General features: G+C 44.3%; 4 protein-coding genes and 1 long non-coding RNA gene across 5 annotated transcripts; 3 read left to right on the forward strand and 2 right to left on the reverse strand.

Annotated features, from left to right (window-relative positions):
- Positions 1–6,809: 6,809 nt before the first annotated feature.
- LOC306941565 (myosin-6-like) lies at positions 6,810–18,970 on the forward strand (the record flags this gene model as incomplete). The annotated part of the gene is made up of 9 exons (XM_079527088.1): positions 6,810–6,959; positions 7,432–7,692; positions 8,323–8,417; positions 9,354–13,773; positions 14,198–14,302; positions 15,973–16,164; positions 17,751–17,886; positions 18,174–18,421; positions 18,747–18,970. The coding sequence occupies 9 exons, from the start codon at positions 6,810–6,812 to the stop codon at positions 18,933–18,935; spliced, it is 5,796 nt and encodes a 1,931-aa protein (XP_079383214.1). The 3' UTR covers positions 18,936–18,970.
- A 12,414-nt stretch (positions 18,971–31,384) lies between these two features.
- Positions 31,385–35,717, reverse strand: LOC306941579 (cysteine-rich venom protein TEL1-like). The gene is made up of 8 exons (XM_079527118.1): positions 35,615–35,717; positions 35,419–35,480; positions 33,598–33,695; positions 33,372–33,468; positions 33,013–33,161; positions 32,465–32,559; positions 31,875–31,957; positions 31,385–31,556 (listed from the first exon to the last, which is right to left on the reverse strand). The coding sequence occupies exons 2-8, from the start codon at positions 35,477–35,479 to the stop codon at positions 31,435–31,437; spliced, it is 705 nt and encodes a 234-aa protein (XP_079383244.1). The 5' UTR covers position 35,480; positions 35,615–35,717; the 3' UTR covers positions 31,385–31,434.
- Positions 35,718–41,681: 5,964 nt separating this feature from the next.
- LOC306941576 (cysteine-rich venom protein-like) lies at positions 41,682–45,666 on the forward strand. The gene is made up of 8 exons (XM_079527115.1): positions 41,682–41,745; positions 41,899–41,974; positions 42,720–42,811; positions 43,240–43,330; positions 43,844–43,986; positions 44,353–44,453; positions 44,994–45,079; positions 45,436–45,666. Exons 2-8 carry the CDS (start codon positions 41,902–41,904, stop codon positions 45,561–45,563), a joined length of 714 nt encoding a protein of 237 aa, XP_079383241.1. The 5' UTR covers positions 41,682–41,745; positions 41,899–41,901; the 3' UTR covers positions 45,564–45,666.
- Positions 45,667–50,629: 4,963 nt separating this feature from the next.
- LOC306941583 lies at positions 50,630–52,652 on the forward strand. Its single transcript, XR_013792184.1, has 3 exons — positions 50,630–50,727; positions 51,566–51,842; positions 52,324–52,652. It is a non-coding gene; the product is annotated as an uncharacterized lncRNA (long non-coding RNA).
- A 2,720-nt stretch (positions 52,653–55,372) lies between these two features.
- LOC306941578 (cysteine-rich venom protein TEL1-like) lies at positions 55,373–60,028 on the reverse strand. Its single transcript, XM_079527117.1, has 8 exons — positions 59,949–60,028; positions 59,747–59,808; positions 58,005–58,102; positions 57,791–57,887; positions 57,443–57,591; positions 56,913–57,007; positions 56,295–56,377; positions 55,373–55,974 (listed from the first exon to the last, which is right to left on the reverse strand). Exons 2-8 carry the CDS (start codon positions 59,805–59,807, stop codon positions 55,853–55,855), a joined length of 705 nt encoding a protein of 234 aa, XP_079383243.1. The 5' UTR covers position 59,808; positions 59,949–60,028; the 3' UTR covers positions 55,373–55,852.
- Positions 60,029–60,948: the final 920 nt, after the last annotated feature.

A 60,948-nucleotide genomic window follows, 5' to 3' on the forward strand; every position in this document is an offset into this window, starting at 1 on the left:
CTGGGTCCCCGTATGGGGAGTAGGGAGTAGGGAACAACCCTAGCAATTCGAACGCAGCCCTGATCTTTTTGTTCTCCTGTATTTACCCAGGGTATAGTAGCTGAGCACATGTGCTCATTTTCAGCAACGCCCTGCACATAGAAACACACAAATTAAAACCTGGGAGCTGACCAGTACAATCACAGTCTTATATACTGTTGGCCACTAAGCAGCTCCACTTCAGCGGTGTTGGGTGAGTGATGACCAATTACTTCCCGACCCAGATTCTTCCTGCCTGTCCGGGGAATCGAACCGGCAACCTTTCGGCAACAAGGGCGCTCCTCTAACCCTTAGGTCACCACTGCCCGAGTGGGTCAGAGAGACCTTTCTGATCACTCAGTACTCAGTTCCCAAACCTTTTCATGTCAAGGACCCCCAAATTGACACTAATTGGCCCGCGGACCCCCATTTGAAGAGATATGCCAGGGACCCCCATAAGAGAAGATTTGTACGGTTCTAGCAGTGATTCTCAACCCGTTTAATTTCAAGTACCCCCCAGTTTGACATGGATTAGTCTACGGACCCCCATTTAATGGCATTTCTATCTCGGAGACCCTTATTGATATTTGTAAAATCAATGTTAATTTAACTCTGACATTACCCGTTGCCCAAATTTCTCCTGAAGTGTGTTCTATTTAAAGAACTGTGTCTGTCTGATAGATAGAAGATGAGAGCACACGCGCGCGCACGCACGCACACACACACACACACACACACACACATACACGGCCGCACGCACAAACACATTAATACATATTTACTAAACTAATATACAACAGATTGGAAGCTCCTTGAGTGCAAAAAAATCACACCTGTGTGAACTGAGTGGTGTAAGGTCTTATATAGACTGATCAACTGTGGTCTGACGTAATGTCTGACGTAATGAAATCACACCCGTGTGAACTGGGTGACCGTAGCAACCATGCTCATTTTTTCTGCACAGACAGACAGACAGACAGACAGACAGACAGACTAACAAAGCCAGTTGTAGGAGTGGTTTACACCACTCAAAAATTACACCGGTGTGAACTGAGTGGTGTAAGGTCTTATATAGCCTGATCAGCTGTGGTCTGACGTAATGAAATCACACCCGGGTGAACTGGGTGACCGTAGCAACCATGGTCATTTTTTGAGCACAGACAGACAGACTAACAAAGCCAGTTGTAGGAGTGGTTTACACCACTCAAAAATTAAAAGCCATATCATTTTGGGGGCCATTTGGCATGAAAACATTTGACAACTAATGAGGTAGAACTTAAGGCATTTGTAATCGGCCTCAGGTCATAATGGGAGAGAAAAGAGCTGGACATGCAAGGTTTCCACCTGACAGTGACGATATATGGGATGCAGCAGTCTAAATGTAGAGGTGTTTGGAATGTAAATCAAGGAGGCCAAGAGTACTGAGATAAGATAACGTCTGCACGCCAGTTGCCCAAAATGGACACCAACAGCTAAAGGTCCTGAATCTGCCCTTTGACGCAATCTGCAGTGGGAGTAACTTGAGTACTTGTCTTTTACTCAACTACTGTAAAGTTAGAACGCCTTGCCTTGCCGAGTTGCCGAGCCATGAGGCCCACCGAGCAGGAGCCTACAGTATGTTTCTGTAGCGTGAGGCAGCTTGATGGTAGAAGTACAACCCCTGGACATGACGTAGTACACCCCCTGGACATGACGTACAAGTACACCCCCTGGACATGACGTACAAGTACACCCCCTGGACATGACGTACAAGTACACCCCCTGGACATGACGTACAAACACACCCCCTTGACATGACGTACAAGTACACCCCCTGGACATGACGTAGTACACCCCCTTGACATGACGTACAAGTACACCCCCTGGACATGACGTACAAGTACACCCCCTTGACATGACGTAGTACACCCCCTGACATGACGTACAAGTACACCCCCTGGACATGACGTAGTACACCCCCTTGACATGACGTACAAGTACACCCCCTGGACATGACGTAGTACACACCCTTGACATGACCTACAAGTACACCCCCTGGACATGACGTACAAGCACACCCCCTTGACATGACCTACAAGTACACCCCCTGGACATGACGCTACTATGTGGCAGGGACTTATACCCCCCAATCCAACCCTTGATAATGAGTGCCAAGCTGGGAGGCATTGGGTCCCATTTTTGAGTGGTGCAACCACTCCCTTATGGAGCTGTGTGGGTGGGTGGCTGGCTGGCTGGGTGGCTGGGTATGAGCACGAAAACAGCATGGCTGTTTTTCACCACCTGTGTGCAACCTAACACACACAAACACACACGCACATATTAACTGTATATATGATGATTTTGGGTGTGCCAGTACAGTACAGTACAGTACAGTACAGTACAGTACAGTACAGTACAGTACAGTACAGTACAGTACAGTACAGTGACCCCCACACAGTAACTCTGTCATTTCTCAGGGGGCCGGCACCCTGGGTGCGTTCCTGTGGGAACTCCCCCCCCCCCCCCCCCACACACACATGAAGTTGCACCACTCACTTCACACAGGTGTGATTTTTAGAGTCTTCTTATGACCCGGCCTGGGAGTCTCAGGACACACACTCCACTGAGCTGTACTGTATACTTTTTAAGAAAAATTATGAGGTACTTTTACTTACTTTACAATGTACATACTTATTTTACATGAGTTGTCCATTTATTTCAATACTTTTTACTTCTACTCCCCCACCAACCCCTTTTTCCCCTCAATGTTTTTTCCCCCATTTTACCTCCTTTATGATGATTTCCTGTTTTTGGCTATATAGAAGTGTATATTTGTACGTCTCTAAATGTTATGATGAATTGAAAACGGTGGACCCTCTTGTAAACAAGTGTAATGCTTTATTGTGTCGTCCACTCACAGTTAACAGTTTTTGTATTGAGTTGTGCTTGAAATGTAATTCTGCAAACTGTTAATAAATACTTCAATCAATCAATCAAAACTCAGAGTCAAATTTCATACTTTTTACTTCGCTACAATTACAGTTAGTAATAGTATAGTTACTTTGTTTGCAGATGGTTTTTTTGTATCCCATTATTTTGCAACCCATTTTTTCACAGTGTCAACTATCTAATGTAATCCTGGGCACTACACTCACTCTGCCAACCTGGGGAGAGCAACAGACTGACCTCATGCTTCCTTCTATGCATGAGGAGTCCAAGCCACTTCTTTTCACCTGACAGGGGGGAGTTTCCTCGGTTGGACGTAACGCATGGAAGGAACACCAAACCAGTTCCTTTCCCCTCCATCAAGCACCCCGGCTGGCAGTATAGACTATAGAGACCAGGATTACTGCATGTTTTTGTGAGGGTACCTACCCTATGGGACACGGGGAGAACAGGCAAGCTCCACACAGAAAGGCCCTTTCACCAACCCCGCCTCAGGTATGGGCACAGATGATGCAGAGGAGAGAACACGCCCCCAGCGCCCACAGCTTCCCCAGCAGGAATCGAACCGAGGACCTTCTAGCTGTGAGGCGACAGCACTACCGACTGCTCCAAGGACACTGTGCCCCCTTTGTTGGCAGATTTTGACTATTATTACAAAACATGCATTAGACCACTTATGAGCTATGCTGTGGCTATTTGGACGTAGCCGATCTACAAACTAACTATTATTTGTGAGCTTGTAGATCTGCTATAAAATAAGTTAAGTATATTTTTACTATTTGAAGATCTGGATCCAGATCCACGGATCTAGTCCGGGTTTTCTTCCTAATAAAAATGGCAAAAATCAACAGGAAGTTAACATTTTCAGAAAAAAGATTTTTTGTGATGTTCTAGATTGTCTGAATCAACTTTGGTTAAACGTACTAAGAGAGTGACCTTGAGAGCTGTTTCAGCGTACAATGTAAGTCAATGAGGAGCACATTTTGAATTATCAATTTCTAATCACTGGAGCAATATTATTTTTGATTTCTTGTCCACATTTGGACACGTTTCATCATGTCAAGGTATAACTACACAACCCAAACCTCTACCAAAATGGTCTTTCCCTTTACGTAAACCTTGATGCCAATACTTTAGTACTTTTACTGAAGTAACCTTTACAATACAGGTATTAAATTATTTTGGGCATAGAGAGAGAGAGAGCGTGTGTGTGTGTGTGTGTGTGTGTGTGTGTGTGTGTGTGTGTGTGTGTGTGTGTGTGTGTGTGTGTGTTTGTGCGTGCGTGCGTGCGTGCGTGCGTGCGTGCGTACGTGCGCGCGCGCGTGCGTGCGTGTGCGTTTGCGTTTGCGTGCTACTTTAAAGTAAAGCATCCGACTGCATAAGAGAACACATAGTTTCCACTTTCTATCTGCTATCTCTACAGCTGGTCTGCTGGTCCTGACTAAAGGCCTTATCAGCACTGGACAAAGTATATACTCAAGTATACACCCGTTCCCAAACAGTGGGTCGGGACCTATTTCTGGGTCACTCACGGACCAAATTTTATGGGTTCATCACTCGAGTAAAAATCCCATTTTCTTTTCCTACATTTAAATATATACTTTAATAATCTTTTAATTTTAAAACAAACAAATCTAAGAAATTCCATAAATGTGCTCGTAGATGTGTTACTTTCACTAGTTTGGGTCCCATGCGGCAAACATCTAATTCCTCTTTTGGGTCACGGCGGGCTAACAAGTTTGGGAACCACTGCTCAAGTAAACACTCAAAAGTACAAATGACAAAGTTCACATGGAAAAAACAAAACACAGACATTTTCAAATCTATAGTGAAAATAGCCATTCTACAAGAAATGGCTTAATTCATGATCTATGTTTGCACGTTTGGGCCCCAATAATTGAGTCATCAACTTGGTGACTCCAAAAATTTACTTAAGTGACAGTAGGCCTACTCAAGTAAAAGTACTTAAGTAACAGTACTTAAGTAAAAGTTCTTGGCCACTGTCCACCATGCACTAGGGTCTTCGGGGACGTGCACACATAGACATCAAAGGGGGCTTCATCCCCTGCCCCTTTACCCGTCTGTAAAACAACTGCCCTCAACCATGCAGACCACGAATCCAGCATTTACTATTGTGAAAGAAATGCAAATGCCACTCCTTTCCATGCCATGCCGGAAGCAGCATTCAGGAGAATTCCTTTGCTTTCCGAAGTCTCCTGAACTTGAACGCAGCATTTTGCGCCGAACAAATTTGTTTAGAAATCCATGTCGTGCACCGCATCTCCACTAGCTAAAGAGTGCTTGGTTGCGCCCCGAAAATATCTGATCTACAAGCTCTCAACGCGTCGCAGCGCGGCGCGTTGAGAGCTTGTAGATCTGCTATTTTCGCTATTTTTCTCCAAAGGTGCCCCCTCTTACGGGATGTCAGCCCCCGCCTCTCTAACACTCTCTGCACGTGCCTGCTGGCCTTTATAAGGAGCCAGATGCAGGGAGGAGCTGCACAGGCAGTCGCCACATCCACAGACACAGACATCTTCACCAAGGTGATTATTGCTTTGCATGTTTCCATTACTTTTTAACGTTTATTTTCACTTCTTCTTTTCAATCTCAATCTCAATAAATTTTTCTTTACAGTCCTTAAATCATTGCACATAGCTAAAAGATATTGGGGGGAAAAAAGATTTCATATCAACCCAAAATATTAGGTTTATGTATGAAATATCGATAAGACTTAATACACTGACAAAAATAAGGACACATTTTTGTCGAGCCTCACTTTTATTTTTGTTTCAGTTAAAGGAGTAGTTTACTGGGGAAAAAGTGACTTATTTTTCAATTACACACCCCATGAAGAAATGTATTCATTCATTCACATCCCTAAGACGGTAATTCGAGTCTCCAATTGCCCGATGACACGTTCATTAAATGATTGGCTCAGGAATTTGAAAAAATAAAACAAATAAAATAAAAAATCTCCATGAATTCAAGACTTCATGGGGTGTGTAATTTATAGAAAATATGTAATGTTTTGGGGTGAACTAATCCTTTAACTATATATCTTTCGCTACTTTTAGTTCACTATGTTTGTTAACTATATGCGATATGATGTGTATATAACGTACAGTAGATATGTTTTCTACTTGACATGTCATCTTTTTTCCTCTATAGTGTCTGATTCTTTTTCCTCCTTTCCTCCTTGATTTCCCTGATTCTCATTCCTATCCAGCTGATTTATTTTTCTTACTGTCTTTTTTAAGGCTTTAATATTCTTAAATATGCATCTTCCACCGGTTCCACCCCATGGATTTGAGCCTGGTTTCCTGCGCAAGCTGCTTTTTTTTTTTACCATTGTGCTAATAGAGCCTCCCTGTTTGCTCAGAGTATAGATTGAATCTTGAATCTTCATCAGGTTGAAATTCATGTCAGAACACATGAGAACAGTCAGATCTTGTGTCTATTGTTGAGACTATACGGCTATCATGAACATTAGTGTGCAAATGTTCGAATACGTACATTCAAATATTTGCTTCTGGGGGTCCCTTTAAAAGAAATCGGTCGGTGGTCAAATACACTGAGCACTAGGCTACTAGATCTGCTATTTCAGCATGCAACACAACCAAGTGTAGGACTACATTTTAGCCGACCTAATCAACTGTAGATTTAGTCGACTGAAATCTTATGATATTAAGTAACTATAACTAAAACTAGACTAACACTAAAACATTTAAAATGACCAAAATATGACTAAAACAATTTTTATTCAAAAGACTGACTAACACATTTGCAGTCAACCACCCTGACTGCGCCTCCTCTCCAGCTGATAGTCCCCCAGTCCAGTCCGTGCAACTCCACGCAGCAGCAGCAGCATGGGCGACGCGCTGATGGCCGAGTTTGGGAAGGCCATCATCTACCTGAGGAAGTCGGACAAGGAGCGCCTGGAGGCCCAGACCAGAGCCTTCGACATCAAGGTGGAATGCTTCGTCGTCGACCCCACGGTCGAATACCGCAAGGGAAAGGTCTGTACATTATCTTAACGTTCTTATGCAATACCACTATATACAGTACTATTGTTATACTATATTATATATTACCGGTATACTATATTGCACATATAGGCGATTTATTATTGTTGTTACTGCTACTACCACTGTCGCAACATTGCTTGCACAGGGTGGGACAATGTCAGGTCCTGAGAAAGAAGGGTTGTCCGCACTGTATTTCAGCTCCCAGGAAACTTTTATTGAATAACGTTTCGACCCTTCCGGGACGAAGACCCGTAGACCCGGTTATTCAATAAATGTTTCCTGGGAGCTGATATACAGTGTGCGGACAACCCTTCTTTCTCATTGTACGTATTTTCTAGTTCAGCACCAGTGTTCTGAGATGTGCGTGCTTCCTTTTGGATCCTATCTTCAATGTCGGGTCTTACATGTAAAGTGTCTGGAGACAACTCGCTGTGATTTGACCCTAATGACATTGAATTGACAGATCTTGAGCAAAGAAGGGGGGAAGGCGACGGTGGACAAAGATGACGGCACGACGGTGACGGTCAAAGACACCGACGTGCACCCCCAGAACCCGCCCAAGTACGACAAGATCGAGGACATGGCCATGTTCACGTTCCTCCACGAGCCGGCCGTTCTGTTCAACCTCAAAGAGCGCTATGCAGCCTGGATGATCTACACCTACTCGGGCCTGTTCTGCGTCACGGTCAACCCCTACAAGTGGCTGCCCGTCTACGATGCAGAGGTATTGTATTATATTTTGTATTCTATTATTATATTAAATCGCTGCTGTCGGGCAGAAACCGTTGTGTCTTTTGTCGTAAATTAATGCCCTTCTTCACTGGTTCCCAAACTGTGGGTCGGGACCCATTTCTGGGTCGCGGGCAAAATAAATTACGGGTCCCTTTATTTTTGGTTTCCTACATTGTTTTTAATTATTGAGGGTTCAAGCCTGAAGGGCCTATGGTCCCTCATTGAATTTGTATGTTTCTTCTTTCTTCTTCTTCTTCTTCTTCATCTTCTTCTTCTTCTTCTTCACCTTCTTCTTCACCTTCTTCTTCACCTTCTTCTTCACCTTCACCTTCTTCTTCTTCTTCTTCTTCTTCTTCTTCTTCTTCTTCTTCTTCTTCTTCTTCTTTTTCCGCCAAATATTGCAGTTCTGGCTTTAGCAATAAAACTTTGATACACATATGCGTCTCCTCATGCCAACTCCTCAACAACTTTCGTGTTCTGACTTTTGACCTCTGAACCTTAGATCACCCACTATTTTGAATTATACCGTGCAGTCGTTTTTTTTAACGAAATGTAGCAATATAGCCAGCCAGCAGTGTTGTTGAGAAGCCTGCAACCCCCCAACTCTTCTTCTGATTCTGAGGTGGTGAATGCGTACCGCGGGAAGAAGAGGACAGAGGCCCCGCCTCACATCTTCTCCATCTCCGATAACGCCTACCAGTACATGCTTACCGACAGGTAGGCCTGTCGCCATTATCACATTGCAATTATTTGAGAAAATCACAATTACTTGAGATAATATTATCAAAGTCGTTTCCATGTTTTATTTTTGAGGGGCGCTATCGTCTCCTATACACAGGTTTAATGTTTGTCTTTAGTTCAATGTTTGTTTTGTAAACGCCATTGACAATGAAGGGAATAATAATGTCTCTTTATTGTTAATGGCGTTTAAATCACCATTTTATCACCTAATCTACATGAGTTAGACTTTAATATATTAGCGCCCCTCACTTCACACAAGTGTGATTTAAAAAGGGGCCAAACCCGAAGCGCCTATGGTCTGTCTGTTTTTTGTCTGCAGTGACAAGAGGAGCCAAGACATGCAGCAATAAGAAAAGACTATGCAATATGCACAATAAGCGGGTCTGTTTGGGGTACGGACAGCTGCAATACCGCTGGGTGACCAGCGGTAGTGGCACCTAAAAGGCATATTCACACTGAGCACAACTGCAGCCAGCCAGCGATGTTGTTGAGCAGCTTACACTGCTCAGTTCACACGGGTGTGATTTTTCTCATGGCTTGGCCCCTGTTAATGCTGCTTGCAGCTATATGTTTTATTATTTTGGGGGGAATGGGGGAAATGGAGTTTGAAGTTTACAATGGTTTTGTATAGGAAGGGGGTATGTCTGCTAAAATGAATATCAAATATCGAAATACTGAATCGAGCAACTTCAAAACTGTCTGGGGTTTTCACAAAAGCCTGAGCAGACGATAACATGACCCAAACATATTTGTTTTGCACAGCTTTGTGTGTTTGGCCAAGCACGGAATGTGATGTATGATGATGATGTATGTCATGATGATAAGAGCACCCCTCACTTCACACAAGTGTGATTTCTTAAATATCTTTAAGTAATACAAACTCTTGCTTCATTCTTCCACCACTGCCGACAGGGAGAACCAGTCTGTTCTCATTACCGGAGAATCCGGCGCGGGGAAGACGGTCAACACCAAGCGAGTCATCCAGTACTTTGCCTCCATTGCCATGAGCGCCGGAGCCAAGAAGGACACAAGCAAGGGAACCCTGGAGGATCAAATCATCCAGGCCAACCCCGCGCTGGAGGCCTTCGGGAACGCCAAGACCATCCGGAACGACAACTCGTCCCGCTTCGGGAAGTTCATCCGCATCCACTTCGGGACAAGCGGAAAGCTGTCGTCCGCCGACGTCGAGACCTACCTGCTGGAGAAGTCGCGCATCACCTTCCAGCTCAAGGCCGAGCGGAACTACCACATCTTCTTCCAGATCCTGTCCCAAGAGAAGCCGGAGCTGCTGGAAATGCTGCTGATCACCAACAACCCGTACGACTACTGCTACATCTCCCAGGGGGAGGTGACGGTGGCGTCCATCAACGACAACGAGGAGCTGATCGCCACAGACAGCGCCTTCGACGTGCTCGGCTTCACCCAGGAGGAGAAGATGTCCATCTACAAGCTGACCGGCGCCATCATGCACTACGGCAACATGAAGTTCAAGCAGAAGCAGCGCGAGGAGCAGGCCGAGCCCGACGGCACCGAGGCCGCCGATAAGTCGGCGTACCTGATGGGGCTGAACTCGGCCGACCTCATCAAAGGACTCTGCCATCCCCGAGTCAAGGTGGGAAACGAGTTTGTCACGAAAGGCCAGGGCGTAGATCAAGTCTACTACTCCCTCGGAGCTCTGGCTAAGTCTGTGTACGAGAAGATGTTCAACTGGATGGTGGTTAAAATCAACCTGTCCCTGGACACCAAGCAGCACCGTCAGCACTTCATAGGAGTGCTGGACATCGCCGGCTTCGAGATCTTCGACTTCAACACCTTCGAGCAGATGTGCATCAACTTCACCAACGAGAAACTGCAACAGTTCTTCAACCACCACATGTTTGTCCTCGAGCAGGAGGAGTACAAGAAAGAGGGAATCGACTGGGAGTTCATTGACTTCGGCATGGATCTCCAGGCTTGCATCGAACTCATAGAGAAACCGATGGGGATCATGTCTATCCTGGAAGAGGAGTGCATGTTCCCCAAAGCCAGCGACCAGACCTTCAAAGCCAAGCTGTATGACAACCATATGGGCAAGAACAAGATGTTTGAGAAGCCCCGGCCGAAATCAGAGGGCCATTTTGCCCTGGTTCACTATGCCGGCACGGTTGACTACAACATCACAAACTGGTTGGTGAAAAACAAAGACCCACTGAATGAAACGGTCGTCGGTCTTTATCAGAAATCCTCGATGAAGATGCTCAGCCATCTCTTCTCATCCTTTGCAGTGAGCGAGGGCTCCGAGAAGGGGGGCGGAAAGGGAGCCAAGAAGAAAGGATCCGCCTTCCAGACGGTGTCCGCTCTTCACAGGGAGAACCTGAACAAGCTGATGAACACCCTGAAGACCACACACCCCCACTTTGTCCGCTGCCTCATCCCGAACGAGAGCAAGACTCCGGGGATCATGGACAACTGCCTGGTGATGCACCAGCTGCGCTGTAACGGCGTGCTGGAGGGCATTAGAATCTGCAGGAAGGGATTCCCCAACAGGGTCATCTATGGTGACTTCAAACAGAGATACAGGATCCTCAATGCCTCTGCAGTTCCTGAGGGTCAGTTCATTGACTGCAAGAAGGCTTCTGAGAAGCTGCTCGGGTCCCTGGACATTGACCACACACAGTACAGGTTTGGCAACACCAAGGTCTTCTTCAAAGCAGGCCTGCTGGGCACATTGGAGGAGATGCGAGATGAGCAACTCTCTCGCATAATCACCAGGATTCAAGCCAATGCCAGGGCTATCCTCATGAGGGCAGTGTTTATAAAGATGGCAGAGCGCAGAGATGCCCTGATGGTTATCCAGTGGAACCTTCGCTCATTCCTGAGTGTGAAGAACTGGCCCTGGATGAAGTTGTTCTTCAAGATCAAACCCCTGTTGAAGAGTGCTGAGTCAGAGAAAGAAATGGCTGACATAAAGGATGAGTTCGGCAAGCTGAAAGAAGCCCTGGAGAAATCAGAAGCCAGACGGAAGGAGCTTGAAGAGAAAATGGTGGCCATTCTCCAAGAGAAGAACGACCTGGCTCTCCAAATTCAGTCAGAGCAGGACACGCTTACAGACGCAGAGGAGCGCTGCGAGCAACTCATAAAGAGTAAGATACAACAGGAAGCCAAGTTGAAGGAGATGACAGAAAGAGCGGAGGATGAGGAGGAGCTGAATGCAGACCTCACAGCAAAGAAAAGGAAGCTGGAAGACGAGTGCTCAGAGTTGAAGAAAGACATTGATGACCTTGAGTTGACACTGGCCAAGGTCGAGAAAGAGAAACACGCCACGGAGAATAAGGTGAAGAATCTGACAGAGGAGATGGCCTCGCAGGATGAGAACATCATGAAGCTCACCAAGGAGAAGAAAGCACTGCAGGAGGCTCATCAGCAGACACTCGATGACCTTCAGAGCGAGGAAGACAAAGCCAACACATTGACCAAAGCTAAAGCCAAGCTGGAGCAACAGGTGGATGATCTGGAAGGCTCTCTGGACCAGGAGAAGAAAGTCAGAATGGAGCTGGAGCGCTCAAAGCGCAAGCTTGAGGGAGACCTGAAACTCACCCAGGAGAGTTTAATGGACCTGGAGAACGACAAACAGCAACTGGAGGAAAAGCTTAAGAAGAAAGACTTTGAGGGCTCCCAGATGAACGGGAGGCTTGAGGATGAGCAGCTGGTTGGAGTTCAGCTTCAAAAGAAGCTGAAAGAAAACCAAGCAAGAATAGAGGAACTGGAAGAGGAGTTGGAAGCTGAAAGAGCCGCCCGGGCAAAGGTGGAGAAGCAGCGATCTGACATCTCACGAGAGTTGGAGGACATCAGTGAGCGTCTGGAGGAGTCGGGTGGAGCCACGTCGGCCCAGGTGGAGCTCAACAAGAAGAGAGACGCCGACTTCCAGAAGCTGCGCCGGGAACTGGAAGAATCCACGCTGCAGCACGAATCCATCACCGCCTCACTCAGGAAGAAACACGCAGACAGCGTGGCCGAGCTGGGAGAGCAGATCGACAACCTCCAGCGCGTCAAGCAAAAGCTGGAGAAAGAGAAGAGCGAACTGAAGCTGGAGTTGGACGACCTGTGCTCAAACATGGAAAGCGTGGTAAAGGCCAAGTCCAACCTGGAGAAGATGTGCCGTACGATGGAGGACAACATGAACGAGTACAAGACCAAATGCGAGGAAGCGCAGCGGACCATCAACGACTTCACCACCCAGAGGGCCAAACTCCTCACTGAGAACGGGGAGCTGGGGCGCCGGCTGGAGGAGAAGGAGTGCCTGGTGTCACAGCTCACCAGGGGCAAGATGTCCTACACTCAACAGCTGGAGGACCTACGCAGGCAGCTGGAGGAGGAGGTGAAGGCCAAGAACGCGCTGGCCCACGCCGTGCAGTCTGCCCGCCACGACTGTGACCTCCTCAGAGAGCAGTTCGAAGAGGAGCAGGAAGCCAAGGCCGAGCTCCAGAGGGCGCTCTCCAAGGCCAACACTGACGTGTCGACTTGGAGGACCAAATACGAAACGGACGGGATCCAGAGGACAGAGGAGCTCGAAGAGGCAAAGAAGAAGCTGGTGCAGAGGCTGCAGGAGGCCGAGGAGGCCGTCGAGGCCGTGAACGCCAAGTGTTCGTCCATGGAGAAGACCAAACACCGCCTCCAGAGCGAGATCGAGGACCTGATGCTGGACCTGGAAAGATCCAACGCGGCGTCCGCGGCGCTGGACAAGAAGCAGAGAGCCTTTGACAAGGTCATGGCGGAGTGGAAGCAGAAGTACGAAGAGTCCCAGTGTGAACTGGAAGCCTCGCAGAAAGAGGCGCGCTCTCTGAGCACCGAGCTCTTCAAACTGAAGAACGCCTACGAGGAGTCCCTCGACCACCTGGAGACCATCAAGAGGGAGAACAAGAACCTCCAGGAGGAGATCTCTGACCTCACAGACCAGCTGGGAGAGGGCGGAAAGAGCACGCACGAACTGGAGAAGCTCCGGAAACAGCTGGAGCAAGAGAAAGCCGAGCTCCAGTCAGCCCTGGAGGAGGCAGAGGGCTCCCTGGAGCACGAGGAGAGCAAGATCCTTCGAGCCCAGCTGGAGTTCAACCAGGTGAAAGCCGACATGGAGAGAAAGCTGTCGGAGAGAGACGAGGAGATGGAGCAGGCCAAGAGGAACTACCAGAGGATGGTGGATTCCCTGCAGTCCTCTCTGGAGGCAGAGACCAGGAGCCGCAACGAGGCCCTGAGGGTCAAGAAGAAGATGGAGGGAGACCTCAACGAGATGGAGATCCAGCTGAGCCAAGCCAACCGCCAGGCAGCCGACGCCCAGAAGCAGCTGAAGAGCCTCCAGGTAGGATGATCTTGAAATGTTCGCCAATATCCGATTATTGAAATGCAAGTCTCCAGTAGGCTTTATCTTACACCTGTTATACAGTAACTGTGATTCTAAAAACAAAACGGTGTATTCTCTTATTACGTGATTCAAGCCTACTGATGCGGATATTAGTTAGATATTTTTTTTTTTTTTTTACTTCACATTTGTCCAACTTGTTGACACCTTTGAAAGCTTCCCCAGAAAACATTGTTTAAATCATCATCACGAAAGGCCTTTTCAGCCAAACAAAATATCAGCTAAAAGATTAGTATAAAACATATTGATTTTGATGTGATATCAATATTGTAATTCTTTTAGGCAGATATGGTAAAAATATCTGCCAAATATACTCAATAAACTCTGATACGTTAAGAGATTCATTGCGCACCTGTCTCCCCAGGCCTTCCTGAAAGACGCCCAGCTACAGTTGGACGACACCTCGCACGGCAACGACGACCTGAGAGAGAACATGGCTCTGCTGGAACGCCGCAACAACTTGATCCAGGCAAGGGTTATTATCGTTAACTGTCTAAATGATCCTTCTCCCTTAAAGGGACACTTCACCCTTTTTGCAAAACAATATATGTTAATGACGTTTAGAAGCTTTAGAACACTTTCCTGGGGGTCTTTATGTGTGTAATATGTGGTTTTAGATATTTTAGATTGTAGCAGTGAGCCCAGTGTCTCTGATGTCATGGACACTGGGCTCACTTCCTTCCTGGACTATAATTCCCATAATACTTTGGTGCACTGCTCCTCCTTGTGGATAGGGGGAGGGCTGTCTTACTGAGACAACATGTAGTCCAGGAAGTAAGTGAGCCCAGTGTCCATGACATCAGAGACACTGGGCTCACTGCTACAATCTAAAATATCTAAAATATCTAAAACCACATATTACACACATAAAGACCCCCAGGAAAGTGTTCTAAAGCTCCTAAACATCATTAACATATATTGTTTTGCAAAAAGGGTGAAGTGTCCCTTTAAGCAGGTGATCACCCCTCTCTTCCTTTTTTCCCCCACTCTGTAGTCTGTACATAGTGTTTTATTATTTTCCTAAAATTATATTGATTTCTTTGTTGTTATTTATGATATTGAATTTTGTTGTTGTTCTTCATGTCATGTCTACGAATTGATTGCATAGGGCCTAAATGTAAACAAGACCGCAAGGACTTTGTTTTGGTGCTATCCCTTTTGGAATAAGTGTTTGACTGTACTCTGTTGCTGTTACATTTATGTCTAAGAAACTATTCAATAGGGATGCTCTGAATGGGAAATTCTTGGCCGAAACCTAATACTGAATATAAGAAACACCAGATTTTGTACCATTGCTGTCATGGCCATACCAAGGGGTGAGGCCTTTCTCGGCCCCACCCCTCTCACATTGTTTATATTGTGTTTTAGTTTCCAAGATGGCAGCAGCACCAGGAGGGGGTGGGGCGGAGATGAGCGGGCGGGGGTTGACATATGCCCTTTCTTGGCTGCATTCAAGACACTTGCCTTGTGTCTGACACCTGACTTGTGTCTGAACACAGCTTTGATGGATGTGTTCTGCCCCCCTCCCCCCCATCAAACAAAATGTTTGGTCAAACCATATGGGCATATGCATTATAGGCCATTATACACAGACACAAGACATGTATCTTGAATGTGTGAACGCAGCCCAGTAAGGCCACCCCCTCCTGGTGCTGTGGCCATCTTGGAAACTAAAACACAATATAAACAATGGGAGAGAGGTGGGGCTGAGAAAGGCCCTTATTTGTTGTCGAGCTACATGATAATGGCAAAAGACATGATTACATTTTGACACAACAAAACCTCGGTTCTTTGACTATTCGGTTTCAGCTCTAAAAAAATCAACCGAATACCGAATATGCGGGGGTTTTTTGCCACTATTCGGCCCGAATAGTTTCGGTGGCTGAATATTCGGTGCATCCCTACTACTCAATCAATCTGACTCCAGGGCTCCACCGGGCGCGTCAGCATCGCGTCTCCGTCACCGTCAGGGAATGTTCCCTTTTTAATCAATGAAGGGTGGCTCCACTGCCGCAATTGCGTTGACGGAGACGCGACGCGTGCATTCAAATTGAACCGGTGCGTTTTTTTTGACGCACGCGACGGAGACGCAACGCGTCCGGTGGAGCCCTGGCGTAACTCTGCTCCGCATGCGTGCAGGCCGAGCTGGAGGAGCTGCGGGCGGTGCTGGAGCAGACGGAGCGCGGCAGGAAGCTGGCGGAGCAGGAGCTGACGGAGGCCAGCGAGCGCACGCAGCTGCTGCACTCCCAGAACAGCAGCCTCATCAACCAGAAGAAGAAGCATGAGGCCGACCTCATGCACCTTCATGTCGAGGTGGAGGAGGCCATACAGGTACTGTACAGTGCACACATACATAGACATCAAAGGGGGCTTCAGCCCCTGCCCTTTTACCCGTCTGTTAAACCAGGGGTTCTCAACCCGTGGGTCGCGACCCCTCGGGGGGTCGCCAAAATATTTTAGGGGGTCCCCAAATTATTTAAAAAAAAAAAAAAAAAAAAAAAACGATTTTTCAAAAATAGCAGACCTACAAGCTCGTAGCGCGCCACTCGGTGGCGCGCTATGAGCTTGTAGATCTGCTATTTTTAAATAGCTAAATTATAACAATGCTTAAAACACCAAAAGGGGTTCCCGCCCAAAATGGTTTAAGGTTATTGTAGCAGTCAATTTATATTGGGGGTCGGGAGGGGGCGGCGGGGGTCCCGAGACGTTGCCAAAGCATTTTCGGGGGTCCCCGGCCAAAAACGTTGAGAACCCCTGTGTTAAACAACTGCCCTCTCCAGACCAGGAATGTAGCATTTACTACGGTGAAAGTAATGCAAATGCCTCTCCTTTCCATGCCGTTATAGGCAGCATTCAAAAGAATTGCTTTTTTTCCGAAGTCTCCTAAACTTGAACACAGTATTTTGCGTTGAACAAATTTGTTTCGAAAACGCCCGTCGTACCCCCCGAAAATAGCTGATCTACAAGCTCTCAACGCGCGTGAGAGGCTGACTCAGGTCTGTGAATCTGCCTCACTACAGATATCGATTCTCTTGATAAGAATTGAAGAATCCACTATAGCTATCCACTATAGGATTGTACTGCGTCTCTCACTGTCACCCTCTATTTTGTACAGCTCTAACATTCAGCACAAACTTCAGGAAGGTTTCTAATAGTTTTTTGGCACCCACGTTTTTCTTTGCGGAGTGCCAAGTACCAAAAAGAAAAGTTCAAGCATTTAAACAGTCCTCTTCCCTTTCACCACAATCAAAGTCGACCCACGTGAACGCTGTGTGTGCACGAACGCGTGAACACACGCACACACTCGGGAGCATGTGCTGTATATGTGTTGCCAATGACTATTATGAGGATAAGATGAGGTTCGCGGTCCATATTGCTCGAAGTATTGTCATCGATCATCAGTCTTGTCAAGAGGGTTGGAAAACATTTCACTTATTCTGAAAAGACGTCCTTTTTCGTGGAGCATTACTTGACAGGGCAAGTTTATTTGTGTAGCACGTTTACACCCATTCAAAGTGCATTATACATACGACTTAAAAGGGTATTTAAACTGGCACAGTTTTAAAAGCATAACAAAAGGAATAAAAGAGAAATTAATAAAAATACGGTCGGGGTGTAATTAAATGCTCAATATTCTTTTCACATTATCAGATTTATCAGGAGGATTATTGTACACAGTGTCTTAACTGAGTGACTGAGAGTACACAGTATATCCATTTGGTACATTCATACACTCATGATGGAAAATAAACAAGTCATTCGGAATCCGGAATTCAAAATGTACTAAATAAACAAAATCTGGGGGTCACTGGCGCAAACAAATTGTGCATGGTGTGGGGGTTCACGACAAAAAAGACAGTATACAATGTGGGGGTCCTTAACTTTTGAGTTGAGGACCACTGCCCTGTACATTACAGGAGAACCGCAACGCCGAGGAGAAGGCCAAGAAGGCCATCACGGACGCCGCCATGATGGCGGAGGAGCTGAAGAAGGAGCAGGACACCAGCGCTCACCTGGAGCGCATGAAGAAGAACATGGAGCAGACCATCAAAGGTTCGTTTTGGCTAGACATTTAAATGTTATTATTTTTTACCCATAACCTTATCAGCAGTCACTGGAGTATGTGGTGGCCGGTGTTTATGTGCAGAAATGCACATAGCCTTCTTGCTGTATTTTCTGATGACCAGCGGAGTCTCCTATACTGACCACTGACCAGCCACCCCGTCATCAAGTTATTGGCTCAGGAATGCGACAAAAACAACAAAAACTCCAGTGTGTAAATAAGATTTTTTTTCTGTGAACTAAACTCCTCTCACACGTATTTTAACACAACTTCTCAGACCTGCAGCACCGGCTGGACGAGGCCGAGCAGATCGCCATGAAGGGCGGGAAGAAGCAGCTGCAGAAGCTGGAGGCGCGCATCAAGGAGCTGGAGGGCGAGATGGAGGCGGAGCAGCGCCGAGGCGGCGAGTCCATCAAGGGCGTCCGCAAGTATGAGCGGCGCATCAAGGAGCTCACCTTCCAGGCCGAGGAGGACCGCAAGAACATGTCCCGACTGCAGGACCTGGTGGACAAGCTGCAGCTCAAGGTCCGTAGATCATGGGTTCCCAAACGTTTCTGGCCGCAAATCCCACAAAATGATCGTATTTGAACTGGGGACCCCCCAAAAAAATAATGATATTTGAACTGGGGACCCCCAGCGCCTCGCACTGCGAGGTGCTGGGGGTCCTTGGTTATTGGTTCAATTGCACCCAAAAAAACTAAAAGGAAAAAAAGTAACTTTGAACATTCAGTGGAGGTTCTGTGTCCTGGGGTTTTCTGAATAATTAGGCTCAGAGAACTGCTGTGATTGGCTCCTGGACATTTGATGTCCTTTAATCCCGCCTCCCCCTCTTCTCTCCCCTTCTCTGAAGGTCAAGGCGTACAAGCGTGCGGCAGAAGAGGCGGAGGAGGCAGCCAACACCAACATGGCCAAGTTCCGCAAGCTGCAGCACGAGTTTGAGGAGGCAGAGGAGCGAGCAGACATCGCCGAGTCCCAGGTCAACAAGCTCCGAGCCAAGACCCGAGATGGAGTTCCCACCAAGAAGGGAATGGATGAGTGAAGACCGGCTCACATGTGAGTCAGTGGTCCGGGGACCACCATGCAGTGGTCCTTGAGGGGGTTCCAGGTGGTCCCCAACTAAATGATGGAGAGTTGGTAACCAAATGAACCCTTATAGATCTTTAACTCTTGAGAGCGTAAAAAGAGCATAAAATGAAACCATCTATCTGCATTACTTAATTTAAAACAAGTCTACACAATATATATAAAATAATTGTTAATTTGATAGTTTGCCTGTCATCTCTCCTATGGTACCACATCAATACAGCATGGAATTGTGCACAAAATCATATTGGGTGTGCGAGGCTAAATCTCATTAAATAATGGTGGTCCGAGGCTCAAATGCTGAATAAATAGTGGGCCGTGATGTGAAAAGGTTTGAAAACCACTGAAAACCATTTATTTTGTATTACAGTGCAATGATATTTTGGTACAGCTTTTGGGGTTGTGTAGTTACCTACAATATACAATGTAGGCATTTAGCAGACCATCTTGTCCAGTGTGACTTACAATAAGCACGGTACACATACTCTGCATTAAAGGCAGTGAGACCATGCAGTGTCTCAGGAAACTATATAGGATCCCGGGTCAAATTAAAATTGCCAATCTATAAACATATATTTTTAAATATTCTTTTTCAGGTCCAGATCCAGGTCGAGATTTTCCGACCCACAAAGAAATAAAAAAATAAAAGCATGACATGGAATACATGGAATAATTAAATGGAATAATTACATTTTAGAAATCCAGGAAAGAAAAGAAAGGGAAAAAAAGCTGATTAATGTGACACATTGTGACACGTGGTGAGCTTGTAGATTGGATGTTTTGTGCTTTTTTGTGAAGATAAAAGTGGTTAAGTTTGTCTGGGTTTTATGAATATGGAAACAATGGAAAGCATTGACGAGAGACTAAATAATTAATAACTCTATTGGAACTCAGGTTCTCGTTTTCCATTTCCAGAAACGTACAGTTTTGGATATACAAGGTTTCCACCTGACATGAAATAACATATTATAGTAACATAATAAATAATGTGACATTGCTATTGTATGAAATAAAATCCACTGACCACAGCTCTATACAGTATTCGTGTCTTCGTTGTCTTTTTAAAGTCTTTTCATTATTTCACATCATATTTGGAAAAGTGGCTATGGCCGTTTTTAGCCCAGGGACTGTTTTTTGCTTTACAAAACCAGGAGGCCGCTTTGTGCTAAATCATTTTTGGACAGTACTCTCTAGAGCCATTCAACGAAACGGGTATTTCAGATTTTTCAGACCTGATTGGCTAAGATTGGCTACCAAAGTTCACAGGAGTTTCAAACTAATTGCCGCAAATCATGAACACATCGTGTGATTTCCATGAAATTGTGTACGCACATTCCCACTAGGCCAAGGAAGAAATTAGCCTCGCGTTGCGATACTAATATACCACTGCGCTGGGCTGCGTGCGGCTCGGGGCATATGCATATGCAATAGGGGCGGGTTTAGTGTGGCTGCGCCAGGCTAGGAAGAAATGCCACTGGAACATTTTCAACTCTGCCTCATGGTGGCGCTATAACTGGCCAATTAGTTATAGCGCAGTTATAGCGGCAGCTAGAGGCGGGATCAAGGCAGCACTGTGTATGCCTTGATCCCGCCTCTAGCTGCCGCTGATTGGCCAGGCCGTTTTGTGGCCGGGCATCAAGTCTGCCTGAGAGTTCCCAGATGGGAGCAGGAGGGGGGAACCCAGTGTACTCTCTGCTGCCCCATGTGGCGGAGTCAGGTTACGCTTTGTACCCGTTTTGTACAAATCGCTGGACCTCTGGAACAGTCATGCCATGGCCCCTCCCACCAGACAGATCAAATCCTCAGGGTAATCTACAATATGTTGTCACTTTTCTACTCTTTTTCACTTTTCCACCCCAAAAATACATTATACGGTACATTTCATTTAAAGTCATTGATATTATTTATTGTTAGTATTTAACTTTCCTGTATTATAGTGTCTATTCTGTCCTTCTTTGACACACTCAAACCCTTATCCCTTGTTCAGTTGGTTTGAACCATTTTGGCTGCAATCAGTGGTTGGCTACAGGTGTGTTTCCTTGGAAGCCTATATAATGACCTGAGCCCCATTTGGACACATTCAGGGTAGCCAGCACCAAGGTGAGATATATCCTTATTTGTTTGTGATAGCGTTCTTGAATAACTAACTTAAACATGTGTATTGTGTATATTGTTTGTTAGTTTGTACCAATACACCACTCAACAAGTGTGCAGTTTGTGCACCCATGAGGATGTGCATGCTGTTTACAGCACAGAACACATACAGCACAGTCTCAGACATGTGCATGGTTATACTGTCTCAATACAAATCCAGCTGTAATTTTGACAGCTACCGGTAATTTTGATAAATTTGTTTTTAATAAAATTCCTTTAGTTGTAGTAATCTGAAATGTGTAACTTTTATTCTATTGAGCTAGTCAACACAATCTACAGTTTAGTCTATTTTGGTAGGCTTTCTTTGGTGGTATCGTAACGCCTGAAAAGTTCAGAACGGCTATTTTTGTCTAGAATTGGACTTTGAATAGGATTTTCCCATGTGGATTTCACCGGCGTTGTCACTCTGGCTCTCGTTCCCGTGTACATGGTATCAATGGCTCGGAGGAACATTGTAGGCCTTGAGTATTCTCATCATCATTCCTCTATGGATTGAGTCGAAGGCCTTCCTGAAGTCAATGAAGCATAGCACTGCTGCTCGGTTGTAGTGTGCAAACTCATAGCATTGTTAATAACCATTCTGCCATGGTGCGACTTAGGCGATGTAAGACCCAATTGCAGAAACAGACAGTCAGGACTCAGGAGGCAGAGCAGGTCAAATGAACACTGATTTATTCTCTGGAAACACACAGGAACAGGTAACAGGACTGGAACATAACGCCATAAACAACATCTAAGATCTGGCAGGGAACACAAGGAACTGAGGGTTTAAGTAGACACAGGATAACAATACACAGGTGAACAGACCTAACAATCAACACAGGGATTGGCTGGGAGACTAACAGGACACAGGTGGAGAACTAGTAATCACAGGTAGGAGACGACAGCAAACGGTAATTAGGGAAAACAGACTGATATGACAGTACCTCCCCCAAGGAATGGATCCTAGACATTCCAAAAACCTCACCTGACACACCGACACATTAATTTGCCGTTCAGGCACTTCTAGGATGCTTATTAACTTTGTAGATGCATTGTTGACATTTGTAGTAGTTATAAGACAATTTATTATAACCAATATTTTATAAACCCTGTCTGTGGTGCACACATAAAGCCCAAGTAGATGCTGAAATGACCACAAACACATTTCTAAAGTGAAATTACCCTACAGATTAAGCATTAATAAAAGCCTAAAAGCCTTAAGTATCTTAATGTAGTTTCATAGCATTGCAAACACATTGCTTCCATGTCTCCCTAACTTGCCTATTATGTCAGGTGTTCCTTTACCAAGTTGTGTTATTTACATTTCATCTAACATTACAAGTTAGTTATTGTTTGGTTAATTATGGGTGTGCGAGATTTGTACTCATAATGAGAAATTATATATTGGGTCAGATTGATTGGAGATTAAGCAGCTCCTCTAGGGTGAGAGAGCTCAGGTCCCCACATTCCATTCTACAAAACAGACCGGTGGTTATCGGGGGTTTTACGGCTTTCTCCTGTTGTGAGACAGGCCATTATTGACTCCTCTTCACAGGGAGAGTCAACTCAGCATAGAACATACAATAATTGAAGTAACCTATCTTTAATCCCTTTCAATTGTGTAAATGTGTTGTAAATGTGTTCTAAATAACCTATTATATATTGGGTTGGTAAAAAGGCTAAATGATAAATACCTGTAATAATCTAAGCAGTTTAAAGTAGGTAGACATTACAGGGACTGTAATAGGAGCTGCTGTAGCCAGAGGTGCAAGCTGGATGGTCTGTGGGATCTGATTGGCTGAAAGTGTCAGTATGGAGGTGGGATCAGTCAGAAGGCTGCATTGACTATTCTGTATGGCACAAAGTGTAAATTAGATTCACCAATACCATCGAACGTGACATGTCTAGGCAGAGACCAGCGGTAATTATATGCTATAATGTATTATGCGATATATAATTGTACATTATTAATAATTGATGTAATATGATGTTTAGGTTGTAACCAAATGTCATCTGTGTTTCTTTTCTCCACCGATCATTGTTTAATTAATCTGATCATTTGATTATGATAAGGTAGATTTAAAACCACATGATTACACTTAATGTAACTAAGTCTGAGAAACAACCATGACAAGCTAAACTGTACCATAATCTGGGAGATTAGAGTGTTCAAATGATAGCTAGAGTTCCTACCGACAGAGTTCAGGATTGAACCACAGACCAATAGGACCTGTAATCCAGGCCGGGATACTGTATTCATCTTGTGTTGGGGGGAAGTGTGAACAGAACGAGTGAATGTATGATTGTAAGTGTTTATAATTAATATGAATTAATAAAAACCCTATAAAATGCACGTTTGAGTTCATCAAATATAAGCTATCATTGGGAGCATTTAGTTCAACTGTGCGTGTTAGTCCTTTAACTCTGCCTACTGCATGGGCTGGTCGGAGCCGGGCACAACATCGCCAAATAACCGAACAGTTTTAAATCGCTGTAGGCGATTTGTAGCGTAATATAGCCTATAATCTAGGCATATTACAGTTTTAAATCGTTGTGCACTAAAGTGCACACGCTTTGAGGGGTAATATAGTCTATAATCTAGACATATTACAGTTTTAAATCGCTGCGAGCAGCGACTGGCTTAATTAGGCCACTAAAGGGCCTAATTAATACAGATTTAAAAGTTTTGTACCGTGCGCTGGGATCAGCGCACAGTTTTACATCACGGCCGGGCGGTTGGAAGCATAATATAGCCTAAACTGAGACCGTTTGGACATATTATGGTTTCAATCGCTACCGCGTTGAAAGAACTTTAAATTAGTGGTCACTAAAGTGACCACAATTTAAAGGCAGTCGTACTGTGCATTGGGATCAGTGCATAGTAATTCGCCGCCGAGCGAAAGTTAATTCGCCGCCGTGCGAACTGTTTAAACCATAGAGCCACTAAAGTGCCTAGTTTGAACAGAAAGAAAGTGCCGCTGGGATCAGCGTGCAGCTATACACGCGCCCGGGCATATTTAAGATATAATATAGTCTGAACCGAAACCGTTTGACATATTACAGTTTAAATTGCTACCGCGTTGTAAAGGGCTTTAAATAGCAGTCACTAAAGGGATCTGCAATTTAAAGTTGTTGTAATTCAGAATATAGTTCAACTGAGACGGTTTGAATTTATTCAGTTGCCGTGCTGTTAAATTAAACAGCGTAGATCGGTGTATAGTCACTAAAGTGACCACAATTGTAACAAAAATAAATTACAGTGTGTTGGGACCAGCACACAGAGTTGAATCGTGCCACACTAATAACCACAGGATTAAATCAGACAGAATTGGGGCCGAAAGACGGCACCCCGTTTGATTGTGGTTGTCTGGTGTGACGTTATTTAACTGAAATTTAAGCCGTGCGTTGATGAGCAGCGCACGTTGATGTGAATGCGATGCCGCAGTCGTTAGTATCCACAGGATTAAATCAACTATAAATGCTGCCGTGACGGCATGCCGTTTGATTTGTGCTACTAATAAATGCGACACCGTTAAACCGTTTTGTGTGGTTATGGGGCCATCTGAAACGGACAGTTAAAACCGTGAGCCACAAAAAGTGACTGCGGGTTTAACTAATGGTTTGGGAGTCATTGTTCGATAAGTTCTAATCGACGGTCAGTTTAGGAAACTGATTATTAAAGACTATTTGTAACCAAACATAAAGTTTAATTGAGACCGGATAAGACACCGGTCGTTTAAACCAAGAGAGGTGCTTTTTATAGTAACCACAATAAAAGTGTTTCCTTCTGGGTGCTTAGACCGCACCAAGAAGAACAGCAGTTAGTGCATGTGAGGGGGGGGGGAAATTCCTCTTTCCCCACTGTCATGCAAATGTCCCAATGTGTCACTGGAGTGACAGGGGGACTGGTAATTACTGTCATGCGGTATAATCTACCAAAGTAGTAATTAATAGCGGTGATAAATGTTTAGAACAAAATAGGGTTCTAAACTCAGCATTAAAGGCGATGTAATAATCTTACCAGTCAATAATGTTTAACGCTGAAAGCGCGCTTTGAAGTGCGCATAAAGGAAGGGCGTGTCTATAATAACTGTTGCGTGACGCATCTAGCAAAACCTGTAATCCAGGTTTACGGAAGGCTTTAGAGTTTGACCGCCCACGGCCAATATAAATCTATATACTTATATTATATATAATCTATATAATATAAAAAGGTTATAGTATAAAAAGGTTTATTTGGTGAAGGTATTTAACAGGGAAGTATGGGCTTCTCTGAGATCAAGTAATGTCAGAGTCCGCTAATTAAAGCTGGGCAAAAAACTAACCATTTACTTGAGTGAATGAATGATTTGTGAAGTCGACTAACCACTAACCCAGTCCAATTAGTTCCTGTACTGTTTGTTAAAGGGAGGGACAGAGGGGGTGGAAAAATGGCTTCTTTAAATGAGCTACAGATACAGAGCTCACAGGCTCAAGCTATGTTTGATAGCACAACCTATAGGGTGGATCTTTGTATGGACAGGGGTTCATCCAGTGAGATAACTGAAAGTTTTGCTGAGCTGGACAGGGCGATGGACGATGTGATAGACGCGTCGTCAGATTACGAGATATTCCTTCAGGAACAAAACGAAGATAGACTCGCACACATAGAAAATGAATTACTGAATTTATATGTTAAACAGTACAACAGTGAAAGATACCGTGTAATCAGGGCTGCTATCTGTCAGGAGAATGACAGGGTAGCCAGAGGTGTCGTCACAGCAGGCCTCTGTGAGTGTCCTGCAGAGAGCAGGAACATAGGAGCCCCAGAGGAGAGGGGCATCCAGCCCGCAGACGCAGCACCAGACGTCACGAGATGTGACATCACGGACCCTTTCGCCAGCGCAGAGACGGGCGGAGCGGAGACGGTGCCAGCGGGGACCGGGGCCGCCCCAGAGGGGCGAAGAGACAGGGCTACCAGTCATCCGGGCTGGGAGCAGATAGAGCCTGTCACAACGGAGGCACAGCCTGGTGCTTCCTGCAGTAACCATGCAGGGGGCCCAGGGCCCTCTACACCAACCCTCAGTCAGTACCCTTGCAGGCCAAGAGCGGCTAGGGGCAGAGCTGAGGGAGCCTACCACCACGCGACAGTTCCGCAGCCTTCGACAGAGGAGGAATCGCCGAACATCGACGTTGGACAAGCAGAACCGACAGCAGAGGCAGAGCTGTCAACGGGAGCGGAACAGGCGAGCGGCCTTCCGGAGGAGCTGGAGGCTGCCTACGCCTCACCGTTCATCATCAGAGCCATGCCCGCAGACGTTGTGGGCAAGGCCGACGGGTCGTCGATCCTTCTCACCACAGAAACGCCGAGCGTGATTTGTGGCATTACTGGTGCCAGTCCACGTGTTCAAGAGGCGGTGGGGGAGGTGCATGACACACACGCCAAGCACCCTGGGGTGACTTTCGTGAGGGGTCCCGTGAGGGGTCCAGGCGAGCCAGAGAAGCACCCTGGGGTGACTTTCGTGAGGGGTCACCCGAAGATTGCCCCCGTGAAGGGTGGCAAACCGGGAATGGCAAAGTCCAGTCTGGTACAGAAAACCGCAGTGTCGACACATTTGTTGTGTCGAGTTTGTAAAGCGGCTGAGAAGAAGGCCAAAATGGCTCCTGTCCTTTTAGATCCTAGAAAAGGAAAAAGATGGGGGTGGGTGAACGCTTTCATGCCAGCGAGATCAGAACTGGGTCAGAAAGAGTAGCATGTGAAATGCTTCTCTACCCATTTGTTTTTCCTACAGCAGGGAACAATTGGGGAGTGACAACAAGATGTCACAAACACAGCACACACACACACACACGCACGCGCACGCACACACACACTCACACACGAGATGTGTGTCTGATCTGTGCATAATAAATGTGATGATGTATGTGGGTTCATTATATCTGTACTAGACAACAAGTTAGCAGATAGGTGGATTTAATTTGTGCCAATTAAGTCCTTATGGACAAAGGTAAAAAAGAATGCTGGTAAAATGATTAAGTTTCCTTCGATTGGGAGGGGGGAACACTGTCTCTCAAAGTGCAAGTGGGCTTTGTGCGTGAGCGCGTGTGCGCGCACGCACGCACAGATTAACACACACACAAGCACAAAGACTGCATGTGTGAAAGACACATAATGTGGTTAAGATGTTGCAAGGATTTGCAAGTTTCAATTGGGTTGCTTTTGGTAGGAAAAGTCAAAGTAAAAAATCCAAAAAGTCAAATGATACCAAGTTGTTGAGATGCAAAATCGGTTATTTTGTTAAAATCACAATTTGAAGTTCCTAGCAAGGTGACAAGATACTAAGGCAAGTTTGTGATCATGATTGATTAGGAAGCAACCAGGGGTAATAAACTGCATTGTTTGAACATGTGTTTACCAACTGGGCCCCATTCTGCAACCAAAAGAGTCGTTTCAGGTGGGGGGAGCGCAGGAAGAATGTTTCTTAAGATAAGGAACCAGTCTTGTGTGGGGATAAACTGTCTTCTTAAACAAGGGGGTTGTTTAGATAAGTCTGAAGCTTTGTCCGGGCAAACAGCCATAAAAATTAAACGGACAGAGGTGACCAAAAGTTCATGTCAGTTAATAATGAGAAATTATATATTGGGTCAGATTGATTGGAGATTAAGCAGCTCCTCTAGGGTGAGAGAGCTCAGGTCCCCACATTCCATTCTACAAAACAGACCGGTGGTTATCGGGGGTTTTACGGCTTTCTCCTGTTGTGAGACAGGCCATTATTGACTCCTCTTCACAGGGAGAGTCAACTCAGCATAGAACATACAATAATTGAAGTAACCTATCTTTAATCCCTTTCAATTGTGTAAATGTGTTCTAAATAACCTATTATATATTGGGTTGGTAAAAAGGCTAAATGATAAATACCTGTAATAATCTAAGCAGTTTAAAGTAGGTAGACATTACAGGGACTGTAATAGGAGCTGCTGTAGCCAGAGGTGCAAGCTGGATGGTCTGTGGGATCTGATTGGCTGAAAGTGTCAGTATGGAGGTGGGATCAGTCAGAAGGCTGCATTGACTATTCTGTATGGCACAAAGTGTAAATTAGATTCACCAATACCATCGAACGTGACATGTCTAGGCAGAGACCAGCGGTAATTATATGCTATAATGTATTATGCGATATATAATTGTACATTATTAATAATTGATGTAATATGATGTTTAGGTTGTAACCAAATGTCATCTGTGTTTCTTTTCTCCACCGATCATTGTTTAATTAATCTGATCATTTGATTATGATAAGGTAGATTTAAAACCACATGATTACACTTAATGTAACTAAGTCTGAGAAACAACCATGACAAGCTAAACTGTACCATAATCTGGGAGATTAGAGTGTTCAAATGATAGCTAGAGTTCCTACCGACAGAGTTCAGGATAGAACCACAGACCAATAGGACCTGTAATCCAGGCCGGGATACTGTATTCATCTTGTGTTGGGGGGAAGTGTGAACAGAACGAGTGAATGTATGATTGTAAGTGTTTATAATTAATATGAATTAATAAAAACCCTATAAAATGCACGTTTGAGTTCATCAAATATAAGCTATCATTGGGAGCATTTAGTTCAACTGTGCGTGTTAGTCCTTTAACTCTGCCTACTGCATGGGCTGGTCGGAGCCGGGCACAACATCGCCAAATAACCGAACAGTTATTTTGCAGCAGTGTTAATTCTGTCGACTAAAACTTCATGTTTGGTTGTGTGCCGGTGTCACACTCCGAATATAGCTGTGAGCTTGAAGATCTTTTCGGCACATTTCTTTCAACGCCATCACGGCCTGCCAAAATAGGTTTTAGTCGACTAAATCAACGAATCCACTCAGTCACCAGCCTCCGCTCTCCACGGTCACAGTGTCACAAGTTCTGGAACTATAAAGTAAAAGTCCAAACTGAAATCCTTTTCACCATTTCACTGTTTTTCCCACAATGTATCAGTCCGGTGGGTACAGACGAACAGAATAAAAACCATGTGCTTTTATGCTTTTCAGAGTCAGTATTGTGATGCTCAAGATAATGTTTAAGCGCAGGGTAATATTTCCATTGGATATACATAGAGGTTCTCAAAGTATTGACCTTGTCTACATGTAAAAGTGCCCAAAATTGAAGGGCAGAGCTTCAACTTCAGCTACCCAGTACCCAAGGTTGAAGCCCTTCAACTTTGGGCAGATCTACAAGCTCGTAGTGCGGCACCGAGTGCCATGCTACGAGCTTGTAGATCTGCTATTTTTCAGTGGGGTACATTGAATCACTGGTCCTGGGTCAATCCAAGGGCCTACCACTCCACTCTCTTGATATGTTGTTCCCCAACTCTTGGAGAGTATTTAGGCCTTTTACTGGAGGTCCCAGCCCCTAAAATGACCCCAGGAGGAAGTGTTGACCTTTACTGAATGCTTCAGTTTGAGTTCATTTGAGCACCTAAATTCAGATTTGGGAACCGTAGCATGTGGTTTTTAAGTGGTGGGCCTCGGGTCATCCTAGGGGCTAGAAGGTCCAGGGAAAGGCCTAAATACTCTCCAAGAGTTGGGAAAGAACATATCAAGAGAGTGGTGGTAGGCCCTCTTATTGACCCAGGACCATTGATGCGATGTACTCCATATTGAGGGCTCAAGTCTTAGGCCTAGATTTAGGGTGAAATTGAACCCTGCAGGCATACAAAGGCCTAGGGTTCCCAGATTGCAAAATGTCGTTCCTCCATCTTGGGAGAGTATGCCTTTCCCTGGACCTTCTAGCCACTAAGATGACCCCAGGCCCACCACTTAAAGACCTGAGGCAGAGTGCCCAAAGTTGAAAGAAGATGGTCAAATGAACTGAAGTTTAAGCTTTGCCCCTGGGGGCCCCTTAGCCGCAATTTGCAACTCTAGATTTTTTTATAATGGGATGAATCTAGAGTTGCAATACCCTCCATTGACTCCCCACTCATCATTTTGCGTTTGCGATCTGCTTGTCTTAAACGACGTTAAACTCACCAACATTGCAGCTGTAGTCCAAGCTTGAATTATTCTCTTTCAATCTGCAAAGCTTGTTTTTCATAAAAATCCCCCGTAGACATGTTATGAGCTACTTTCTGTCAAGAAATTCTGTGCAAGTGATTCTTTTTCTAAGTGCTGGAGTTTGGAAGCGCTCGTCGTAAGTCACATCTGTTTCGCATTTGCACATAATGCTACTCTATGAATGCAGGAGGCAGCAGCGCGACCCCTTAATACAAACGAGCGCTTCCAAACTCCAACATTTCTTCTTCTTGACAGAAAGTAGCTCATAACATGTCTACGGGGGATTTTTATGAAAAACAAGCTTTGCAGATTGAAAGAGAATAATTCAAGCTTGGACTACAGCTGCAATGTTGGTGAGTTTAACGTCGTTTAAGACAAGCAGATCGCAAACGCAAAATGATGAGTGGGGAGTCAATGGAGGGTATTGCAACTCTAGATTCATCCCATTATAAAAAAATCTAGAGTTGCAAATTGCGGCTAGAGGGCCCAGAATGCCCAACGAAGGACACAGTGCTCTATTGGGATGTGGGAATAATATATTGAAAGATTGGAGCACAGATCTGTCAGGAAAGAAATATGATCCTAATGGCCCAAATAATGGGGAAGGGTGTTTGACTTATAGCCTGCAACACGATCTGTGAATCTTAGGCTGATTAGAGACGTTTTTTTCCTGACAGATCTGCGGGTACTGTGTGTACGAGGCTACGAGCCATAACAAATAGAATACACTCGGGTTTCTCAACATTTTCCGACCACTGAACCCCTTCGACCCCAAAGGTTCAACTGAAGTAGGCAAGAAGAAAGTCAGTATTGTAATGCTCAATCGATAAATGCTGTTTTATTTTCTGAAAGCACAAGAATGATATTTCCATTATACAGTAGAGCAATGGTTCAAGTAGAGAAATAAGTTCAAGGTCTCCCCTTAACTCCAAAAGTGTACATTGGGTCCATTTGTACACAGTTGCAGACCTTTAAGGGTCAACTTAGACCCCCTAAAATAACCAAGGAATCTGTCTGGAATGCACTTTCCACACTAAAAGCTCAAAAAGCTGAAGTATAAAATACGATGGTAAAACCGCTTTTGATGCTGTATTAACTAATTCAAGGACCCCTGGGGGTCCTCAGACCCCATTTTGAGAAGCGGTGGTATATGCGTACACGTACAGTATGATAGAGACAGAAAGACAGAGACAGATAGTATGATAGCCATATAGGTTTGCATAATAAAGAATGTCATTGAATGTGGATTAAATCGTGTTTCTTGTGATGCGTGTGGAGTCGGCGTTGGCAGGTGTTTAGATGATCTCCCCACTCTTGCACTTGCAGGTGGCCTCGCACTTGTCTGCCCTCTCTTTGCACCCCCAATCCCCCAGCTCAGCACAGTTGTTGTAATAATCCTTATAGTTGCATGCGTTGGCTGATAGAGAGAGAGAGAGTGAGTAACAGGAGTGTCCATGTCTATCTACTATAGCTCTTTATTAAACAGAACAAACATTTTCAGGTCGGGATACCAATTTGATCCAATCAGAATAGAGAACTAATAGAAGTCAGGATGCAGATTAAACGACTGAAATGGGAAGTGGTGACACAAAGCAACCAAAATTGGAACTGGAACCCCATAAAAAACGAAGCTGATGATAAATGGGTACTTGTTCTGATTGGCCTTTTTTTCCCCCAGAATTAAGTGTTTTACCTAATTTTAACAAAAGAAGAAAAGAAAATCGCGGTCACTTACTGCACAGCTTGTCATCACAATCGTTGGGACAGTCACCACAAGCTGTTCCGTTCTTGTAGGGGTGAGTGTACTGGTAGTTACCACTGAAATGAGGGAAACAACATCAAATACTAAACATCATCTGATGAGATATCTACACTAGTGGTTCCAAACCTTTAATAAATAAAATAAAATAAAAGTCTTCTGAAAGAATATATTTTCAAAGATTTGTGCCTCATTTTCACGATATTTCAAAAATAGCAGACCTAGGGAACGCTATGAACTTGTAGGTCTTGTAGATCTGCTATTTTTCAATAGCTAAAGTATAACATAATGCTTAGTTAAAACACCAAAAGGGGTTCCCGTCCAGAATGGGTTAAATTAACACTGGGGATCTGCTATTTTTTGAGTGGTGCCTGCAACACGATCTGTGAATCTTAGGCTGATTAGAGACGTTTTTTCCCTGACAGATCTGCGGGTACTGTGTGTACGAGCCATAACAAATATGGCTGTGACAGTACTGTACTGTACTGTATTTGGAGTTTAGGTATAGGGAAGCATTCAGGTCAGACACAGATATTTGTACACAGTGTTGGGACAGTAGTACTTACGGTGAACAGTACTGACACACATAGATGTATTTGTACTTGGCGTCGGGGCAGTGGGCCACGGCACATCCTATCTGGTTGGAGCGATACCACACAACCTGTAGAACACACGCACACACACACACACACACACACACACACACACACACACACACACACCGTGTAGTGTTTAGCCTCAAATAATTATCGTTACTTTTTTATATTTTGATGCCAATACTTTAAAAGTTTGGAGATAGGAGATAGTGTAGTGTTTCTCAAACCTTTTCATACCAAGGACCCCTAAATCGACATTCATTAGCCTGCGGACCCCATTTTAAAAGATATGCCAGGGACCCCCATAAGAGAAGATTTGTATGACGGTTCTAGCAGTGATTCTCAACCATTTTCATTTCAAGCACCCCTAGTTGGGCTACGGACCCCCCATTTAATGGCATTTTTCTCTCTGGGACCCCAATTTGACAATTTAACTCTGAGAGTGTACAAATGGAACCAAACGGACCCGTTAGGGTCACCCATCAAGGACCCCTGGGGGAACCAGCACAGTAGTGTACCTGTGTGAAGTGTCCCACTGTTTCTCCATCGACAGAGCCCTCCCCGTACTTCCAGTCCTTCACCTCATCGTACCACATCTGGATCTTATCGGCCCATGAGCTCTCTGTATGGCTGTGGCCCATGGCTATGTTCTCACCACAACCACTGGCTAGAGAGAGAGACAGACAGACAGACAGGGGGGGAGGGAGGGAGGGAGGGAGAGTTTGAAAACATGACTAATTTGACAAGAAACCATATAGACCAGTTTTACACCAGCTGGAACCACCAGTGGTCCTTGAGGGTGGTTCCAGGTGGTCCCCTTGAGCTAAATGATGAGTTGGTAAAAAAAAAGAACCCTTGTAGTTCTTAAACTCCTTACTGCTGATTGTCCTGTCCGCGGCGTTGCTGTGTTTCAAGGCACACTGTGACTTGTCGGCCCATCTCTGAGCATTGGCAGCAGCTTCCTCACTCCACGACTGAGAGAACGAGAGGACATGAGAGGATGTGTGTTTACTATAGCACAATGATAACGGTATGCATGTTCTACATGATATGAGCGATGATGTCATTAAAGATGTCAGATCAAAGCTCCAGTACTGTCTTACCATCTTCAGCATGTTGCTGGCGGTAGGCTTCACACCTCTTCTCAGCTCGTTGTGTCTGTTCACGATGTATGCCTTGTCAGCTTCGGTCATCTCTACACCTACATGAACACACCAGAAAGACCCCAAAAATATATAACAATATATAATATCCCACGATTTTGTAACCCATTTTTCACTCTGTGCCAATTGCCTAAGCTGTAATCCTGGGCTCTACTCTCCCTCTGCCAACCTGGGGAGCCCCGAACTGAGCTCATGCTTCCTTCAATGCATGAGGAGTGAGCAGGCCGCCTCGTATCACCTGACAGGGGGGAGTTTCTCCGGTAGGACGTGGCATGTGGAAGGAACACGCTTTTCCAACCAAGTCCTTTCCCCTCCATCAGGTGCCCCGGATTCAGTATAGAGACTTAGAGAGCAGGATTACTGCATGTTTTTTTTTGTGAGGGTACCTACCCTAGGGGACACGGGGAGAACCTGTGAGGGTACCTACCCTAGGGGACACGGGGAGAACCTGTGAGGGTACCTACCCTAGGGGACACGGGGAGAACCCGTGAGGGTACCTACCCTAGGGGACACGGGGAGAACCCGTGAGGGTACCTACCCTAGGGGACACGGGGAGAACCCGTGAGGGTACCTACCCTAGGGGACACGGGGAGAACATGTAAACTCCACACAGAAAGGCCCTTTCACCAAGAGTAATAATATTACTATGGACTGTTTGAAAGTTATTATTAGCCTATATGTGTTCTGTATATCTCGGCTACATTAAAAATGAGGGCCTGCCGCTCAACTGTATTGTATGATGATGATGACATATACTACAAGTATTGCACTTTTTAAACGTCTGATTCATTGGGCGGCCCATCGGGCATATGCCCTCATTGCCCTGTACGTCAAGTGGCCAGTCCAGGCCTATTTCATTTTAGATGGTGGTCGGCCACAAACTCAGGCACAACTGGCCAATAAAAATATATTGAATCTGTTCAGAATTTGGCTTCTCACATCTTTCCACAAAACAATAGAAAAGGCTCAATAGTGGGCACGGTGGCACAGTTGGTAGTGCTGTCGCCTCACAGCTAGAAAGTCCTGGGTTTGATTCCCGCTCGGGACGCTGTGGGTGCTGGCGTTAAAAAAAACATGCTGTAATTCTGGTCTCTAAACTGCCTCCCCCTGGCCAGCCGGGGTGCCTGATGGAGGGGAAAGGAACTGGTTGGAATAACGTGTTCCTTCCACGCGCTACGTCCAACCAGGGAAACTCCCCCCTGTCAGGTGTAAAGGAGCAACTTGGACACTCAGGCATGAAGGAAGCATGAGTTCAAGTCCGTTGCTCTCCCCATGTCCCCCATATATGGGGACTAGGTTGGCGGAGGGTGTGTAGAGCCCATGATCACATTAGATAATTGACACAGAGGTGAAAAAATGGGTTACAAAATCGTGGGATAAAAAATATAAAAAAATAAAATAGTGGGCTCGATAAAAGCCTGGATCAATAACCAAGGTCCTATGGTGCTCATTATCAAAAAAACCAACAAGCTAAATCCCTGGTGGCGGTGGCTTAGGGGTAGAGTGGCCAGATGGGAACCACAAGGTTGCCAGTTTGAACCCGGGCTCCCCCAGAGTTAGTGTCGAAGTGTCCTTGAGCAAGACACTGAGCCCCAATTGCTCCTGATGTGCAAGTTGGTGCCTTGCATGGCTTCCTCTGTATCGGCGTATGTATGAAAGTGTGTGTGAATGGGTGAATGTAATGCACCATTTACCAGGTAATAAGGGAGCATACGGTAGTATGGAATCAGTAATAAGACTGCATAAGGCTGATTTTCTTACCTTCAGCTTCAGTTCCAGCCAGGACAGCAAAAAGCACTGTGAGAACAATGTACACCTTCATCCTGTGTGAAAACCATAAGAAAACATCATGTTCTGAGTAGACAGACAGACAGACAGACAGACCAAGGAGCAAATTGTACAAATGTACTATTAGGCTAATGATGGAAAGATGATCCGCTGAAAGTAGACAACTTACCTCCAATAGTTGTGTGTCCTTTCAGATGAAATAACGACTGCTGTTGAATGGTATCGGCTGGTCTTATGGTGGTGGTGGTATTTATATCCTTACATTATTAGGACATTAGGTGTGTCTGTGTGTGTCTGTGTTGGCATAGATAAACAGCCAGGGCATGCAGTATGTACTTTAGTGTCACATGAATCATCATGTGCCAATATACAGTGATCAAACAATGCTGTGGAACTGTGGTCAACATCAATTAGTTTTATTCTTTAAACATGTGTAAACAGGCGAGTTCAGGGCTGTACTGTAGGTACTCTGTTGAAATCAATTGGATATTGGGAGGCTATGTGGCTATAGGGTGACAAGATGTCCCCCTTTGCGTGGGACAGTCCCTTATTTACAAGACTTGTCAGGCGTCCCACAAATTGAGACCCTGTCCCACATTGTGACTGTCGGATATCAGTGTTCAAATGCCCTAATGTGAGTCCCCTAATAGTTGGCTTTCAATTGTAAAGCTCTCTCTCCCCTAGGCTATAAAACAGCATACACAATGTGAGACGCCAGAGGGGTTTAACAGTTCTACTGCTTATTCCGTGTTTCCCGCGTTATAATCAAATATCCTACGCTGCCTGGATTGTTTTATTGCCTTTAGATCATACGCTGTAGTATTTGGGCGTAGTCAGACAAAACCTCCGTCCACTTGCATTGGACTCAATTTCCCAGAAGCCCTAGCAGCCCAGCATAAGTTTCGATTTCCGGTTTCGTCATCATAACATGAAGCTCTCTCCCCCTGCTCCGCGGAACGATTGACTTTCTTTTTTATTATTAAAATTCGGCGATTTAGACACATGAAACAAATAGCGGGAAACGCTTAATAAGCAGGGCATATCGTTTGATCAATCAATTTAAGGCCCTGAAACTGTTTTAATAACAAAATGACAGGCAATATTAGGCCTATATGGTCGAATATGACATCAAGGCATTTAATAGCAAACTAAGTAATAATTTGCTAACCCAGCTGCCCCGTCCCCTGTCCCAGTTGTCCCACACAAGAGATACTTCTGTCCCTCAAATGAACAGTTTTGATCTGGTAGGCTATGTGGAGGAACAAATGATGAAGTATAGTAATACCAACACTGAACCCCTTTGACATCAAAGATTCAACTGAAGTAGCTCTACGATTAAAACAGCAATATGAATACATGTTTCTATTTTCTGGTTTAAAAGGCTAGGCTACACGTGTACAGCATTAGTGAACAGTTTAACTCCGTCTCACTTCATATACTCAGTCTCACACTATTTCTGCATTGCTAAAGCCATAGGCGGTTTTAGGCTCTCCCAGCAGGGGGGGGCACAGATGTTTCTTTGTTTTTCTATTAGGGGGGGGGGGCATACTACAGCATGTAAATGAGTATATGTTTTTTTTGTGGGGCCACCAAGGGGGGGGGGGGGGGGGGGGGGCACGTGCCCTGGGCCCCCACTAAAATCGACTATGGCTAAAGCTGCTCAGCTCAGCTGCTGTTGCTGTTTCAATTCCATGCCAGTATCAAACAACACTGTGAGAGCCTACACCTTCATGCGGTGTGAAAACCATTTACAATTACAGGGACACAGGGACACATTTAATCTGGAGCGATTAACAGTATTAAAAGCTTTAAAGTTTAGGTAAACACAAGGTAATGAAATGCACGGAGACATGAAAACCATGAGCAAACATCCTGTTAAAAATGTGTTTAGTTTATCTTCTGTGCGTTGACTGGATACTCCCAACATTGTGAAGTTGGACGGTTGGACGGTGAGTCGGCCACGTTTGTGTCTTAACCGGCCACGTACAGTATGTTGGACTGTTGGTACGTCGGACTAACGTATGCCCACCGTGTTAACCGGGGGGACCGGGCTTTTGTGGCCCGTGTACCTTTTCCCTGGAATGCCAGTCGCTTTAAAAAACACATCTGTATGTTTTTCTCTACGGATGGATATGTGCAGTTTTAATGTTTTTGTTTTCTTATTTTTCTCTCTTGTTATGTGTGCTGTATTTTGTCTTTAAATCACTTTGTAACTATGTTTGGAAAAATGCTGTACAAATACAATTCTTTCAAAATTCACTCGATATGTCCGCTTTGGAAATATAGTTACATAAAATGTCATGGAAGATATGAAGGCCATCTGTGGCTGAAATGCCGTGACTTGTGTGCCATGTAATGTCTGTGTTTTAAGTAAACAAAACACTGAGGAGCAATGCCGTTGTGCAGACTTGTGAATTCTTTTAAACTGTCATTTTGTGTCCAGCACCATCAACAAACTGGATGTGTGCACTGCCCACTGCTTTAAACTTTGATGGCCACGGCCCCTCGGTTTGGCCTTCTGCCCCTGAAGTGTTGATTTTGACAGCAAAGTTTGAAATACTTTTAGCCATAGTCTTTTGTAATTTATATATTTTTTTGCATTTTGACAGCAGTACATTGTGCATAAATCAAGTGGCTTCTGTCCCAACATTGGGTCAGAAGCCACTTGATGGCACAAATGCAGTGACGGGAGGGGCACCAAAATGTGGTGTTTTGATTGGTTAATGGGGGCACTCCCTTATTATAAAAGTACAAACTTTTGTGTATGTTCACATGACCTGATGAAGATCAAATAGATTGTTGTCTGACGTTGTCAGAATTCTCAATAAAGAAGGTATTTACTTGTACCTGTGGTGTGCGGACTCCGTCCAATATCTACGGAAGTTTCTTTAGCCCAGCACCCAGCCTGTCGTTGTGCGTATTCTCCGTCCGCTCCCAACATTGGGTCAGCCCATAGTATGCTAAAACAAATATAGACCACATTTAAATCAGCGCCAGAAGACTAACTAAAAACATTAAAAATAGACAGTTAAAGAAAAAACAGACACAAACAAAGTCATAGTCTTTTGAATGAAAAGATATTTAGTTTTAGTCATATTTAGTAATCTGAAATGTTTAATGTTAGTCTACATTTAGTTGACTAAATATCATGTGATTTCAGTGGACTAAATCTACATTTGATTTTGTCGACTAAAATGTATTTTGTTGTGAGCTTGTAGATCTGCTATCTTCACCTTAATTGGTCACATTCAGACCTGTACTTCGGTAGACTCTGTGGACTCGGGGACTGGACATTACTCTCTCTCTGATTGTCATCTCACCTGTCTAGACGGGTGGGACAACCAGGCTAGTACAGGATACCTCCCCCCTCCGCTATCCCCCACCGGTCCGCTCCGATCCCATCCCTGAGCCCTGTGTCCCCGGGAGAGAGACTCAAACCCAAAGGAGATTCGGCACTCGCCTCTGCGACCGAAAATCAATATGGCGGACATGCAAACAAAGTAGAAATGAAAATTTGGAACTGAAGACTGAAGAGCTAGGGAGCCCCTGAGTGGCCATGGTAATACAAATAAATGGTCTCGTCCGGACAAGATGTATGGCCACTCAGGGGCTCCGTACTACACCATGCAACTCAAAATGACATAATAAAAAAGAAATGCATGCGTGCACACAATAAACATAAAACCAGCTATAGCCTAATACAAATTAATCATCTGTCTGTCAGCATGACACTCTCACAGACGTAATCTAATTCATGCCATGTGTGCGTTACTTTAAGCCTCCCAATATCCAATTGATTTCAACGGAGTAGCTACAGTAGATTGTCACGCCACCTGTCTAGACGGGTGAGACAGTTTGAAGAATAAAACAAACTGACATTGACCACAGTTCCTGAACATTGTTTGATTATGCCGCAAAATAAATAAGTTGGCATGTTGTACTACTGTACTTGGCACAATATGATGTGATGTTTGTAAAGTATACAATACATGGGTGTTTGTCTATGAAAACACTGAAACACAACCCTAAGGCTAATCATATAATGATTTAGGAGATGGATGGATGGATGGCTGCCTGGCTGGCTGTCTGTCTCCGTCCGTCTGTCCGTTCGTCCGGGACTTTGAACAGGATGTTTCTTTATTGTTTTCAGCTTCAGATTCACAGAGCATGAATAAAAAGCACAGTACTGGTATAAATATAAGGAGCACACTTTAGCCTGCAGTACGATGGCCAACTGGCCAAGCAATGTAATGATGTGAAATGTGAAAGGGATTTCAGGGAGGTCATGACGAAGGCCATGGCCGTCGTTGCCCATGGCCTTGTGCTCCTCAGAAAAATGGCATTCCCTGAGGCCACGGTGGCCTAAATGCCCAAGCTGACTGTACCACTTTCTCCTCTTTCTTGTCAATATGTAGACTAAACACACACACACACACACACACACACACACACACAATTATGATTAGCCTATATCTCAAATAATTGCGATCAGGTGATTATGTAATGATAGTGACAGGTCTATCAACAGGTTTGAATGGAGAGGTTAGATGAGAACAAGTGCAAACTCACTGAATATGAAAAGGGGGGGGGGGGGGGGGGGTGTAGTCCTACACCTGCCATGTTGGGGACCAAACAGGTGTTGCAAACAAATTAATTAGTTCTACGCCAACAATTATTTACAGTTCGATACAAGGTCTGCTAAGAGGATTTATAGCCAAGAAAGCCTATGACACACAAATATACAGTACTATAGACCAGGCGCGTAGCGTGGATCAAATGATAGACTGGGGAAATTAGTATCGCGGGGGAGGGGGATTTTGCCGACGTGTCACGTGGGGGACCATTTAAAACAAAGGCGGCTTGCATGCTACTAAACAGACATTTGCAGCATGCACAAGGGCTGCCGAAGTAGGCCATCTTTTGTTGTTGTTCTTGTTTTTTCGCCCCCTCTCTTTGAAGTTAGACTGGGCCAGCTCTAAACTGACTGGGCCACGGCCCGTGTGGCCCAATGGACCCTACACCGGTGCTATAGATGCATTTCCACTTTCCAGACAACGTCACGCTGATAAGAACCTGTATGCCCGCGCTGGTTGGGGACAAAAGAAACATTAGGCTCAATGTAAAAGTCTATGGTCACAGCACTGGCGTGTAAAAATGCACCCCAACAAACTTTCAGAGGCTGTTTTCCTCCTAGTGTGGAAGAAGGAGGTTTAGGGTGGATGTTTCCTGTGATCTCCCGCTCTTGAAATACAGGGGTTTATGTTGTGTCAACTTGTGTGTAAACAGTAATACTGATTCTCAAAGAATTTGTCCCCCAAACCCCACCTCCAGTCGCCGAGGGAGCGCTTCCTATGATCACGGCTTCTTGATCGCGCAGCTGTAGCCCCTCAAACCTAATTTATGCTCCGCCGTGCGAATTAGGTGTTGCACACAGAGAACGGCCGAGAACAGCAGACCTCCAAGCTCACACAGTGGCCGCATCCACGCCGCAATGTGAGCTTGTATGTCGCGGCGTGCAATACTGTTGGAGGGGTGAAGTATATACCGTATGTCTCACTAGAGTGTGTTTCACCAGCCAACACACAAGAGGAGGTTGAATGAACTGAAACGAACGCACCCCAAAACAACAGGTTTGGGGATCTGTTGGAAATTGATTACATGCGTTTACAGTTTACCTTTAAAGGCCATCTCTGGTCTGGCCCCATCATATACCGGTATCTCTGACCTACTCCATCCATTATTGTGTACCAAAGTGAATTTTGAGGTCCTCAGACAAAGCTCTCCTAGATATCCCGGAAAATGGGATGGAGATCAAGCTTGCAGAGTCTGTGCCCCGGTTCAAATCCCTCCTGAAAACTCACTTTTATAAAGTAGCTTTTATCCCCCAAATGTGTTAACCTAATTATTATTATTATTATTATTATTATTATTAAAACTATATTTTCTTCTTCGAAGAAAGAAGCTATTTCCTCCAAATAACCATCTGACTATCCAATTGATTTCAACAGAGTAGCTACATTAGATTGTCAGCTGTCTACTACTTTGCTCTGGACATTGTTGGATTATGCTGCTAAATAAATATGTTGGCATGATGATCTAATACTGATCTACTACTGTCCATCATCCTCGATAGATGTGGCACTAAAGTACACACCTGGGTGTTTGTCTATGAAAACACTGTGACACACACACCCTTAAAGCTAATAATGTAAGGATATAAATGACCGACCACCACCACAAAAGACCAGCCAAACATCAGCAGGTATTTCATCTGAAAGGACACACTTCAAACTACTGGAGGTAAGCTTATACCATCTCATCTTTTCCAACTGCTTGATCACATGCATTTTTTTCTGTTTTGTCTCATTGTTGTGGTTGGCTTTAATAATGAACAATACATTGTTTTCCATTATTATCATCAGCATCATTTGTTCATGAAAATGTTTTTCACAGAAGATGAAGGCGTACATTGCTCTCACGGTGGTCTTTGCTCTGCTGGTTGGAACTGAAGTGAAACCAGCAGCTGGGGGTAAGACAAAACAATTACACTTTTGTCTTGATTACTGAATAAAAGGGTATCTTTGAAAAACAAACGAAAGGACGCGCACACTGTAGGAAACTTGGGGCGCCTATGTTTTCATTTCCACTAACAACAATGTAATACACGTCCTGGATGCCCCTGCCAACTGATTCAGTAGCGCAGCTCTGTTTTTGAGATATTATTGAACATCCATCCATCCATCCATCCATCCATCCATCTTATCCGTAGTCGGGTCACGGGGGCAACAGCTCCACCAGGGTGCTCCAGACTTCTCCAGAGCAACATTAGTGACTTCCTCCTGGGGGATCCTGAGACGTTCCAAGGCCAGTGAGTCGATGTGTTTCCTCCAACTGCGTCTTGGTCTGCCCCGGGGTCTCCTCCCAGTGGGACGTGTGTCGAGGACCTCCCTGGAGACACCCGAGAGGCATCCTAACCAGATACCCAAACCACCTTCTCCGTCCTCCCCTCACTCGTGATATTATTGAACAAACAATTGTAATGATTATTATCAGAATATAGAGCATTTTGTGAACACCTATTTTAACAAAAAAAAAAACGTAACCACCGTACGCATGGTGTCACGTCTGTTCAAATAGCACATGTGGTCCAGATCACAGCAGCACTTGAACTTAGCCTGCCGTGGCAGATTTGTCTGGTTTTCCAGGCTACACTTGAACAAGCCTAGCATTTCACCCAAACTTCATGGGTCTCTCTGGTGCGTTTGTGTTCATAGGCGTGACGGACGCTGAGAAGGAGGAGATTGTGAACAAGCACAATGAACTGAGAAGAGGCGTGCAGCCTACCGCCAGCAACATGCTGAAGATGGTAAGACACTATACTGGAGCTTTTATGCGATATGACATCTTCAACGACACCGCTCATATTAATGTAGAACACATGCAGCTGCATACCAGTTTAATACATTCCGCACCGCCGGTTAGGTTAGGGTTTAGGGTAGGGTGTCGGACTCATGACTGTTGGACTGTTAGTACGTCGGAAAACAAACATGCACGGGAACTCACAGGACAGATACACAGTGATACTGTAGATACACACATACATTAAACGGTAACCAGAAAAGAAGAAAAAAAAATCATATACAGTATATATACAGTATATATACAGTATATATATATTAAAAAGTGACTTTCAGGGAATATAAGATATCTAATATAAGATATCTAATTAGTAATTAATATTTCCATTGGGGTCCCTCAGTGTGTGTGTAATGTCCTGTTCTCTTGTTCTCACAGATGTGGAATGAGGAAGCTGCTGCCAACGCTCAGAAACATGCCGACAAGTGTGTCACAAAACACAGCACTGGTGCGGAAAGGAAAATCAGCAGTAAGACCCCTTTAACATTATTAATAACAATAATAATAATAATAATAATGTTATTTAATATAAGTATGTGTGATAAATTAGGGTTGCCAACTGTACCTTGAAATACGGAATCGTCCCTTATTTGGAAACTAAAAGGAATGGCTCTTATTGTGTCCGGGTATAGCTCAGTCGGTAGAGCTCTCGCCAGGCGAGTGCCCGGGAGTGGGCACTGCCTATACTCTGGGTATGCTTGAAATGCTGTAAGCACTATTCCTTATTGCTAATTATTAGTAGGCCTATTAGTATTATTAATTTGGATCGAAAGTGCTTGGGAGGGACAGCAAATAAACAAAACAAAACGTTTTCATGCAAACGTTTTCTGGTTATCATTAAAATGAATGCAGATCAAGCATTGGCGGGAATCAATCAACAGATTGATTGACTCTCTCTCTCTCTCTCTCTCTCTCTCTCTCTCTCTCTCTCTCTCTCTCTCTCTCTCTCTCTCTCTCTCTCTCTCCCCCCCCCTCCCTCCAGCCAGTGGTTGTGGTGAGAACATGTTCCTGTCCAGTAAGGAGCTGTCATGGACCGTTGCTACCCAGCACTGGTACAATGAGGTGAAGAACTTTGAGCACGGGGAGGGATCTGTCAATGGAAAAGCAGTGGGACACTTCACACAGGTACACACAAGAAATCCTCACGTTTCATATTCTCTCTGTGTGTGCGTGTGTGTGCGTTGGTCCGTCTGTGGCACCTATTGGCCCGATCGGCGTGAAACTGTGCATGCATACACTCACTGTAGGCCAGAGCAGAGGCCTGTTATAGCACCACCAGGAGGCAGAGTTCTGTTAAACACATATATTGGATATTACTCCTATACTGGTCCAAACATCACGTGAATTGGTACCCGTTATCTCTATAGTCATGTTATCAAGAGCGACCCATCCGATTTGTCATATTTCATCCTGATTGGCTATAAGACTAATACTTGGCCTGGCCGGATTCTAGTTTAAACCGTGATGTTGTGTTGTGTGTGTGTTTCACAGGTGGTGTGGTACAACTCCAACCAGGTCGGCTGTGCCATGACTCACTGCCCCGACGCAGATTCCCCGTACAAATACTACTACGTCTGTCAGTACTGTCCTGCGTAAGTACTACACCATGTACTACACACGCGCATCACTGGTTCTCAACGTCATTACAATTAAACATGCTCTGACAATGCACATGGCCCACCCATCTGACCACTTAACATTACATGGCAGTCGAAAGACCATGGTTTCACGCTTTCAAGATGTTCAAAATAGGCCGTTTAATATCTGATGTTCTCAGTGGCGTGCACAGACATTTAGAGGGGCAGGTGCTCAAGTTAAAAAAGGGCACCTTGTGCAGCGCGTGGAACCGGCCGGTTGCCTTAATCCATTTTGGGCGGGAACCCCTTTTGGTGTTAGCATTATGTTATGCTTTAGCTATTGAAAAATAGCAGATCTACAAGCTCATAGCGCGCCACCGAGTGGCGCGCTATGAGCTTGTAGGTCTGCTATTTTTGAAAAATCAAAAAGAAAATCAAAAAAAGTTTTTTTCTTTTTTTTTTCAAAAGGGCACATTGCCAAAAGGGCAGGGGGTGCTCTAGCACCCCCTAGTGTCTATCTGTGCACGCCACTGGATGTTCTGTCTCACTTTGCAGCGGTAATGTGGGTGGAATGAGTGAGCCCTACAAGTCCGGACCATCTTGCGGTGACTGTCCCAATGCCTGTGATGACAAGCTGTGCAGTAAGTCACCAAAATATTATAGAGGGTTTAAGACTGAAGAAGAGCAGTGTGCTTGCAAACGTCACTTTTCTGGTGGATGCTACAATAAAGTCTTAGAGGGGAGCTACGGTGTGCAAACTCATCTTTTTGCCTGCATGTTGAAGTTCTAATGGTATGTGGATGTGTGACCTACTTTGATACTTGTTGGTTGCAACAACAACATCACCATCAACTTAATGACCAATTATGTTATTCTCTGTCTGTCTGTGTCTCTGTCTGTGTGTGTGTGTGTGTGTGTGTGTGTGTGTGTGTGTGTGTGTGTGTGTGTGTCTCTCTCTCTCTCTCTCTCTCTCTCTCTCTCTCTCTCTCTCTCTCAGCCAACCCATGTCCTCATAAGGATAAGTTTGGCAACTGTCCTTCTCTGAAGGAGAAATGGACCTGCAGTCACCCCACCATCGCAGCCTGGTGCCAGGCCTCCTGCAAGTGCACCACTGAGATCATCTAAACGCCTGATCATATTCCTTATTATGCAAACCTATATGGCTATCATACTATCTGTCTCTCTGTCTCTATCTGTTTATTCATGCTTTCATTTTTTTATTTCATTGTGGGTTTTATTTTTTTATTTGGGAACCAATGATCTTCTATTCACAGCTGGCTGACGGAAAATCTAGACCTGGATCTGGACCTGGAAAAGAATATTTAAAAATATATGTTTATAGATTGGCAATTTTAATTTGACCTTGGATCCTATAGTTTCCTGAGACACTGCATGGTCTCGCTGCCTTTAATGCAGAGTATGTGTTTACCTTGCTTATTGTAAGTCACACTGGATAAGATGGTCTGCTAAATGCCTACATTGTATATTGTAGGTAACTACACAACCCCAAAAGCTTTAGCAAAATACTATTAATACAAAATAAATGGCAAGTAATATAAAGCTGTGGTTTTCAAACCTTTTCACATCACGGCCCATTATTTATTCGGCATTTGAGCCACGGACCACCATAATTTTGATGAGATTTAGCCTTGCACACCCAATAAGATTCTGTGCACAATTCCATGCAGTATTGATGTAGTACCATAGGAGAGATAACAGGTAAAATATCAAAATAACTAATTATTTTATAATAATTATAATAGCTGAATTACAAGCTTATAGTTACTACGAAAAAGACAAATACATACATAAATACATTATAAATACATTCATTTACAGGTCCTTGACAAGGTCAATGCTTTGAGAACCACTGGCATATACTCTAGGTATATCCAATGGAAATATTACGCTGCGCTTTTAGAAAATAAACATTATAGCTTGAGCATCACAATACTGTCTCTTGATTGTTTTTTATCAACTCTGGACTGAACAGCATAAAAGCACATGGTTTTTATTCTGTCCGTCTGTACCCACCGATTCATTGTGGAAATGGTGGAAAGGATTTCAGTTTGGACTTTTACTTTATAGTTGGGTCATTTCCAGAACTTCTGTGACTGTGAACTTTGCCTCCTGAGTCCTGACTGTCTGTTTCTGCAATTGGGTCTTACATCTCCTAAGTCGCACCATGGCAGAATGGTTATTAACAATGCTATTATGAAACGGTTATATACTACAAGGTTAATAAATAAGTGTTAAGATTGTGACACCGTGAAATTAAAACAAAGTTGGGCCAACTCGTAAGGAAACAAACTTCAGGAGGTGGAGTTGGTTCAGATTTCAATTCTCAGTTCTTAACTTTAAGTTGCACCAACTTACAATTTCACCATTTTTGGCAAGCTACACTGCTATAGATCAAAGTATGAATCAGTTTACAGTGTCCACACCGAGACATGTTGCTACTATATGGCTTCAGAACATTTTAGGGTTTTTGCCCTCTGGTGGAAAGTTGAAGACAGCACGATGGCAGCCCCTCGGTCAAATCCTGTCACATGTAATGTAACAATCAACAATCAACAATGATCAACGCAGGTCACACATGCCATTTAAAGGCAGGTGCTGAACTCTAAGAACATCAACAGGCAAAAAGATGAGTTTGCACACTGTAGGCTAGCACCCTTCTACAGTATGACTTTACTGTAGCATCCACCAGAAAGTTGACATTTCAAGCACACTGTTGTTCAGTCTTAAACTCTCTAACATTTCCGGTGACTTACTGCACAGGTTGTCGTCACAGGCATCGGGACAGTCGCCACAAGATGGTCCGAGCTTGTAGGGCTCACTCAACCCACCCACATTACCGCTGCAAAGTGGGACAGAACATCAGATATTAAACGTGATATCTGATGAGACCTTTCATGTCCATCAGCCTCAAGTGGTTCCAAACCTTTTCCAGATCAGGCCTACTTTGAACATCTTGAAAGTGTCCACGGCCATTCGGCTGCCATGTGGTCAGATGGGTGGACCATGTGCATTTTCAGAGCATGTTGAATTTGAATGATCCATTCGGACGCCTGGTGGTCCCCGGACCCCATGTTGAGAACCAGTGATGTAAAGTGTGACAGGTGATGCTGTTGCAGTGTACTTTTGATTGATGGAATACTTCAACATTTTGCAAATAGTACAGTAGGATAACACAAAAGGCCCTGAGGGCTTGTTTCCACTTTGATCCTGCGTATTCAATTAAGACATAGTACACAGTGGTGGGACAGTAGTACTTACGCCGGACAGTAATGACAAACGTAGTAGTAGTTGTAACACACGGTAACACACACAACAACTTACTGTTTAAACCAGTGTTCCTGTCAAGGACAGGGCCGTCATTTGGGGTCTAAGGGGATGTTAACTTTTACCCTTAGTGTTCACAAATTGTTTAAAAATAAATAATACACACACACACACACACACACACACACACACACACATTTCAATGCTAATACTTGCCAATACAAGTATTAGTGTCCCTAGGGGCAACGACACTAATAAGCATTAGTAAGCACTAATATGCATTAATGCTTACTTAATAAGCATATTCAATGAAACAATCAAAAACAGTTGAGCATTTCTTCTAGGACTGGGTGTAAGTGTACCTGGGTGAAGTGTCCCACCACGCTCTCTCGATCGATGGCCCCTTTCCCGTACTCCCAGTCCTTAATCTCACTGTACCAGGCCTCGATAGCAGTGTCCCATGTTCTGAAGTTAGTGCTCATGTACAGGTTCTCCCCACAACGAAGTTCTAGAGAATGCATCTTAGAAATCAAATCATGTGGATGTTGGGAACCACTAGCCACAAGCAACTCTTAGGGCAGATTCAGAACATGGTCCCGGGACCACTAGGCAAATGTTGTGATTAGTGGGAGTGCTGCGTACCCCCGGAGAGGATAATCTATTAATCACATTACCACGCATGATTAATAAATTAATGTTAAGGGGTCTTACTGCCGATTCTCCGGGGCTGTGTTTCATGGTGCAGTTGTTGGCCAATCTCTGTGCCTTGGTGGCAGCTTTCTTGTTCCAGCTCTGTGAGAGAGACAGGAAGTTAGACACACTGTCTGAATGTGAAGCAGGACAATGCTGAAAAGAGCACAAACGCTCTACATACCTGCCCTGGTTTGTAAATAGACGTGTATGTGTTCTGTACATTTCCCATAGCATTTGACAACGGTATGCAGCTGTATGTGTTTTACATAATGAGCGATGTTATTAAAGATGCCAAATCAAACCTCCAGTAGTGTCTTACCATCTTCAGCATGTTTCTGGCGGTCGGCTGCACATCTCTTCTCAGCTGGTTGTGTTTGTTCAGAATGCTGTCAGCTACAGTCGTGTTCTTGTGTTTCTCAGTGGGTTTCCGTTCCTCCGTTGGTTTTTGGTTTTTCTGTGGGTTTCGCTGTGGGTTTGGGTTTCTCTGTGGGTTTGGTTTTCTCTGTGGGTTTGGGTTTCTCTGTGGGTTTGGGCTTCTCTGTGGGTTTGGGTTTCTCTGTGGGTTCGGGTTTCTCTGTGGGTTTGGGTTCCTCCATGGTGGGGTTGTCTCTGGTTGATCCGTCCACACAGCCAAGTATAAATCACAAAATCAGACGTTATACCATAAACTGTAGATTTAGTTGACTAACTCAATACTAGACTAAAGGTAAAACATTTCAGATGACTACAACAAAAGGAATTTTATAAAAACAAATTAGCTGTCAAAATTAATTAATTGGATTTGGACTGTGACAGTATATCCACTCTGTCACTGTGCTGCTGTGCTGTAAACAGCACATGCTCGGCCTGGGCCATGGCTTAATGGTCCAGGCACCTTGGCTGGTAATCCAGTCTGGCAGTGTGCCGCGGGTTCGACTCCCGATCCCGACGGCCTTTACTGCATGTCACCCCCCCATCTCTTTCCCCATTTCCTGTCAGCCTACTGTCTGTCCCTCCATAAAAAATATAAAATAAAGGCGAAAGCCACAAAAAAAAAACAGCACATGCTCATGGGTTCACAACTTCACACTTGTTGAGTGGTGTATTGGTACAAACGATATACACATGTTTAAGTTAGTTATTCAAGAAAGATATCACAAACAAATAAGGATATCTCTCTCTATCTCACCTTGGTGCTGGCAACCCTAAATATGTCCAACTTTCCTGTATTATAGTGTCTATTCTGTCCTTCTTTCCCTTATCCCTTGTTCAGTTGGTTTGAACCATTTTGGCTGCAATCAGTGGTTGGCTACAGGTGTGTCTCCTTGAAAGCCTATATAATGACCTGAGCCCCATTTCGACACATTTAGGGTTGCCAGCACCACGGTGAGATAGAGAGAGATATCCTTATTTGTTTGTGATAGCTTTCTTGAATAACTAACTTAAACATGTGTATATCGTTTGTACCAATACACCACTCAACAAGTGTGAACCTATGAGCATGTGCTGTTTACAGCACAGCAGCACAGTGACAGAGTGGATATACTGTCACAGTCCAAATCCAGTTTTAATTTTGACAGCTAATTTGTTTTTATAAAATTCCTTTAGTTGTAGTCATCTGAAATGTTTTACTTTTAGTCTAGTATTGAGTTAGTCAACTACATTTACAGTTTATGGTATAACGTCTGATTTTGTGATTTATACTTTGCTGTGTGGTGAAAAGAGCCAATCTAAAAGTTCAGATATTTTCAGCTAAAATTTAATTGGACTAGGATGTTTCCTTGTGGATTTCACCAGTGGTGGAAACTAACTAAGTTGTACTTAAGTACAGTTTTGAGGTATTTTTACTTTACTTAAGTATTTCCAATATCCAATACTTTTACTTCTACTCCACTACATTATTTCACAGCTTTAGATAGTTACTTTGTAGATTTTGATTATTATTACAAAACATATTTGGAAATAGCCGATGCAAGCTCACAATGTGTTGCGATGTGACGCATTGAGCTTGTAGATCTATTTTCAAAAGGTTTTTACATATTTGAAAACCTGAAATGAGACATTCTGCATAAAGAGTACTTTCTACTTTTGGTACATTTTTATGCAATACTTCTACTTACTAAAGTAGATTTTAAATTCCAGACTTCTACTTGTAACAGAGTACTTCTATATTGCAGTATTGATACTTTTACTTAAGTAAAACATTGGAGTACTTTTTCGACCACTGGTTTTCAGAGGATGAAGGTGCACATAATGCACATTGCTCCCACGGTGCTCCTTGCTCTCCTGGTTGGAACCAAAGTAACAGCAGCTGGGAATGCAAAAACTGAGGGTAAGTAGTAGTACAAATATTGGGCAAAAACTTGCCTCGATTAAGCAATATTACACGAGAGGGTGTGCTTTACTGTCATTATAATGCACGCTTGACAGTTGCCCTTAAAAAAAAAACATTTAAACAAAAAAAAATCATATTTTTTAAATGACAAGTAGCCACTACGACCACAAATGTCCAAAGAAAATCACTAACCTATAGCGACAGTCGGTTGCGCTCTAAGAGAACAGGGCTGATGATTTTTATGTTTTGATTTGGTGTTCATCATTCATGGCTAGCTGTTTCAACCAATCAGATTTTCTGATTGGTTGCCAAAGCGATTAAAATACAGCTGCAAGCAGCTATACAGAGGCCAAGCAATGCCCTCTACAATATGCATTTTCTGATGTAGGCTTTGTTTTTATCCACATTCAAAGTTCTCGCCAACTGGGAATTTAGATTATGGTCCAGAGATTGTTTAATGTGTAGAAAGTTAAGGTAGATCAAATAAATCAGGAGTGAAATTTTTTTCAATGTTTTTTTCCACAAAATGGTGGAAAAAAGGGTGGAGCTAATGGATAGCTAAAGCAATAGCTAAAGTATAACCTATCCATCGGCGTTTCCAGTCATCTCGGTTCTCCATACATCTGGCCAGCTCCTTTGTGCTTTCCGCACCAGTATCTTTCTTTAGTACGTCCACGTAGGTAGGTGTGGGACGTCCTCTCGATCGATGCCCGTGTGTTGGTTCCCACAGTACAAGCTTTTTGGCCCGGAGTTCTTGGTGTCGGTGGCAGTGGCCAGCTAGTCTCATCCTCCTTACTGCTATCTTCTCTGTAACACTTGGTAATGTCCCGTACAGACGCTTGTTGGTGATGTGCTCGTCCTGGTTGATGTTATGTACCACACGTAACATTCTGGTGTAGCACCCGTCCAGGGATTTCTGTAGGGCTTGTGTTAGTGTCCAGCATTCACAGCCATAGAGGAGGACGGGACTCCACGGTCGCAGAGAAGAAACTGATCTTGATGTGTCGGGGGAGGTTGGATTTCCACACACTGGTCATGCCATTAAGAGCTCGCCAGGCAAGTGCCTTCCTCACTTTAAGGTCCTTCTCTGTGGAGTCGACCCATGCGCCCAGGTATTTGAAGTCACTGACCTTCTTTAAGACAGTACCTTCTATTGTTGTTAGGGGCAGATGTTCTTGAAGCCAAACAAATGTTCTGAAGCCAATCTTGTAATATCAGGCTACATTTCACTTAAATGTCAGAGCTTAACTCGGCATGTAAATATGACATAAATGCAATAGTTTAAGTGTAATTGATATTATGTCCATGTTGCTTGTGTATACAAGGATAAGTACAGTTTATAAATGCAACAGACCACAACAAAGCAAATCTTTCAGGGCTGTTTTCTCAAGTCTCTCTCTGTGCAAGACATCATATCCATATCTCCACAACTAGTGGGTCAGTCTGCACAACCAATGTCAAGTTGAAGCTAGGATTCCCTGCTGTCATGTGACATGAGAAATCCAATGACTTACTGTTTCGCAATTGGTGGGTCACGTATCGCCATCAACTCGATGACCTCTCATGCTGTCATTGTCTGTCTCTCTCACTCAGCCAACCCATGTCCCTATAAGGATAAGAACAGCAACTGTCCTTCTCTGAAGGAGGAATATACCTGTGATCAACAAGCCGTCACAGTTTGGTGCCAGGCCTCCTGCAAATGCACCACTGAGATCATCTAAACGCATCATGTCGTCTCCAAACGAATCCTTGACATGAGAGTTGGTGTAGAAGCCAGTGGTTCTGAATGTACTGCATATCCAATGTAAATATCAGGCTACTTCTCTGTGCTTTTAGTAAATAAAGCAACCTTTATAGATTGCAATACTGACTTTTGCGTTCTTTGTGCCTGTTTTTGTAAAATAAATATGTTCATACTGCCATCTCAAATCAAATTTGTGGCCTATCAGATTGGTTTGAACAAGTCTGAAAAGCATAAAAACAGCATGTAAACTTTTTAAATATCTTTATCAGCTACAGGTATGAACACTCCTAGGTGGTTTGAAACGTGATCTGATTTCTAAACATGTCTCGGTGTGTACACTGTAAACTGATCTATAGCAGTGTAGCTTGCCAAAACTGGTGCAACTGCAAGCTCAAAAGTGTAAAATGTAACTTCAAGGATTTAAAGTTGCTACAATGTGAAATTGTAAGTTGGTGCAACTTAACGTTAAGAATTGTAATCTGAACCAACTCCACACCACCTCCTGAAGTTTGTTTCCTTACGAGTTGGCCCAACACGCATTTATTAACCTTACTTGTAGTATATAACCGTTTTATAATAGCATTGTTAACCATTCTGCCATGGTGCGACTTAGGAGATGTAAGACCCAATTGCAGAAACTGACAGTCAGGAGGCAGAGCAGGTCAAATGAACACTGATTTATTCTCTGGAAACGCACAGGTAACAGGACTGGAACATAACGCCATAAACAACATCTAAGATCTGGCAGGGAACACAAGGAACTGAGGGTTTAAGTAGACACAGGATAACAATACACAGGTGAACAGACCTAACAATCAACACAGGGATTGGCTGGGAGACTAACAGGACACAGGTGGAGAACTAGTAATCACAGGTAGGAGACGACAGCAAACGGTAATTAGGGAAAACAGACTGATATGACAGTACCTCCCCCAAGGAATGGATCCTAGACATTCCAAAAACCTTACCTGACACACCGTGACACATTAATTTGCCGTTCAGGCACTTCTAGGATGCTTATTAACTTTGTAGATGCATTGTTGACATTTGTAGTAGTTATAAGACAATTTATTATAACCAATATTTTATAAACCCTGTCTGTGGTGCACACATAAAGCCCAAGTAGATGCTGAAATGACCACAGAAACACATTTCTAAAGTGAAATGACCCTACAGATTAAGCATTAATAAAAGCCTTAAGTCTCTTAATGTAGTTTCATAGCATTGCAAACACATTGCTTCCATGTCGCCCTAACTTGCCTATTATGTCAGGTGTTCCTTTACCAAGTTGTGTTATTTACATTTCAACTAACATTACAAGTTAGTTATTTTGCAGCAGTGTTAATTCTGTCGACTAAAACTTCATGTTTGGTTGTGTGCAGGTGTCACACTCCGAATATAGCTGTGAGCTTGAAGATCTTTTCGGCACACAGCCGAGTATAAATCAGGCATTTCTTTCAACGCCATCACGGCCTGCCAAAATAGGTTTTAGTCGACTAAATCAACGAATCCACTCAGTCACCAGCCTCCGCTCTCCACGGTCACATAAGTTCTGGAACTATAAAGTAAAAGTCCAAACTGAAATCCTTTCCACCATTTCACTGTTTTTCCCACAATGTATCAGTCCGGTGGGTACAGACTAACAGATTAAAAACCATGTGCTTTTATGCTTTTCAGAGTCAGTATTGTGATGCTCAAGATAATGTTTATTTTATAAAAGCGCAGGGTAATATTTCCATTGGATATACATAGAGGTTCTCAAAGTATTGACCTTGTCTACATGTAAAAGTGCCCAAAGTTGAAGGGCAGAGCTTCAACTTCAGCTACCCAGTACCCAAGGTTGAAGCCCTTCAACTTTGGGCAGATCTACAAGCTCGTAGTGCGGCACCGAGTGCCATGCTACGAGCTTGTAGATCTGCTATTTTTCAGTGGGGTACATTGAATCACTGGTCCTGGGTCAATCCAAGGGCTACCACTCCACTCTCTTGATATGTTGTTCCCCAACTCTTGGAGAGTATTTAGGCCTTTTACTGGAGGTCCCAGCCCCTAAAATGACCCCAGGAGGAAGTGTTGACCTTTACTGAATTGCGCACCTAAATTCAGATTTGGGAACCGTAGCATGTGGTTTTTAAGTGGTGGGCCTCGGGTCATCCTAGGGGCTAGAAGGTCCAGGGAAAGGCCTAAATACTCTCCAAGAGTTGGGAAAGAACATATCAAGAGAGTGGTGGTAGGCCCTCTTATTGACCCAGGACCATTGCGATGCGATGTACCCCATATTGAGGGCTCAAGTCAAGGCCTAGATTTAGGGTGAAATTGAACCAGTCACCCTGCAGGCATACAAAGGCCTAGGGTTCCCAGATTGCAAAATGTCGTTCCTCCATCTTGGGAGAGTATGCCTTTCCCTGGACCTTCTAGCCACTAAGATGACCCCAGGCCCACCACTTAAAGACCACATGTTAGGGTGCCCAACGTTGAAGGAAGGTGGTCAAATGAACTGAAACTGAGGCAGAGTGCCCAAAGTTGAAAGAAGATGGTCAAATTAACTGAAGTTTAAGCTTTGCCCCTGGGGGCCCCTGAGGGCCCAGAATGCCCAACGAAGGACACAGTGCTCTATTGGGATGTGGGAATAATATATTGAAAGATTGGAGCACAGATCTGTCAGGAAAGAAATATGATCCTAATGGCCCAAATAATGGGGAAGAGTGTTTGACTTATAGCCTGCAACACGATCTGTGAATCTTAGGCTGATTAGAGACGTTTTTTTCCTGACAGATCTGCGGGTACTGTGTGTACGAGCCATAACAAATAGAATACACTCGGGTTTCTCAACATTTTCCGACCACTGAACCCCTTCGACCCCAAAGGTTCAACTGAAGTAGGCAAGAAGAAGAAAGTCAGTATTGTAATGCTCAATCGATAAATGCTGTTTTATTTTCTGAAAGCACAAGAATGATATTTCCATTATACAGTAGAGCAATGGTTCAAGTAGAGAAATAAGTTCAAGGTCTCCCCTTAACTCCAAAAGTGTACAGTGGGTCCATTTGGTTCCATTTGTACACAGTTGCAGACCAGGGTCAACTTAGAACCCCTATTCCCTGGAATGCACTTTCCACACTACAAGCTCAAACAGCTGAAGTATAAAATACGATGGTAAAACCGCTTTTGATGCTGTATTAACTAATTCAAGGACCCCTGGGGGTCCTCCGACCCCATTTTGAGAAGCGGTGGTATATGTGTACACGTACAGTATGATAGAGACAGAAAGACAGAGAGACAGATAGTATGATAGCCATATAGGTTTGCATAATAAAGAATGTCATTGAATGTGGATTAAATCGTGTTTCTTGTGATGCGTGTGGAGTCGGCGTTGGCAGGCGTTTAGATGATCTCCCCACTCTTGCACTTGCAGGTGGCCTCGCACTTGTCTGCCCTCTCTTTGCACCCCCAAGCCCCCAGCTCAGCACAGTTGTTGTAATAATCCGTATAGTTACATGCGTTGGCTGATAGAGAGAGAGAGAGAGTGAGTAACAGGAGTGTCCATGTCTATCTACTATAGCTCTTTATTAAACAGAACAAACATTTTCAGGTCGGGATACCAATTTGATCCAATCAGAATAGAGAACTAATAGAAGTCAGGATGCAGATTAAACAACTGAAATGGGAAGTGGTGACACAAAGCAACCAAAATTGGAACTGGAACCCCATAAAAAAACGAAGCTGATGATAAATGGGTACTTGTTCTGATTGGCCTTTTTTTCCCCAGAATAAAGTGTTTTACCTAATTTTAACAAAAGAAGAAAAGAAAATCGCGGTCACTTACTGCACAGCTTGTCATCACAATCGTTGGGACAGTCACCACAAGCTGGTCCAGCCTTGTAGGGGTGAGTGTACTGGTAGTTACCACTGAAATGAGGGAAACAACATCAAATACTAAACATCATCTGATGAGATATCTACACTAGTGGTTCCAAACCTTTAATAAATAAAATAAAATAAAAGTCTTCTGAAAGAATATATTTTCAAAGATTTGTGCCACATTTTCACGATATTTCAAAAATAGCAGACCTACAAGTTCATAGCGTGCCACTGAGTGGCGCGCTATGAACTTGTAGGTCTTGTAGATCTGCTATTTTTCAATAGCTAAAGTATAACATAATGCTTAGTTAAAACACCAAAAGGGGTTCCCGTCCAGAATGGGTTAAATTAACACTGGGGATCTGCTATTTTTTGAGTGGTGCCTGCAACACGATCTGTGAATCTTAGGCTGATTAGAGACGTTTTTTCCCTGACAGATCTGCGGGTACTGTGTGTACGAGCCATAACAAATATGGCTGTGACAGTACTGTACTGTACTGTACTGTATTTGGAGTTTAGGTATAGGGAAGCATTCAGGTCAGACACAGATATTTGTACACAGTGTTGGGACAGTAGTACTTACGGTGAACAGTACTGACACACATAGATGTATTTGTACTTGGCGTCGGGGCAGTGGGCCACGGCACATCCTATCTGGTTGGAGCGATACCACACAACCTGTAGAACACACACACACACACACACACACACACACACACACCGTGTAGTGTTTAGCCTCAAATAATTATCGTTACTTTTTTATATTTTGATGCCAATACTTTAAAAGTTTGGAGATAGGAGATAGTGTAGTGTTTCTCAAACCTTTTCATACCAAGGACCCCTAAATCGACATTCATTAGCCTGCGGACCCCATTTTAAAAGATATGCCAGGGACCCCCATAAGAGAAGATTTGTATGACGGTTCTAGCAGTGATTCTCAACCATTTTCATTTCAAGCACCCCTAGTTGGGCTACGGACCCCCCATTTAATGGCATTTTTCTCTCTGGGACCCCAATTTGACAATTTAACTCTGAGAGTGTACAAATGGAACCAAACGGACCCGTTAGGGTCACCCATCAAGGACCCCTGGGGGAACCAGCACAGTAGTGTACCTGTGTGAAGTGTCCCACTGTTTCTCCATCGACAGAGCCCTCCCCGTACTTCCAGTCCTTCACCTCATCGTACCACATCTGGATCTTATCGGCCCATGAGCTCTCTTTATGGCTGTGGCCCATGGCTATGTTCTCACCACAACCACTGGCTAGAGAGAGACAGACAGACAGGGGGGGAGGGAGGGAGGGAGAGTTTGAAAACATGACTAATTTGACAAGAAACCATATAGACCAGTTTTACACCAGCTGGAACCACCAGTGGTCCTTGAGGGTGGTTCCAGGTGGTCCCCTTGAGCTAAATGATGAGTTGGTAAAAAAAAGAACCCTTGTAGTTCTTAAACTCCTTACTGCTGATTGTCCTGTCCGCGGCGTTGCTGTGTTTCAAGGCACACTGTGACTTGTCGGCCCATCTCTGAGCATTGGCAGCAGCTTCCTCACTCCACGACTGAGAGAACGAGAGGACATGAGAGGATGTGTGTTTACTATAGCACAATGATAACGGTATGCATGTTCTACATGATATGAGCGATGATGTCAGATCAAAGCTCCAGTACTGTCTTACCATCTTCAGCATGTTGCTGGCGGTAGGCTTCACACCTCTTCTCAGCTCGTTGTGTCTGTTCACGATGTATGCCTTGTCAGCTTCGGTCATCTCTACACCTACATGAACACACCAGAAAGACCCCAAAAATATATAACAATATATAATATCCCACGATTTTGTAACCCATTTTTCACTCTGTGCCAATTGCCTAAGCTGTAATCCTGGGCTCTACTCTCCCTCTGCCAACCTGGGGAGAGCCCCGAACTGAGCTCATGCTTCCTTCAATGCATGAGGAGTGAGCAGGCCGCCTCGTATCACCTGACAGGGGGGAGTTTCTCCGGTAGGACGTGGCATGTGGAAGGAACACGCTTTTCCAACCAAGTCCTTTCCCCTCCATCAGGTGCCCCGGATTCAGTATAGAGACTTAGAGAGCAGGATTACTGCATGTTTTTTTTGTGAGGGTACCTACCCTAGGGGACACGGGGAGAACCTGTGAGGGTACCTACCCTAGGGGACACGGGGAGAACCCGTGAGGGTACCTACCCTAGGGGACACGGGGAGAACCTGTGAGGGTACCTACCCTAGGGGACACGGGGAGAACATGTAAACTCCACACAGAAAGGCCCTTTCACCAAGAGTAATAATATTACTATGGACTGTTTGAAAGTTATTATTAGCCTATATGTGTTCTGTATATCTCGGCTACATTAAAAATGAGGGCCTGCCGCTCAACTGTATTGTATGATGATGATGACATATACTACAAGTATTGCACTTTTTAAACGTCTGATTCATTGGGCGGCCCATCGGGCATATGCCCTCATTGCCCTGTACGTCAAGTGGCCAGTCCAGGCCTATTTCATTTTAGATGGTGGTCGGCCACAAACTCAGGCACAACTGGCCAATAAAAATATATTGAATCTGTTCAGAATTTGGCTTCTCACATCTTTCCACAAAACAATAGAAAAGGCTCAATAGTGGGCACGGTGGCACAGTTGGTAGTGCTGTCGCCTCACAGCTAGAAAGTCCTGGGTTTGATTCCCGCTCGGGACGCTGTGGGTGCTGGCGTTAAAAAAAACATGCTGTAATTCTGGTCTCTAAACTGCCTCCCCCTGGCCAGCCGGGGTGCCTGATGGAGGGGAAAGGAACTGGTTGGAATAACGTGTTCCTTCCACGCGCTACGTCCAACCAGGGAAACTCCCCCCTGTCAGGTGTAAAGGAGCAACTTGGACACTCAGGCATGAAGGAAGCATGAGTTCAAGTCCGTTGCTCTCCCCATGTCCCCCATATATGGGGACTAGGTTGGCGGAGGGTGTGTAGAGCCCATGATCACATTAGATAATTGACACAGAGGTGAAAAAATGGGTTACAAAATCGTGGGATAAAAAATATAAAAAAAGAAAATAGTGGGCTCGATAAAAGCCTGGATCAATAACCAAGGTCCTATGGTGCTCATTATCAATAAAAAAACCCAACAAGCTAAATCCCTGGTGGCGGTGGCTTAGGGGTAGAGTGGCCAGATGGGAACCACAAGGTTGCCAGTTTGAACCTGGGCTCCCCCAGAGTTGGTGTCGAAGTGTCCTTGAGCAAGACACTGAGCCCCAATTGCTCCTGATGTGCAAGTTGGTGCCTTGCATGGCTTCCTCTGTATCGGCGTATGTATGAAAGTGTGTGTGAATGGGTGAATGTAATGCACCATTTACCAGGTAATAAGGGAGCATACGGTAGTATGGAATCAGTAATAAGGCTGATTTTCTTACCTTCAGCTTCAGTTCCAGCCAGGACAGCAAAAAGCACTGTGAGAACAATGTACACCTTCATCCTGTGTGAAAACCATAAGAAAACATCATGTTCTGAGTAGACAGACAGACAGACAGACAGACAGACCAAGGAGCAAATTGTACAAATGTACTATTAGGCTAATGATGGAAAGATGATCCGCTGAAAGTAGACAAAACTTACCTCCAATAGTTGTGTGTCCTTTCAGATGAAATAACGACTGCTGTTGAATGGTATCGGCTGGTCTTATGGTGGTGGTGGTATTTATATCCTTACATTATTAGGACATTAGGTGTGTCTGTGTGTGTCTGTGTTGGCATAGATAAACAGCCAGGGCATGCAGTATGTACTTTAGTGTCACATGAATCATCATGTGCCAATATACAGTGATCAAACAATGCTGTGGAACTGTGGTCAACATCAATTAGTTTTATTCTTTAAACATGTGTAAACAGGCGAGTTCAGGGCTGTACTGTAGGTACTCTGTTGAAATCAATTGGATATTGGGAGGCTATGTGGATATAGGATGACAAGATGTCACCCTTTGCGTGGGACAGTCCCTTATTTCCAAGACTTGTCAGGCGTCCCACAAATTGAGACCCTGTCCCACATTGTGACTGTCAGATATCAGTGTTCAAATGCCCTAATGTGAGTCCCCTAATAGTTGGCTTTCAATTGTAAAGCTCTCTCTCCCCTAGGTTATAAAACAGCATACACAATGTGAGACGCCAGAGGGGTTTAACAGTTCTACTGCTTATTCCGTGTTTCCCGCGTTATAATCAAATATCCTACGCTGCCTGGATTGTTTTATTGCCTTTAGATCATACGCTGTAGTATTTGGGCGTAGTCAGACAAAACCTCCGTCCACTTGCATTGGACTCAATTTCCCAGAAGCCCTAGCAGCCCAGCATAAGTTTCGATTTCCGGTTTCGTCATCATAACATGAAGCTCTCTCCCCCTGCTCCGCGGAACGATTGACTTTCTTTTTTATTATTAAAATTCGGCGATTTAGACACATAAAACAAATAGCGGGAAACGCTTAATAAGCAGGGCATATCGTTTGATCAATCAATTTAAGGCCCTGAAACTGTTTTAATAACAAAATGACAGGCAATATTAGGCCTATATGGTCGAATATGACATCAAGGCATTTAATAGCAAACTAAGTAATAATTTGCTAACC

The sequence above is a fragment of the Electrona antarctica genome, assembly GCF_951216825.1.
Source record: "Electrona antarctica genome assembly, chromosome: 17".
In the NCBI taxonomy this organism is placed as follows: domain Eukaryota; kingdom Metazoa; phylum Chordata; class Actinopteri; order Myctophiformes; family Myctophidae; genus Electrona; species Electrona antarctica.

What these genes read in the sequence shown, in the direction of transcription:
- LOC306941579 (XM_079527118.1), bottom strand. Translation starts at nt 35,479, where the DNA reads ATGAAGGTGTACATTGTTCTCACAGTGCTTTTTGCTGTCCTGGCTGGA. An exon ending in GTGTGTCAGTACTGTTCACC is followed by an intron (nt 31,958 to 32,464) that starts GTAAGTACTACT and finishes CCCTCATTTCAG; the next exon opens with TGGTAACTACCAGTACACTC. An exon ending in TTGTGATGACAAGCTGTGCA is followed by an intron (nt 31,557 to 31,874) that starts GTAAGTGACCGC and finishes TCTCTCTATCAG; the next exon opens with CCAACGCATGCAACTATAAG.
- LOC306941576 (XM_079527115.1), top strand. Translation starts at nt 41,902, where the DNA reads ATGAAGGCGTACATTGCTCTCACGGTGGTCTTTGCTCTGCTGGTTGGA. An exon ending in TGCGGAAAGGAAAATCAGCA is followed by an intron (nt 43,331 to 43,843) that starts GTAAGACCCCTT and finishes CCCTCCCTCCAG; the next exon opens with CCAGTGGTTGTGGTGAGAAC. An exon ending in CAGTGGGACACTTCACACAG is followed by an intron (nt 43,987 to 44,352) that starts GTACACACAAGA and finishes TGTGTTTCACAG; the next exon opens with GTGGTGTGGTACAACTCCAA.
- LOC306941578 (XM_079527117.1), bottom strand. Translation starts at nt 59,807, where the DNA reads ATGAAGGTGTACATTGTTCTCACAGTGCTTTTTGCTGTCCTGGCTGGA. An exon ending in GGCTGGAACTGAAGCTGAAG is followed by an intron (nt 58,103 to 59,746) that starts GTAAGAAAATCA and finishes GTGTTCATGTAG; the next exon opens with GTGTAGAGATGACCGAAGCT. An exon ending in TTGTGATGACAAGCTGTGCA is followed by an intron (nt 55,975 to 56,294) that starts GTAAGTGACCGC and finishes TCTCTCTATCAG; the next exon opens with CCAACGCATGTAACTATACG.